The sequence below is a fragment of the Haliotis rubra genome, unplaced genomic scaffold (assembly GCF_003918875.1).
Source record: "Haliotis rubra isolate DU_JTF1 unplaced genomic scaffold, ASM391887v1 Scf621, whole genome shotgun sequence".
Taxonomy (NCBI): Eukaryota; Metazoa; Mollusca; class Gastropoda; order Lepetellida; family Haliotidae; genus Haliotis; species Haliotis rubra.
In genome coordinates, this window is record NW_025767326.1 from 565,939 (window position 1) to 638,027 (window position 72,089).

Sequence of the window (72,089 nt, forward strand, 5' to 3'; positions counted from 1 at the left end):
ACTAGCCCAGACTGAAGCTGGTTTTATAGTGCTAGCCCACTGAGATATCATACCGCAGTGAAGCATGAATACCCTATTCAGACACATTATACTGACTCCGAGCCGACCAGTCCTTGTTGTACCCGAGCGCCAGGCAGGGACCAACAAGTACCATATTTTAACGTCTTTTGGTATGACACGGTCGGGTATCGAACCCGCGACCTTCCGCTCTCCGGGCGGACGCTCTAACCACTACACCACGGAGGCGGTCTAGGTATATTGGAGAAGCCAGACATTAGTTTCGATGAAATATCTGTATCCAGCGTTGTACCCTGGATGTATCAATAGTATTCCTTTGCAACATATATCAAGTATTATAACGTTTGAACTTGCCTTTAATTTTCTACTTATATTAAAGACACAGTGTCACACATTATTGACAATATCTTGAGCTATGTTATACAGATTGGGCCTTATCCACTCACTTGAGCTTGCTGTTGATGCAATAAAAGACGTATTATCCCTTACGACTTGCCTGAAATCGATAATTGAAACTTCGAGGCGAACAGGTTCCAAACAGGGAACACTTGCCACATATGGAATGTAAACAATTGCCCTGTACACCGAAAACTGTCGCGCGCGGTGTTGTCGGTGTTTGCCAAACTGGTTTCAATCACATATTTCTGCGTAGGATATTCGTAAAGAGCGTTTCAAGGGACATAACTCTATGGTGTTCGCTTGAAATAATGTTTGGCCGGTAGAGTGCGCGGGAGTCGATTTAATGCAACGTATTGCATTAATTCATTCGAACTTCTTAATTTAATATTGTAATCTAATATACGTATTTTTTCTTGAATAAATTATATGGTAGCTTCCCTGGGGGCTGAAAGTATTATTGAGAGAAATGCATTATTTAGAGAAGTGTGATTGTGACATTGTGCCTTTAACAATAAATGCATAACATACATAAGATACCATCAAATGGAACCATCTCCATCTCATTCCGGAGAGCGGAGAGCGGAAGGTCGCGGGTTCGATCCCCGGCCGCGTCATAGCAAAAGACATTAAAATATGATACTTGTTGGTCGCTGCCTGGCGATAATGGGTACAAACAGGACTAGTTGGGTCTGAGTCAGTATATTGTGTCTGAGTTGGGTATTATTCATGCTTAACTGCGGCATGGTATCTCAGTGAGCTAGCATTATAAAACCAGCTTAAGTCTTTGCTAGTACAAGCAGCCACGCATGCACTTCGAAATATTCTTAAGTGCGATATTAAACCTCATTTCACCTCACCTCATATTAGATTAATGTTAATAAACATATAATTACAGTAACCTCAACTTGTAATAGGTTTTTATTTGTTTGTTGTTTAACGCCGCACTCAACACTATTCCAACATTATGGCGGTGATCTGTAAATAATCGAGCCTGGAACAGACAATCCAGTGATCAACAGCATGAGCATCGTTCCACGCAGTTGGGATACGATGACATGTGTCAACCAAGTCAGCGAGCCTGACCACCCATTCCTGTTAGTCGCCTTTTACGACAAGCACCTTGGGAAAGGTTGGGATGTCGGGTTAGAATTAAGACCTAGATACGTTGTTGTATTTGTTGAAGTGAATCGGGTAATCAAGCTTGGAGACATGATTACTTGCCATCGAATCGTGACAGTGTGGATCGTTGCTAAAATAGCATTTACTGGCTATCATCGTGGACGTGGAATAACGTTACGTAGGACAAAGCAGTATAAAAATTACTCGGAACATACAGTAGCCTCCAAATGAAATTGATTGCAGCTTCTTAAAATTCCAATCAAAGGATCGTTTTAAAAATCGAAGATAAGCTTCAAAGGAAAACACACAGTGATATAAACCTACCTGCACAAAGAAATGATATTACTGCAAGACCTTTCATAGCTGCACTAACAGATGTCATGAAGGACAGTCAATGCAGTCGTGAAGTTCCAGATAAGACTTGATTATTCGCAACCGGTGCTTGCAGGAGACACGAACCAAAATCAAGTGTCCAAACTTTGTCCTGGTTCATGCATCTGACCGTATCCCAATTATTAAGATCAATGTTCATGATTTCAATCGCTGCATTGTCTACTCCATACAAGATTATTTACAGGCAGAAGTCGTACAACCGAAATATTGCCTCGTACGGCGTTTAAACAAACACACATTAAAAGACAAACATGGTTATTATGAAGTATGACAGTAGACAGACTGTCTAGAACAATGGCTGTCAATTGTCCTTTCTTGTCTTTAAAGTAGCCCTGTGTTTCGTATTTGGATCTATAAATGTTCAATGCATGTATTCAGCTATCGAAAGTGTTTGGCAAATATCACTCACATACGAGACACTCGTGTGCATTCATTTCTAAAAGTCAAAGCTCCTAGTTTCTGAACCAAATAACACCACTGGTCTAAAACAAGAACACAACTGAAAATGTTAACGAATATATAGCATTGATTTTGTTTGTTTCTATGTTTTATTAGTAATAAAAGGAAGTAGGATTGATACATGTCAAAATTATTATCGCATAATTACACCCTGAAATAACGTAATGAAATATAATGAATTTTTTTTTTTTTTTGTAAAGTATTTTTATTCACTTTACTTGGTTACATTTGAACAAGATATGTGGGTAGAGTAGAATGGTACAGGTTGCATAATAGAAAGCAGACAATGTATAACATATGGTACCGGGAATATAGATTAACAATTGAGATGCTAGCTAATATTACAGAGAATTAAAAGACTAAAAAATAAATTACAGGACTGCATCTAGGACATTCCATTTTCTGTAAAAATGTTTCATATTATCGTTTTTCTTCTCGATAAATTTCTCTATCTCGTAGACATCTTTTAATAATGTTCTGTAGATGGTGAAGCTAGGTTTGTGTCCTTTTATATGCATTACATAAATGTGGCGCTTTGCCAATAGTAGCATGTGGTTGATAAGTGGTTACTACTGCAACAAAATAGAATATCATGGTTTGACATTTCATACGTTTTACCAAGGACTTGAGTTAAAAAATTGTTAACTTCTGACCAGAACATTTTGATGGTTGGACAATCAAGGGATACATGGTAAATATCCTCACTTACTGAACCACATAATGTACATGGGTCATTATCTATCAATTTCATTTTTAGTAATTTTTTGTGTGTAAATGACTATGCAAAAACTTATATTGAAAATCTAAGAGTTTCGTGTCTTTAGTGCATTGTCTATATTGTGAAAATATGGTTTTGCAATTTATCAACTCATTTAGTTCCCCGTTCCATTTGAGACACACCTTCGGAATGTTATAGTCAGATATAAAATTATCATAGAATATCCCTGAGCCTTTACTAGGTTTAATCAAATCGTTCCAAGGAGAACACATAGATAACGACGGTATATTAAAATTGTTGTTTGTTCGTATAACTTCTTTCCACTGTTTTGGGTATACTAAGGAGAACGCGATTAAAGTCAAGTACAGTACCTTTAATACCAAATTTTGCCTTAAGTTCTGCAAATGTTAGAAATGCGTGGTCGTTACAAATATCTTTAATATAAACTAAATACAATATAATGAATTGATAAAATGAATTAATTGGTTGAATTAATGATATATCACTTCAATGTCTGAGTTCATAGAACGGTTCAGGACAATTATTCAATTCCCTATACCTATAAATGAAATACAGATTAAATACTGATGGAATATTACAGCATGTATTCATGCTTCTTGAATGCTAAAACATAGGAATATATGCATGCTTGAAAGGCAAAACTTCCTAATACAGGAATGAAGTAAGTTGTATGCATCTATTAGACGTCAGCAGACTGGAAATATTGCTTGTGTGAGATCAAACGATGTCTCCTAATTTGACAGTAGATTTAGTACAATGCCCTAATAATGCTATGACGTCATAACTTGATGACGTCACAATGCTATGACATAGCTGCACTGCAAGTCTAACGGCAGTACCGGGTTCAGAGATGTACATTTTTCATTGAAAACTAATGAAGAGTGATTTTTGATGATAATAGAGTCTCACTGATATCAAATATATCAAAGTTCGTTTGACAAAAGTAAAAAGCCTCGGATATTTGTAACTTTATCAACTTGTGTTGATATAATTGATAACAGTAGACACTTGGGTGAGATTATCTATATATACTCATGGAAACGAATAAGAGAACACCTGACAGTGCAATTGTTCCTTTATTCTTTCCAAGTTTTCTTCACAAGGTATGTATCGCACTATGAGTGAAATTCTGGAAATAAATTAAAGAACACTTGTACTTTCAAGTGTGTTCCCTTATTCGTTTCTTTGAGTATATACTGGAATTACAAGCTCTTCATCAAACTCACATCACACAGGTGCAGCCATGGTTTGTTCCGAGACATTAAAAGTGACACCAATGTATTAAACAAATCTATTTCCCAAAAGCTTCGGAATCTCAAAATCATCTAACTGGAGTTTTCGGTCCATTGATCACTTTGCATGGTCGAAGCACTGCTGTGTCAGACAAAACATCTGTCATTTTCAGGGACATTTGTGAACGACGGGTGCTACCGGTATACATACGGTTTTCACCTGGTGTCAGCACTGATTTTCAGTGATCCATACATATGTTATAGGGACTAATTCAGGACAGCCATTATCCAAATATTTAGATAATAAAAACTATGTACTCAAGACATGTGAGGCTTTATTGTAATTATCTATATGATGCTAATCTGTATTCTATGCAATCCTTATCACTTCCGCATTGTACATTGACTTGTCAGGCAATTAATTACTGTATATGACATTTATAACCTAATTGGTCATCCCCCTTGGCCGTGTCTGCCATCGCATCAACTGGTCAAGGAAGTGCTGTTGTTTTTCTATCTGTCCATTGTTGTACAAAACTGTATATATACTTAGTATACTCACGTCTATACGGTGAAGGAGTACGAGTCTGGTATTCCGACTGTGTGTAGGGATGACCACGAGCAGGAGAATGCCGCTCGTAGGAAACGTCCTGGGGTTCAGCAGGTACTCCGCTCAACTCATTTATGCCTTGTGTATTTGTTTGTCATGTAACTAAAGAAGTTTGAGCTCAACGTATTCCTTCGTCTTGTCAACGTATTGTAAGTACACTTCATCTTAAACATGAGCTAATTCCCCAGTCGACCATATACCACGCGTTGACACATATAATGTCCACTGCTATTTTCCCCTTCACACCAAACGGAATTTGTTTCCGAGGCTTGCCAAGACCGGCTGTTCTTTTGTACTGACGTTTTATATTATCTTTCTATTCCAAGCGTAGTCTGGGGTAGTCCAGTAGTTTCAGCATCGCTCGTCACGCCGAAGAGCCGGGTTGGACTCCCCACATGGGTCCAATGTGTGAAGCTCATTTCTGGTGTCCCCCGCCGTGATATTGCTGGAATATTGCTTAAAGTGGCGTAAAAGTAGACTCACTCACTATTCCAATCATAACGCGTTATAGATTAGAGGTTACATTCAATTCGGTGAGCTGAAATGTATGGTTTGCTGTTACTGTGACTCCATGTCTGGGTAATTAACACCCATTTGGATTTCTAGACCCGCCTTGTGATCAGTAGCCACATGGCCTATCCCATCACTTCTGTAATATACTACAAACAAAAAGTATGGGAACACCCTAAAAATTTGATGGTCATAGATAAACGTAAACGTGGTGAGGTCATTTATACTCTAAGGTTGATGCAATTTTTTGTGTGCTTAATGGGCACTTTACATGTTGGAACTTGCAGGGAAGCAACTGATTCAATATTCGTTGAGTGAAATGAAACATTGTTAAAAACAGCGAAAAACACATATTTCAGCCATATCGTGACTAAAACAAATTATAAAAAGCCTGTCAAAGGATAGTAAAACGACTAGATTATCACAAATATGAATAGAAACTAGTAAGTTAATTTAAAATATTTTAACTACAAAAGACATTACAATATTAAAATGCCAACAGCTGAAGGTAGATCACCATACTAAGGACCATGGGGACTTACAGTACGTTTGCTTCCTGCATGGACCCTTGTTGGATTTACACCATCCCTTCAGATGTTAGCAAGTTTAGACAATCTAGACATAAATTATGATAACACAAATTTTACGATTAAAAGTCTGGCAATGACAAATCTATATTGAATGCTGTGGTCTTACGTACCCTATACAGAGGACGACTACATCATGAGTATGTGTTTGTCCGACGCCGAAATTTCAGCAGCATTACGGGTGCGGCGGGTGCCACCTCTTACATCATATAAAGCTATGTAAGGATGAGAGCAATCCATTCATTTTGTGGTTTTATTAGAATTAGAATGGCTTTGACCAAAAACGTGTCCTGTAAACGAATCTATACATGTATATGAAGAATGATATAGGTTCGTAATTGATATGTGAACATTCTATTTGTAATATGGAGCTATACAGTACAACCAGAAATTATTGAGAATTTAAGATTGTAATTTTTAAAAAACAATTCACTCATCACGTATTATTGTGAATATTAGCAGAACATAACTCCAGATTCAAAGACAGGTGAACAGATAGTATTTGGTCAAGTCACCATGGGCAGCAATGCAGGCTTCAATGCGGCGGGGCATACTACTGATCAAAGAAGTTAGAAAGTCGTGGTCCAGATGGAAGTAAATGTCCCTCGAGAATATATGTGTACCGCTCACTGTTCATATTCCCTTCAAAAACACAGAGGGGCGTTGGGGGCGTTGCCCCTAACACAGATATGCCACCTACACATTAAATTTCGGACTGTACTTTGGGCGCTGTTACAAAGGTTTTTCAGTTTGTTTGGTCCAGAATTTCAGTGTATTCGGAAACACCAACACAAAACTTTCCACAGTTCCTCTATCAATCATATCCAGCCTTAAGTTTTCTAAACTCCTTCATTTGTTTTTAGAAACAAGAATACCAATCCGCCTCATGTCACCGACAGTCAATTTTCTGGGCCTACCTGCGCCTACCTGGTGCTCAATGCCATATCCATTTGCAATATTTTTCAAAACACGATAAACAGTGGACAAAGGGATGCCTGTTCTACTTGAAATCACTTAAGCTGATCTGATGTCCTTGTTATAATACTCTAAAATCAACTTCCTCTTCTCTCAATCATCCATACTGAGGATCACTGAAAATGGCGTCTGCTAGCAAGTAAACAAAGGGGGATAACTCTTCACAAACTAATGAAAAAGGATTAACGGAGGTGTCTCCCTTGAATGAAACCAAGCACTTGATAGCTGGTCAAGGTTGTTTATACTAAAAACCCAATTAAACATATTCCTACAATTCTCAATAATTTCTGGTCATACTATATATGAACATACAGAAAAAGATCGGTTGGTTTGTTAACGCCGCACTCAGCAATATTCTAACTATATGGCGGCGGCTTGTAAATAATCGAGTCTGGACCAGACAACCCATGATGAACAACGTAAGCATCGATCTACACAATTGGGATACGATGATATGTGTCAACCAAGACATCGAGCCTGACCACCAGATCCCGTTAGTCGTCTTTAACGACGAGCATTGGTTTCATTTCTAACCCGGATCTTCATGGGTACAGAAAAGAGGTGAGTTCTGGTGATATGGTTTTTAACGGCCCTTTCTAGTTTATTGCACTTATAGTCGATTCCACCGTCCTTGTTGCATCCCCTTAAGGCGAGCACCAGAAGGAGTTGAAACAAGCACCATCGTTCGCTATGGTTTGGTATGACGCGACTATGTCATCGAACCACGGACCGACCTTTCGCTCTTCAGACAGGCTCTCTACTAATCTACAAGGAAGCTGTCTAACCGAAAACAGGGTAGCCTAGAGGTTAAAACGTTCGCTCTTCACGCTGAAGACCCGGGTTCGATTCCCCACATGAGTACAATGTGTGAAGTCCATTTCTCGAGTCCCACGCTGTGATGTTGCTTGGATATTGCTAAAAGCGGCGTAAAATCATACTCTCTCACTCTAACCGAAAATTATCATATTAAAGAAGATATTACAAAACAATGAATATTCAGTTTTACAATAATACTATTTAGTTAATAGCTACAGCAGACATACATAAAATAGCTGTACAAAGAGCAAGGGTAAGATGATGGTGTTCACGTATTTTCCGAAAACCATTTCAGTTTTACATCGATTGTTCAGGGTAAGAGTCTGTCATACAGACCCTGAAGTAAATATATCAAAGAAAGCCCACGAAAGTCTAGAAAATGTGGCAAGTCTAGATTTCCTCAGCTTCAGAAAATGAAGAAAGTCTCAGGGCTCCTTTTCATTATATATATATTTTTTTTCTATGAACTTTTTTTCAGTAAAATATGTTCATTTCAGAGACTAGTTGCTAGACTACAGGTTACCCAGCCCAAACAATTGGATAACCTTGCTCATTGTCTATAGGTTGCAGTTATCTGGTCATATGGTATGAAACAAACACTTCTATATGTTTAACTAAACTATATATTCTTACAAGTTTTGTTTTGACTTTCGTTGTGTAAAACCACTCTCTATAGTATTCCATTCATTGGTCGCGGTCTGTAAATAATCGAATCTGACATTGTGAGTAACGATAAGCGTGCTGTGAAATGTAATCACAAGTAACCCTAGTCACCTGATCGTCCTCGACCCGTACAACATACCCATACATGTTGCTACAGTTGGTTCTCCGCCCGGAGAGCGGAAGGTCGCGGGTTCGATCCCCGACCGTTGTCCCTGTCTGGCGCTCGGCATTAATGGGTACAACAAGGACTGGTCGGCTCGGAGTCAGTATAATGTGTCTGAGTGGGATATTCATGCTTCACTGCGGCATGGTATCTCAGTGGGCTAGCACTATAAAACCAGCTTCAGTCTGGGCTAGTACAAGCAGCCGCACATACACATACACACGCATGCACGTCGTCATATGAGCGAAATATTCTCAAGTACGGCGTTAAACCCAATTTCACCTCACCTCACAGCTTGTTCAGCTTGACCTGATCAAGTGAATGCTAATGCATTGCGTGACCGTGTCACAACTGGTTTGGTCTATTATTGTGAAGGGGTGCACCTTTGTCAGTTGACTGTCAACATGGTCGAACAGCCGAGACAAGGTCGCCGTTTGACATCTCTGTGTCGAAAAATCGTCAGTCATGTCCTAACTTTCTTTAAAAAAGAAGCTACAGATGGTTAAATGTTTCCGAATCGCGCTATAACGAATCCACGTGTGCATGTTTCCCACGAACGCAACATTAATAACATTCTCTGCTCCCCTGTTAAATGAAGTCAACTCGACCAGCCGTTTGTGCCATTTGACCTCCCGGGTCATGCGTATGTAGACTAGCTCAGGTCAAGCTGAACAAGCGGTAAAATAGAACTCTGACATCTTGTTACATACCGTTAACTTCATGTTGCACACACAACTGGGGCCGTAGCTACCATTATATAAAAAAGCCCGGGCTTACACATGCTGTTGCTAAAAAGGTTTGGCAGACCCTCAATACGATCTAAACTCGGGCTTACACGAAAAAGTTGGCTTGCTACGCGCCGATTGTAATATAATATGTTAATAATAAATATAATACTATATTTATAATGCGCTCATCTCCACGCTTACAGCATGCTCAATAACCATATGTCTGTTTTAGACTGTCTTGAGTGTCGACCGTGTTTCGGGGGTCTAAAGGAAAGCTCATTGCTAAAACACACAACTAATATATTAATACCTCTTTTGCAATCATTGTCCGCAGCCACTTTGAAACAGTGACATGCACAATCGTACAAGCATATGCTACTAAATATGATTTAGTGACAAGAGACATCTTGGAAATGGCGCCGTTCGTATCAATCCATGACGTCAGAATGGCAGGTGTGACGAGTGGTATAGAACTAAACCTAATGTTAATTTTCATCAGGGATGCACACTTTATTGCTGCGTAAATTTAATTTGTTTGCTTCAGGCTCACCGTGCTCTACATTGAAAACAGCAACGTCCTTATCTAAAAAATGTAAACAGCAATTCAATAATTCAAATGCTCTGTATGATCACTTGGCAAAGTCACCTTTGGTAACTGGTGACAGAGTACTCACTGACCAAGGATTATAATACAGCCACAACTGGAATTAAAACCCAATACCAGTGGATCCTGACACGTCCAAGGGAGGTAACAATTACAAATAGTAGCGTCCCAGGTCACGGGGCCTCAATTACATCAGAAGAGAATAGTGATCCCAGTCTCCATTGTCGGCAACTGTAGATCCATCGTGGATTATCTCGCAAGGGTTGACGTTACTTTGACGGTTGAAGTTGAAGTTGTAACAGTCGTAATCCTCTGTACATAAGAGGGCACACCGTTCAACAGTCGCTCCAAGTAAGGGCGTGATAATGTTGCTTGAGGCCATCTTTTTGTTTGGTGTTCGCCGATAACTGCTGCCTGAAGAAAAACAAGGAACGAGTGAGTGAATGTTGTTTAACGCTCTAGTCAACAGGTTCATATCACATCGTTCCGCATGGAACCGAAACACTGTGGCCATTTTGAAAGACGATTCCGGTAGACCTCTGACCAAATGATGTTTCCCTATTTGGACTTGAACGTGAGTGTCGAGGTAAAGACATGCCACCTGTAGGGCAGGGCAGGATCACCTGGGACCCGTGAAGATCCGGGGTAGAACAACCCATGCTTGCCACAAAAGGCGACTATGCTTGTCGTAAGAGGCGACTAACAGGATCGGGTGGTCAGGCTCGCTGACTTGGTTGACGCATGTCATCGTATCCCAATTGCGCAGATCAATGCTCATGCTTTTGATCACTGGATTGTGTGGTCCAGACTCGATTATTTACAGACCGCCACCATATAGCTGGAATATTGCTGAGTGCGGCGTAAAACTCACTCACTCAGTCTCACTTGGGATCACCACTAATTGATAGTGATCCATAAACACATGTTCTTGTCGTTCTTATTGTTCATTACCGCCTCCGTGGTGTAGTGGTTAGAGCGTCCGCCCGGAGAGCGGAAGGTCGCGGGTTCGATCCCCGACCGCGTCATACTAAAAGACGTTAAAATATGGTACTTGTTGGTCCCTGTCTGGCGCTCGGCATTAATGGGTACAACAAAGACTGGTCGGCTTGAATCAGTATAATGTGTCTGAGTGGGGTATTCATGCTTCACTGCGGCATGCTATCTCAGTGGGCTAGCACTATAAAACCAGGTAAAGTCTGGGCTAGTACAAGCAGCCGCACAGACACATACACACGCATGCACGTCGTCATATGAGCGAAATATTCTCAAGCACGACGTTAAACCCAATTTCACCTCACCTTTTATTGTTCATTCATATACTGGGGCGGCGTGGTAGCCTAGAGGTTAAAGCGTTCGCTCTTCACGCCGAAGACCCGGGTTCGATTCGCCACATGGGTACAATGTGTGAAGCCCATTTCTGGAGCCCCTGCATTGATATTGCTGGAATATTGCTAAAAGCGGCGTAAAATTAAACTCACTCACTCACTCACTCATACAGAGGATGTGACCTACTTGAATCTTGATTGTGTACGCATGACAATGCTTGCTTGCATGAATATACCAAAAACCTGCATGTTTGGCGTGGATGTACCAACAGCTATGTCTGTTATGCATAGATATGGCAACATCCAGCATGTTGTTTTAGGATGAATATACCAACAACCCTACGTGTTATGCATGAATATATCACCACCTATACTTCTTATGCATGAATATATCAACAATCCCACTTCTCACGCATGAGTGAGTGAGTAAAAGTTTTACGTCACATAGGCAATATTTCAGTCATATCGTGACGACATCTCACGCATGAATGTAACGACAACCACACTTGTTATGCATGGATAAGCAACGTCTATACTTCTTGTGCAGGAATATACCAACAACCTACTCGTTATGCATGAACGTATCAATATGTTACCCCGCAACATGCTTCTATTTATCTATTGATTTATGCATGGATATATAGCAACGGACGTACTTGTAATGCATGAGTCCGGCCCGTACACTTCGAGTTCGCAAATTGTAAATCTGTCGTCCCCGGGACCCTTGAATTTACGTCTTAGTTTGACATAACGTCCCGTGAACACCGTGGTACAAGGCAGAGTCACTGGTGCGCCTGCAAGGACCACGCCCTCGTGAAACAAGCATAGTCGAGCCTGCTGGGACGGAAACTGGATGGGATTAAAGTCGAACACTTCCACATAGAAGTCATGAAGACGTGTATCTGAAAACAAATGGGAGAACAGATAGATCATGGTAGTTTGTAAGTAATCTCCCCTGACCGAAGAGTGATTGAGTAAAAACTAAACTAGAAAATATGTTTGTGAATCGCACCGATATTGACTTCTCTCGCTTTTTAACTTACCTCATGTTTACACTGCCTGAAGCTGAACGTCTGTTCTAAGCTTTTCTAACAAAATATTCCCTTGGATATTAAACTTTTATTTTTTGTATATGTTTTTTTGTGAACGGCAACGCTATTGATTCCTCAATAGCAACAAACCAACCAACCACTTCAGCGAAATTCGATCAATTTGTCGTTGTCTCGAATTTGCTAGTTGTTTCAATTATTTTCTCGAACGTCATTTCTCGTTACTTCGGTTAATATTCTCGTTACATTACTATGCGTGTGAATAAATCAGAAATGTACCAAACCTATCTTTCGACTCACCGCAACAACCACCAGTACGTGCTGTGGCCACTACTGTTGTGATGGCATAGTAGCCAAGTAGATCAACTTGCCACCAAGGGCCTGAATCACTAGCCTTGGCTTGAAAGCAGGACATGGAGCCCCAGCCCGGATCGTTGTTGCCGTCTACTGCTCCACTTGAGTTGACACCGTAGAAGCTGCTTTCTGCCGTTGGTTTCCTCAAGGCAAGATTAGTAGAGGCTTGACCTTAAAAAGGAAAGAAACATATTTTATGTTTCGGACAGTGTAGCTTAGTAAACATTGCGTGTGAATACCATTGCAGGTATGGTATGATTAGTTAATATGATCATTATAAGCTGGTGTTAATCTGTAATCCGTCGCATCATGTTGAAATATTGCACATGATTTCAACCACTGATTTGTCCAATCTTTACTAAATTATTTTGCTGTAATAGTGTAAGACACAGGTATGATATTGATGACTGAGGTGTAAACCAATACACTCCCCATGACGAAAATAGAAATAAACCTTTCAGCAATTTTTGTTTGTTTGAAGATCCTATTTTGTTCTGGTGACAAATGCAGCGACCATGCATCAACATTGTTAGAGGAAATGCCATAGCTAATGTAAAACATCGCCGCTTAAAACCCACACCTTTCGGAATGTGTTCTTGTTTCCTTTGGGTACAATGTGTGAAGCCCATTTATGTTGTCACCCGCCGTGATATTGCTGGAATATTGCTAAAAGCGACGTAAAACCATACTCACTCACCCACTCCCTCACTCACTCTTGTTTCTTTACATTTTGTTTGTGTCAAATAGCATTGAAACATACACTTTTAATGCGGAAACAATGTCGATTATCTGCCGAAAGAGGTTACATTTGGCGTCCCAAGCAAAACGCCATGCTTGTCACAAGACATTTTACATTTACATTGTACATTTTATACAAACAAACAGACACCCTTAATTCCCGACCCGTGAGGATCAGGGTTAGAAACTAATGCTGCTTGTCGTAAGAGGCGACTAACGGGATTGGGTGGTCTGGCTCGCTGACTTGGTTGACATATGTCACCGTATTTCAATTGCGTAGATTGATGTCCATGCTGTTGATCACTGGATTGTCTGGTCCAGAGTCGATTATTTACAGACCGCCGCAATATAGCTGGAATATTGCTGAGGGCGACGTTACACAACAAACCAATAAATTAACAAACAAACAAACAAGGCAAAAGAGCATTTGGAATGTTTGTAATGGTCTGTATAGATCGGTCAAATTAAGTGGGACATCACGTGTTCGCGAAACGTGTAGGTTTATTTCTGCTATTCTACTCACCTAATTTTCATATCAATGTAAGTGTTTGTTTCCTGAAGGTCGCACAGCAGTGCCAAATATATGAGTGAGTGAGTGAGTGAGTGAGTTAATATTTAACGTCACATCGGCAATGTTTCAGCCATTGAAACAATTTTGACGTTGATAAAGAATAAGTGTATATTATGAAACTTGACGCCAATGGACAGGAAAACACCTCGACTATCACAGTTAAATTTAAACTAGTATGTTAAGTTCAAACAAATAGAAATGTTTGGACAATGAAATATAAAAAAAACCCAACTGGCTATAGATCGCCAGCAACTGAAGGTACATCACCATACTAGGGACCATGGGGAGCCAAACATATGAGCCCAGTACTAAACAGCATTAATACATCTGACGAATATTGTTCCGGATAATAACAGATCTTCAGCTACCTTGCAGGTTGTAAAAGACGACTACAAAAATCGGGTGGTCAGACTCGCTGACTTGGTTGACATACGTCATCGTATCCCAGTTGTGTAGAGCGATGTTCATGATGTTAGTCACTGGACTGTCTGGTCCAGATGCGATTAGTTATATAGAACGAATGATACTGAGTAAAGCTTTAAACAAGATGCTGTTACATCGTTTGGAAAATATCTATGGTTTCTATGCGTTAGGCTGCGTAGATATTTCAATAACTGTCCATAACGATAGATCAGCAAGACTGGAAGCATAGATATGCCCGACTTTTGTATTTGTAACATATCGACAATATATCATTGAAAAAGTCCAGCATTACATATAAAATTCTTTCATTTGTATACTTTCAAATTTGTGAGTGAGTGAGTTACAATTTTACGTCACAACGGCAATATTTCAGCCATATCGTGACAACAAAAAGTTATGTACTAAGAATAGATATACTTATACATTTTTTAAACATCTTTTAGCGAAGGACGTCACAACGGCAATATTCCAGCCATATCGTGACGACAAAAAGTTATGTACTAAGAATAAATATATATCTACATGTTTTAAATACGTGTCAGCGAAGGCCAGTATAACGACTAGATTATCACATATGAGTGAGTGAGTGAGTGAGTGAGTGAGTTAAGATTTAAAGTCACATCGGCAATATTTCAGCCATATCGTGACTGAAACTAGTTCTAAATTTATAATACATACATATAATATATAAAACCCTGTCACGGAGGGACACAGATATCCAACGAAGGTAAAACTAGCTAGCATACATCTTTAAAAGTAGAAAATTATTTTTGGACAATACAATGTTAAAATGGGCTATAGATCGCCAGCAACTGAAGATAGATCACCTTACTAGGGACCATGGGGACTTACAGTGCCTTTGCTACCTGCATGGACCCTAGCTGGATTTAAACCATCCCTTCAGCCACTGGCGATTGTAGGAAAGTTTAGCCGAAAATGCTACGTTTAAAAAATTTGGTATGTTTAAATTTTACTTTGAAAGTTTTGGTTCTTACGTACCCTCTCAGGAGGACAATAATTTAACACTACTTCAACCCCCTTTGAGGATACAGCCACTAACAAGCTAAGCTGATAATCTGAACTACCAATTATGAAACTTTAGCTATTTACAAAACATATATCAAAATATCATTAAACAAAGCTACCTCTTTAAAAAAACAATGATTAAATGAAAATTAACTTTATTAAAAAAGTCCTTTACTGTTTGGATATTGAAACATTTATCTCTTATGATGGAGAATGCAACACAGTCAAGCAGGATATGCTTGACAGTGACCCTCTCATCACAAGGGATACAAAACGGAGGATCCTCGCCTTTCAATAGATATACATGAGTATATCTTGTGTGGCCAATACGACATCGTCGCATGATGACCTCTTCAAATCTGGACTGACAACCCAAGTAGGTGTAACCAATATAAGGTTTTATTTCATGTAATTTGTTAATACCTACTTCTTTTGCATCAGATGACGGATGTAGGTTCGGATGCTAGCTTTGTAATCAGAGTATGGAATAAGAAGTGGTGTCACAGATTTATTAAGTGCTGCCTTGGCAGCAAGATCAACCATTGTATTCCCAGAAATGCCAACATGGTTGGGTAACCAACAAAAGACGATGTCGCATTGACAAGTAGCAAGCTCATTATACAATTCAATAATTTCTAATAAAAGTGGATGTTTACAAGAAAGATTTGTAATAGCCTGAAGACACGAAAGAGAATCAGCAGATGATGTATTGTTTATATAACCAACAAAAGACGATGTCAATAATTTCTAATAAAAGTGGATGTTTACAAGAAAGATTTTTAATAGCCTGAAGACACGAAAGAGCATCGGAAAAGAGTATGTATTGTTTATATTTACGGTGTTTTTTTAATATAATTAAGAGCTGTTAATATGGCGTTAGCTTCTGCTGTGAAAATAGAGCTATTATTTGGTAGTCGAGAAGATATTGTTCTGGATCCATGACAGTGGCACAAGCTACTGCGCCACCATCTTTGGACCCATCTGTAAATAAGGATTTATGTGTATTATATGGACTCTTTAGTAGATTATATTCTTGTTTATATTGTAAGTCATTAGTTTCTGATTATTTAAACTTTGTCAGTGTTAGGTCAACGTGTGGCCTCACTAATTGCCAAGGAGGAGAAGAAAGAAGACGGGAAGGAGATATATTGTCCAGCTCAATGCCAGCAGCAAAAAGTAAAGGTTTGACTCTTAGACCCACAGGTGGAAGAGAAGACTTTTGGTTGTACAGATCCTCATAAAGAGGATTGACAACACAGTTAAATGCAGGATTAGACACGTTAGAATGTAGTTTTGTTATATACTGTAAGGATAATTTTATACGTCTTTGGGTAAGAGACCCGACGTAGAGACTGTCAACAGGAGAAGTTCTAAAAGACCCAAGACAAAGCCTGAGACCTTTGTCATCAGCAATAGGTTCATCAGCAATATTTTTCAATGTATCAGAGAATAATTGAATCGGATATAGAGCATTGTTAAAAAAGTCCGATATCAAGTTGTCAGTACACAGTTTCTGAAATAATGGCCAGTTGGCCTTATTAAAATTCCACCGTGTTCCAGGTGGATCATCATGCGGCTTTATAGATGAAAGTATTGTGGGGAAATGGTCACTTCCACACAGGTCTTCATGGACTGACCATTCAAATTCATTATATATGTTTGGATCTGTGAGAGACAGATCAAGTGCAGAATACGTTCCAAATCCAGGATGTAAATAAGTGGCTGATCCATCATTTAAGATGCATAAATTATTATTAGAAATGAAGTCTTCGATGATTTTCCCTTTGTTGTTAGTATCGGTACTTCCCCACAAAGGGTTGTGTCCATTAAGATCACCCATGATAATACAGGGTTTGGGAAGCTGGTCGAATAGATCCTGCAGATCGGACTGCTGAAGAGCCGAAGATGGAGAAATGTACAAAGAACAGAGCGTGAAGGTTATTTGTAAAGAAAGACGGACAGCAACAGCCTGAAGATTACTTTTAAGAGGGACAGGGCTATGAATAACACCCTGCCTCACTAAAATAGAAGCGCCACCAGTGGCTTTATCACCTCGGGATGAAAACGAATGATATAAATTGTACTGACGAAAATCAAAGTTATCTGTACTTTTCAGGTATGTCTCTTGTAAACTAAAAGCTGATGGTTTAAAATCTTGGGATAATAATTGTAAATGATTAAAATTGTTTCTAAGGCCTCTGCAATTCCATTGTATAATATTATGTGAGCAACTCACGGGGGTACAATAGGAGAACGTGGACGAGACGAAGTCCCTTTATGCTGAGATGGCTGTGAGGGGCTTGTCTCTATATCTAGAGGTTCATAGGTGTTATGGACCTCTACAGGCACATTTAATGGTAAAGGCACCTCAACATGTTTAAGGGCCTTCGCTTCCTTTCTTCTTTGTTGTTTTCGTTCTTTATTTGACAGTGTTGTTTTCCCTTCAGTTTCATGATGATTTGTTTGTTCAGGCATTATATTTGATAGCAGTAGAGGATCTGTCGATAGAGCAGTTTGTGATGATGCTGATGACATAGTAATATGCTCAGCATTTACTGGATATAATACAATTTGCTCATCTGAGGTCCAGCTGATAGCGGTTTGACAACCAGTATCAACGTTGAGTGGGGAAGAGGAGACTGCAGCTGAGGTAGGAGTAGAGAATGAAGCAGATAACTCATTATCAACCAATTTCCTTGCATCTGCAAAGGAAATGTCATTAGTGTACTTCATTTTCAGGATTTTTGTCTGTCTCACAAAAGAAGGACATGTTTTGGAGGAGGTCATATGGTCACCCTTACAATTTGCGCACTTGATAGTATCATCAGTACAGAGCAGTCAGTGCCATCATGATTGTTACTACACCGGAGCAAACCTGGGGGTTTCTGCAAGACCTCGCACCGTGACCAAATTGTTGGCATTTAAAACAACGGAGTGGATTTGGTATGTACACATCCACTCCGATGTTGAAGTACCCTGCTTTGACAGAAGATGGAATCTTTGAGAGAGCAAATGTGAAAAGGTAGGTGTTTGTTTTAATGATGTTGTCACCTTCTCTCCTAGTGAACCGTTTTACAGACAGTACTCCTTGAGATTTCATTTCTGCCACAATCTCCTCTTCAGACATATCTGAGAGGCACTTTGCACGGTCACGTACGATGCCTCTACATGAATTTAGCGTCTTGTGGATTGATACGACAATCTCAGTATTGGCAAAATGATGAGCCTTGAGGAGATTTTGAGACTGTTGTCTCCTTGCGCATTCCACAAGAAGAGAACCAGACCGGAGACGTGTAACATTTTTAACAGTTCCACAAATGCCTTCAATGGATTTTAAAATAATGAAAGGATTGATTTTGAGGGGTGTGACATCAATTCCATCGACAACAAGAAATCGTGGCCAAGAATCAATATTGTTTAAGGATTCCTCATCAGAAGATGTTGCAGCATCAGTATCGATGTGCCTTCTTTTCGTTTTTGATCTGGAACCAGTGGGTAGTTGGGTAGCCATAATGAAAGATATATTCAACACCCTTGCTCCCCACCCACCATGGAGTGTCAACAAGGACGGAATTGCAGCGGAAGCCAACTACAAAACCATGGCTACAAGGATGCTATACTCCAGCAAGAAAGACACAGGTAGCTATAATAGTCAAACAGAGTAAAAGGTCAGGCTGGTCCGGCCCTAGACAATTACCTGATGACAAATAGAACCCGGAGGTCATTAATGCCAGATTGGCCCATGAGCCACCGCCTCCAGGTATAGGACTCTAGGCAAAGTTGGAATATATTCTGAAATTGGTGGTTTCCATATTAACCACATGAAATATCAGTATATACAGGAATTATAATTATCCATGCTCTGGGCACGGCGTGAACAGCCGATTGATAGAACCAGGTCAGTTCCACCACCCGTCTAGGTGAAGTAAGGGTCGAAGTGGTGTGTTGGGCAAAAGGAACACTGTTCCTGGAACCGATGCCCTCAACAACCAGACTCCCGTCCTCCACCGACACAGGGGCGCAACCCACGGCAAACGGGTTGGTGGACCAAATATACCCCCGGGTCCACAACCGGGTGTTGAAGAGCGCTTAACAACACAATATACCATCGGGCTATAGATCGCCAGCAGCTGAAGGTAGATCACCATTCTTTCAAATTTGTACTTACGGAAAAATATATGTGTTGTGTATAAAGTGTAATAAGACATATTTATTCACAATGAAAGTATTCACAATTTGCACGTACATGTTAATGCGCGGAGCACAATTCGGATGTAGGCATATGTTTGTTGGGTGCTTGATACTCATGCACGTGGGTTTTTATGTTCACAATTATTGTTTGGTTATCTGGTACACATTAATGCCCTCTTGTTTAACCGTATGTGAAGCTCATACACTGTTAAGTCTGCTTGCCGAGAGAATGGAAGCAAAAGGAAGTTGTAAGACTTTGAAAGACATATCATATTCGGAGACGCTATAATATTCAACACTGTGGACTTACCAAGGCATTATGAATGGCTCAGGCTTGTGAGACTACATCATTTGATATCATGACTATGGTTTAGCCTTTGTGCAAATGTAGGGACGTAGCATCAGCAGGATAATGCTGCTCCCACTAGATGTTACTAAATCAGCATAGCATTGCTGCACTACAAATGCTGACTGTTTCTGAAAATAATATTCCTTGGTTCAACGTCTACGGCAGGATCAAAACCAACCGTTAAGGCAAACTTACTGGCTGACGTTTGGAACAATATCCCCCATTTGGTGACTGCAGTGCGTCACCACCGCCTGGCGCAAATGGTAGTTATGCCCAATACTGGTATTGTTAATTGAGTACTTACACAACCCCTTATTACAGTCATGAACGTTGTTCTATGCCCCGTTCCTCAAAGCGGTCGTAGCGCTAAGATGATCGTACCTAACATACTTTAACATAGACTTACGACAGTCGTAGCGCTATGATCGCTTTGAGGAACGGAACCCTGGACCGTAGTGATTAACATAGTAAGCCGTAGTTTGATCGTAGTGCCATGTTACCACGGTGTACTACGGTCAACACAACGGTGCAGTAGGGTCAACCACGTTCAAACTACGGTAACATTCAAGCTAACTGTAGATATATTTTGAACATGGTCATCTTTTGGTGTAACCATGGCCAATTCATGGGTTTGCTGAAGTTCAAAGTACGGTCATAACTATGGTAAGAACTACGCACATATGAGAGTGAGTTAAGTCACATCGGCCATATTTCAGCCATATCGTAACTAAAACTACTTCTAAATTCATGATAAATACATATAATTTATAACACCCTGTCAACGAAGGACATTAAAATTACTAGATTATCACAGATTTGTTAAAACTAGATCAAAGAAAATCAAAATCATATTCTAACAATTAATGATACGATATAAAACGTGGCATGGGGTCGCTAGCGATGGAAGTTAGGTCACCATACTAGGGAAAACTACGCATAAATACATCTAACTACGTTTAATTAAGGTCAAACTACGACGTTCATACCCCGCTACGGTCAACTACGAGGGGCGTTCATTAAAGATTTCCCCTGACCCACTTCTGGTTTTCACATGTGGCTGAAACTTCATGTGAGTTATGACACATATGTCTATGAGTCATGTGGTAAGTTTAAGCATTGAACTATTAAAGGTATTTCTTTGACAAGCGTTATATTGAAGCAAGGTGTGACAATGGAGCCAGTTGAGTACCGGGCAGTGATCAAGTTTTTGTACTTGAAAGGTTGCACGCCAAAAGAGTGAGTGAGTGAGTGAGTGAGTGAGTGAGTGAGTGAGTTATTATTTAACGTCACATCGGCCATATTTCAGCCATATCGTGACGAGAACATATTTGGTTTTGAAGTGGAATATCTGTATAATATAAAAAACCTGTCGACGGAAGACAGTAAAACAACTAGAATATCACAGTTAGAATTAAAATTAGCGCGGAAAGTTTAAAACTAATAGCACTATAGGGACAATACAATATAAAAACAGGCTATAGATCGCCAACAACAGAAGGTAGATCACCATACTAGGGACCATGGGGACTTACAGTACCTTTGCTACCTGCATGGACCCTAGTTGGATTTACACCATCCCTTCAGCCGTTTGCGATTATAAGAAATGTTAGCCAAAATTAAAATAACAAGAATACTACGTTTAAAAATCCTGGTAAGTTTAAATTGACTTTCAAAGTTTTGGGACTTACGTACCCTCTCAGGGGGACAATAATTTTACGATACTTCAACCCCCCTTGAGGGTACAGCCACTAACAATCTAAGTTACTAATCAAACTACCAATCATTAAAACACACCATCTACAGAACATAGTTATCAAAATTCATTAATTAAATCAATTTCTTTTAAAAAAGCAAGAATTAAATGAAGATGAACAGTATTAAATAGATCCTTAACAGTTTTAACATTGAAATATGTATCCCTTATGATGGAGAATTCAACACAGTCAAGCAGGAGATGCTTGACTGTGACTCTCTGACCACAAGGGATACAAAACGGAGGATCTTCACCTTTTAACAAGTATTTGTGAGTGTACCTTGTATGGCCAATGCGACATCGTCGCATGATGACCTCTTCAAATCTGGACTGACAACCTAAGTAGGTGTAACCAATATAGGGTTTTATTTCATGTAATTCATTAATACCTACCTGGGTGTCCCACTTCTTCTGCATCAGATCGCGGATGTAAGTTCTAATGCTAGCTTTGTAATCAGAGTATGGAATAAGAAGTGGTGTCACAGATTTGTTGAGTGCTGCCTAAGCAGCAAGATCAGCCAGTGTATTCCCAGAAATGCCAACATGGCTGGGTAACCAACAAAAGACGATGTCGCATTGGCAAGTAGCAAGCTCATTATACAATTCAATAATTTCTAATAAAAGTGGATGTTTACAAGAAAGATTTGTAATAGCCTGAAGACACGAAAGAGAATCAGCAGATGATGTATTGTTTATATTTACGGTGTTGATTAATATATTTAAGAGCTGTTAATATGGCGTTAGCTTCTGCTGTGAAAATAGAGCTATTATTTGGTAGTCGTAAAGATATTGTTCTGGATCAAATGACAGTGGCACAAGCAACCGCGCCACCATCCTTGGACCCATCTGTAAATAAGGATTTATATGTATTATATTTATTTCTTAATTGACTAAATTCTTGTTTATACTGTAAATCATTAGTTTCGGATTTTTTAAATGTGGTTAATGTTAAGTCAACGTCTGGCCTCACCAATTGCTAAGGAGGAGAAGAAAGAAGACGAGAAAGAGATATATTCTCCAGCTCAATTCCGGCAGCAGCAATGAATGGTTTAATTCTGTGTCCAAGAGGCGGAACAAGAGAAGGCTTTTTGTTATACAAATCCTCATAAAGAGGATTGAAGACAAAGTTAAATGCAGGGTTAGATTCGTTAGAATATAGTTTGGTAATATATTGTAAAGATAATTTTATACGGCGTTTGGAAAGAGAAGGCTCATTTGCCTCGACGTAGAGACTATCAACTGGAGAAGTTCTAAATGATCCAAAACAAAGTCTTAGACCTTGGTGGTGAACAGAATCAAGTAGTTTAAGGTTGCTTTTGCAGGCTCCGCCATATACGATCGAGCAGGCATTTAGCTTTAAGGGATTTGATATGTGGCAGGAATGTTATATGGGAATCGAAAATTAGGCCCAGAAATTTGGCCTCCTTTACAACTTTGATGGGAGTGCCATTTAAAGATAGTTCTGGGTCCTTATGAGGCTTATATTTACGGCAGAAATGTATACAATTAGTTTTTGATTTAGAAAATTTAAGGCCGTTTTCAAGACAACATTTATTTATTTTGTTTAAACACAACTGTAGTTGCCGTTCAATAGTATGCATATTTTTACCACGACAAGAAATATTAAAATCATCCACAAAAAGTGATCCATCAATTGAATCGTTTAAAACCTTGGATAAACTGTTGATCTTGATACCAAATAAAGTGACAGACAAAATACTGCCTTGAGGGACACCCTGATCCTGATTATAATGATCAGACAGGGTTAAATCCACTCGGACTTGAAATTGCCTGTCTTTTAAAAACTGTGATATAAAAAGAGACAAACGGCCGCTCAAACCAAAGTCATGTAAATCCTTCAAAATGCCATGCTTCCAGGTCGTATCATAAGCTTTCTCAAGATCAAAGAAAATTGATACAGCATGTTGTTTATTTACCATAGCATTCTTAACAAAGGATTCAAGGCGTACCAGCTGATCAATGATACTACGATTTTTCCTGAAACCACATTGAATATTTGTTATAAGGTTATTGGTTTCAAGATACCAAGTTAATCTATTATTCACCATACGTTCCATGGTTTTACAGACACAGCTAGTTAAAGATATTGGTCTGTAATTTGACGGATCTGTATGATCCTTGCCAGGTTTTGGTATTTGGACTACAATGGCATTTCGTCACGAGGGAGGAAAATTTCCGGACGTCCATATTTTGTCAAATATATCTGAAAGTGTGACCAGACATGGTTCAGGTAAGTGTTTCAGTAGCTGATAATGAATATTGTCATCACCCGCTGCAGTGTCATGAGCTTGCTCAAGAGCTGTATATAGCTAATGTTCATTATAGTCATCACCATTATTTGATTCAAAATTAACTTTTGTCTCTTCCTGTTGTTTCTGATATCTCTGAAACTCAGGGACATAATGCACGCCAAAAGAGACCTTTGATGAAATGAAAGCAACTTATGGTGAGGATGCCCCATCTTATGAAATAGTTAAACACTGGCATTGCCAGTTTAAATGTGGTCCGAAATCTGTGGAAACAACTCTATTCCTGGTTGACCTCATTCAGCCATTGATGAGTGGAGATTGCCATTTTGGAAGATCGCCGTATACCTTTGATTACACAATGCCATTTAGAAAGTGGTCAAATGCAACATATGTTATATTTGGGATTACACTTTCTTAGTAAAGTACAGAGTCTAGTACTTTTTGGGTTGAGTCCCATCCGGGATTCGAACCCACACCCTCAGAGTCAGGCACCTAATCGCCAGCACACAAAGTCAGCCGCCTAGCCCGCTCAGCCTCCTTCGACTTTCTGTGCTGGCGATTAGGTGCCTGACTCTGAGGGTGTGGGTTCGAATCCCGGATGGGACTCAACCCAAAAAGTACTAGAATCTGTACTTTACTAAGAAAGTGTAATCCCTAATATAACATATGTTACGCCGTATAACTGTTCGCTAGTTAGCACATGATGTCAAGTTCAGTGTAGGGTCTGTGGAAAAATCATATTCATGACAATTTGCACATGCATAACTCATAAGGTGTCTGCACGATGGATTCCCAGGCTGCTCACACCTTTTCAGAAGCAGGAACGAGTCAGTTGCTTAAATGCTCTTTTGGACATGTACCAAGAAAACCAGGCAAACTTTGTCGACAGACTTATCACACACCATGCACCATCTCTTTCCAACTATGACGTCATTTTTGAAGGGAACACGCTTCCCAGATGATGAAACACTGATTTCGGAAGTCAAGTCATGGTTTGATACGCAACCTACAGACTTTTTCAAGCACGGCCTTTATAGTTGCATGAAACGATGGGAGAAGTGTGTAACTCTTGGTGGTTGCTATGTAGAAAAGGACTTATAACTCGGTCAGGGGAAATCTTTAATGAACGCCCCTTGTATGTGACCGTAAGATATGACAGCCGCTTTAGGCCCAGTTACCTGTGTCGCTTGTAAACATGTGTAGGTTTTCTCTAAAGCGTGTTAGGATACAACATTTATAGACTTGCCAAATATATTGTCACTTTGAATAAAATAACACTGATTACACTTCATGTGAGCCTTTTTCCGATAGTATATCGATTTTCCGCCATCGATACAACATACGTCATAGGAAATTGATGTTCCCATATCTCTAAACTAATCGTTACAAGTTGAGTAGGTAAACTGTATAGTGTACTTTCCTGAGTGAGAAAATCAATTGTTGGCCCACCGCGATTGGAATGAAGCCAATATGTCTACCCGCTGAAGTCACAGAGTGCTATTTATATCTATCATTGAAAAGTGCATACACTCGTTTATATTGACAATCTTCACGAACGTATTCATGTTTCTGAACACAACAAGGACGATGTAGAAGATTAACATGCAAAGGGTTAAATTTGTAGAACAAAATATATATATTACTTTTGAAACATTTTTTCTGTGCTCTGTGAGTGAGTGAGTGAGTGAATTTAGTTTTACGCCACATTTAGCAATATTCCAGCAATATCACGGCGGGCACATCAGAAATGGGCTTCACACACTGTATCCATGTGGGGAATCGAACCCGGGTCCTCGGCGTGACGAGCGAACGCTTAAACGACAAGACTACCCTATCGCCCCCTGTGCTATGTCATGCATGCGATACGTACGGTAATGATTTCAATTACCCATATGCTCTTGATCTTTAAGGGGGAAATTCATCTAAATGTTCGTGCACAATAGGTCTCCATTGTGTTTCAAAACAATCAATGAGATTTTTATCCGCACATTCAACACCATCACATATTTACTGTCTATCCACCAGACATGGTTGTCGATAGTTCTTCAGAGTAGGATAATGACCAGTTTTAAAGAATAATGCGTGAATGTCCAAAATAGCGCATATTTCTTTGTAATATAAATAAAATACAGGTTACGTGAATTCAACAAAAGAGATCGTACAACGATCCATACATTCTACCCGTCAACACCACCAATTAGTCACATTTTAAAACATTTTCAGTAATCCATGAATACACATTTGAACAAATCAAATCTTGTAATTGATTGTTATTCATAATTTCGTGAGTCGCTAAGGTGACATTGATCACTTAGGGACAAACCATTTATGCTGAGGGGGGCTGGGTGGGTGGTGAAAGACGAGGGGAGCGGCCCGACTGGGTCTGAGCGGAAATATTTCTGGTTCTCCAGTGTCTGGAGGGGCGGATAGGTAGCCTAATGGTTAAAGCGTCCGCACGTCAAGCAGAAGATCCCACATGGGTTCAATGGAATATTGCTAAAAGCGGTGTTAAACCTTACACCAGTGACAGGATGTGCTGAACAATTGATTTTTAGGAGATTCGGCCCTGAAAACAGTATTTATTGGTAACAATAGTCCTGCATATCCCGTCCATATCTCTGGATATGATTGACTTAAATCATAGTCTTGCTTACATGACTCACATTCCATCTATTTTCGTGACGGATGAGGGACTAAGAGGCATCTTAGTGGTTTGAACCTTATTTTGGCATGCCAAAATCAATATTCGATTTTCCACGAGGGTACAATTTGTGAAGACCAGTTTTGGTGTTCTCCGACATGATATTGATAGAATATTGAATACAACAGCGTAAATCTTATATTTGTGTGTTGTTTAACACCGCACTCAGGAATATTCCAGCTATATGGGGGCGGTCTATAAATAATAATCCGAAGTCTGAACCAGACAATCGAGTGATGAACATCGATCAACAATATGGGCATTGATCTACGCAATTAAATAATAATAATAATGAGAAGTCTTATAATGCGCTATTCTCCAAACAACAAAGCATGCTCCAAGCGCTAACACCCTGATTATTATTACTACGGATAGGCGCCTGTTAGGCGCTAGAAGGTTATAGTCACATGACTTTATGCAACCGGGTACCCATTTTCTGCTGGGTGAACAGAGACAATTTTGAACAAACTCACTTGCCTAAAGCGAGACCACATGTATTACAGGACGGAAAGACCTAGAAACTCTCAGGAGTCAACCTGTCAAACACGGTCACCCATCCAAGGACTGTCCGAGCTCGCCGTTGCTTAACTTCAACTGATTCGTGACCTGAGCTCTGTGCACAGGACCACACGCCACTACCAACTGGGATGCGACGACATGTGTGAAGTCAAAGAGCCAGGCATGGGTTGCTGAAGACCAATTCCAACCCGGATCTTCACGGGCCCACTCTCTCATAAGGGATAAATAGTTACACATGCATATTCGGATTACTTTCACAATCCTCTATCAATTCTATCAACCTTCTTACTGGCAAACAAGGATAAGTTGATCACCGACCTGACAAGTGACCCGTATTAGCATGTATGAGTGTCGCCCACTGGCGCTTGCCATTGTTAGCGAAGGGGACCCAGGTTGTCCGCGATCAAGTGTAGTGCGATAGGTGAAGCAAGACGCATGGCGTGTGCAGCTACGCGCGGAATCAATTTCATCGTCATGCAATGTCCGTGCACTAGCTTACATCTGCTCTACCTTTCACAAACCAAATGGGTTTGCTCATTGCCGTGCACCGCCTATTTCTCGTAAACGCGATCTCTGCGCCGGTCCAACTTATCCTTGTATGACTGTAGTCAAGCTTTCTCTTGCATTGCACAATACGATGAACTGTGTGAGTAACAGACATTTCGAACATAATGGATACAATCCATATTAAGGAATTCATTTGCTTTCATCATAAAACGTGCCAACATATTGTTGATATAGACGTATTAAATACTGTTAGTCGCCTCTTACGACAAGCATGGGTTATTGAAGACCCTGTCGTCACGGGTATCGTTGGAAGCCACTCAACACGCCAGGTGGTCAGGTTATGTGACATGGCTACAGTCCGTTTGAGTCAGAAACGGACCGATGAATTGCAAATTTTATCATTGTGCAAAATTGCCACATAAATATAAATAGTCGCATGTTTTACAAATACCCAACAGCTTTCTTATATTTGAAAATTTTCCGGACTCAGCCAAAAAAGTTGTTTAAGAAACTATCATAATTGAAAACGCAAAAGTTGTTGTCTGTCGCGGCGGGGTGAAACCGCAGAAACGGAACAGCCAGTCATGGCGGGGGACATCTCAAAATCTATTCCGGGAGACCTGTCGGTTCCTCGTCTGTCATAGTGTCATAGTCACGACTTAAAGGGATGACAAGTGGTGCCACAGTTGCCTGTTGTAAGCCATCCCGAGACCAGTAACCTTGTTCAATGACGTTAGCTACCTTGTTGACACAGTTTTGCCAAGTTTCAGTCGTGATTTCGTTGTATGTCATCGTTCTCAGACAAAGTGGATTTGTTTTTTTCAACCCGTGACCAAACTGTACCCTGGACGCATTTACCATAGCACAATCTGTACTTACAGCCCCAAGATTTGTTTATTACAGCCAATCGTTATTTTATTGGAAAATTATTGATTTTGAAAATCAATCGTGATCTTCATCAGAAAGTACTCCTGTCAAAGCTATGTCGAGCACCTGTTTACCGATCCCTTACACTCCTTACTGATTAACTCATTTTCCATCCTTATTGTATTGAAATATTGTGTTGAAATTGTTGAAATGTGTTGAATCAACTTACACTAATTTTGAAAATGATTGAGGAATTGGGAAATTAATTTCGACTTCTCGTGGTGACCACGACTTTTCTGACCCGTTTGATCCTTTGACTCATATAAAACGACAAAATGATTGGAATCCATGTTGATTTTATGATGATAATTGCTTATTAATCCCCCCCCAAAAAACAACAACAACAAAAAAAAAAACCCAAAAAAACCACGATTTTCATAAAAAACCATGTCTGTACATGTATGGCCCTGGAATGTTTAATGTTGAATTCATTGGTGAATGTGAACATTTAAAATGTTATTCTAGCGATTCAAGGTCAATGCCGAGTGTAACGTTCATGTGACTGTATGACAGCCAGCACCCTCCTCCTCATACCCCCTGTCAGCCTCCTGATCCTCTGAAGGGGCAGTCAACGACATTACTCGTGTAAAACAGCTTCCAATCGAGCCAGGTTCTGTACAGGAGGATCCGTTTGTTGCGCACGACGACCAATCATGTCCCAGATATGCACCAAAGGGTTAAGATCGGGGCTCCTTCAATCGTGACATACGTCAGGGGAGTGCTTAACTAAGTTCTGTGTGTATAACTGAATGTTTCTTGTTTGTCTTGTTCACGCATTATTCCAGCGGTCTGTAATTAATCGAATCAGCACCAGACAATCAAGTGATTAACATCATGATCAGCAATCTATGAAGTTTGACAGGCATCAACCCAGTCACCAAGCCCGTTCGTCGCCACTTACAAGCAATTCTAACTCGGATTTTCAAGGTAATATTAGAATTGAAAAGTAAATTCAGTTATTGGATTTTTTGAAGGTCGTCTTCGAGGGTTATTTCCTTCGTTGTAATTTTCATTTCAATGTTTAAATATACTATCGGGTACGTCAGTTGAGCAGAGCTATGGTCCAGTCTATTGTCAATACTTCTTTGATGCTGTTATATGACATTTATTTTATTTTATTTCTGCTCTGGACTAAATGCCTAAAAGTCTATTTCGCTATTGCTTCGTAAGAGCATCATCCTTTTTTTAAAATGTGTTTCACGTCGTCACCGAATTCTGAACATGGGTCGATCGGTCGGAAATAAAATTAACAAAAGACAATATTATCTGAATAATGTTCTTGATTCACATTTATTGTAATCCTTATTACAATTTCTCGCGTTCCTTGGACTTGTGACAGCGACTGATTTATAGATGAACATTTTATGTGACGAGGTGGTACGTTTTAGGTTCGAGTCGGTGGTGTTGGAATGAAAAAGAAACGTTTTTTTATTGTTTTATTTGTTTTGTATTTTTTGGAGGGGGGGGGGGGGATAAAATTAGAAGGGTCCGTAGGGCGATGAGAAACACAGAATATAAAAATGCTGCCCTAATGTTAACTCTTCCAACTGTGTATGATCCTTGTGTATGAGTACAATACGCATATAAATCATGCAAAATGACAGACTTCAACACCGAAAAATTCCAAAGAGCATAAAAAGGATGAAAACTATGGTCCTGGAATATCAGCTTTTACACTGGGTGATCGCAAAAAGGGTAAGCATCCGTTGCCATACACGTTGCATCCGCTGTTCACGCTTTCGCATAAAAAATATGCTTGTTGCCTCATGCGACATAGCAGTAATCCAGCCATGCGACGGCAAACAAACAAACAAACCCCGGCCCCGTAATATAGAACAAATGTATAATCGACGCTGCTTGTAGCAGAGTTTTCTTATGGAGGTAAAAAGTGTTTTCCTGCTTTTATCTAACAACGCAGTCAATGAACGATGGACAAGAAGTCTAGCCACACAATAGATCTTCTTTTTTTTATATAGTTCAAATTAAAAACGATATGTTAATTTCAATGACGTATGCTATGTACATGTACGCCGCTTCGAAATAAAGAAAAATTATTTTTTCTTTCTTACCACAAATCACTGTGTAACAATGACATACTGCTATCGATAAATCATTTGAGATGGATAATGACAAGTTTTAAAGAACAATGTGCGAATGATTTTAATGTCAGAATTAAGTTCTTCAAATATAGATTTATTACAACCTGCTTGAACTCGACATAACAGCGCACATGGTGTTATCCGAGTGGTAACTATCCATGATTAAAGCCATCAAGAGAAACAACTATCCACATACCTCAAAACATTTTAATTAAACCATGAATATAACTTAGACAAACCAATCCTTGGTTTTGCAAACTTAGAAAGCGCAAGGTTGTATATTATTGATCACTGAATGACCTACGATGGTACCCGTGAAGATCTGAAAGAATTGATCATCAGTTACCCATGCTTGTGGTAAGAGGCGCCTAACGGGATAGGGTGGTCAGCTCGCTGACTGGGTTGACACATGTCATCGTATCTCAATATGGTAGATCGATGCTCATGTTGTGATCCCTGGATTGTCTGGTCCAGCCATATAGCTGGAATATTGCTGTATGCGGCGTAAAACTAAACCCACCCACTCACCTACGATGTTTTATTGGTCGGGAAGGACTGGGATTTTGCTTTGAGACAGGATAGGTTATGTCCCTGCTTCTAATGATACAAATACTGGACAATTGATTTGCTATCATGCCCATGTTTAATTCTAATCAATTCGTAGTGAAAGAACAGGCACATACCCCCTTCCCATCTCTTGCAAATTCCTTCACCTCACACCCCGACCAGCCCGACCCCCACACACACGCCCTCTCTCTCTCTCTCTCTCTCTCTCTCTCTCTCTCTCTCTCTCTCTCTCTCTCTCTCCTCTCTCTCTCTCTCTCTCTCTCTCTCTCTCTCTCTCTCTCTCTCTCTCTCTCTCTCTCTCTCTCTCTCACACACAAACACACACACACACGCTCGCCCGGTTATTTCGGCCCTAGGTTTTTTCACCAAGGTTATTGTCACCACCCCACCACCACCTCCATAAGAAACAAGCATAATGAAACTCAGCGCAACACATGTAGGTATCCAGACTCTAGCTTCTCTCATGATGATATTGGTATCACTGCGTCCTTAGTAACCAAGTGAGTGAGTGAGTGAGTTATTATTTAACGTCACATCGGCAATATTTCAGCCATATCGTGACGAGAACGTATGTGACATTAAAATGACAAGAATACTACATTTAAAACAGCTGGTAATATTGAAATTTCTTTTGAATGTTTCGGGACTTACGTACCCTCTCAGGAGGACAATAATGTTACGCTACTTCAACCCCCTTTTGAGGGTACAGCCACTAACAAACTCAGTTACTAATCTAAACTACCAATAATAAAATATGTATCTATTTACAAATAAGTTAACAAGTCTAATTCTTTTAAAAATGCAATAATTAAATGAGAACTTATATTACTAAAAAGATCCTTCATAGTTTGTGATTTGAAATAGATAACCGTTGTAATGGAATATTCAACTAGTAACCAGGTATTTGGGGTCAGTAACTGAGATTTCTGATTTGAGGCAGGATGTTGTTTCAGTTGCGCAATGTGTTGTGTGACAGGATGTGCTGAATAATGGAATCGCTCAGTCGCTGTGGTACTGAGGAGGATAGAGAATAGGGTGTGTCACAAATCCATTTACATTCTTGAATATATAACGTTGTACATGAGCAAACATTTCCGATAGTAATATCACGTAATTCGTCATCTGACATATGGATTGTGGTAAAAATTATACACATGGAAAAAAGTATCGCAAATATTCAATCAGTTTGAATTGCTGATAACTGGTCTTATATATTAATTACTACGGTCAATACAATCTCAAGCAGTTACATATTTAATCATATTTATATAATTGACGTCTGCAATAACGTCCCCGACCCTCCTTCTCATTAATTGCATCAGACGTTGTATTTGAAGTGAGATATTGTATTGTATTCCGTTATAGATGTTCCAATACATCAATATCTCCCTAACGTATTCTGACCAATAATGTCGCCAACGTGTTTTATGAGCTTGAGATCTGGACTCCTGGCGGGCCAAAGTAGAGTTGCTACCACTTCTTTTTTAAATACGAAATCACCAACGACACACCGATATTCGTACTTGAAGACTGGCAATGTGTTCAGATAATGGTCATCTTAATGTGGTACAACAACACTGTCTAGGATGTAAATGACGTTCAGTTGTCCATTTAGTTTTTGTCTGATCGTCACAAGGTCAAGTTTACAGACATGCAAGGCGCACCCCCAAACCATCAATGAATCATCCAAACCGGTACTTCCATCAACATATTCCGTCCTGCATATGCAGTGTTTCTGTGGCATCAACCACGAGCTCGGCCATTAGTCATAAACAAAGGAAATCGACTGGTATCTGCTACCTGACCAGCGCACCTTTCTTCATGATGTCACATTCCACAGGAAGCTAGTCGTGTTGCTTTGTTCTCTTGGGATAACAACGGACATCGAATTGGCTATCTGGCCGATTTCAGACGATTTTAGGACCGTTCTGTTGGACAAACGACGATGTGGAAGCCAGGTCCTTTTCACACCTCATTGTGACTAGAAATATTAACTCACTGACTCACACGTCATATGTGATTGTGTCACTTGTGAACGGATGACGTCTTGTGATTCTGAGATGGGATGTGTCTTCCCGAGGAATGTAACATATGTTATATTTGGGATTACACTTTCTTAGTAAAGTACAGATTCCAGTACGTTTTGTTGGGTTGAGTCCAATCTGGGATTCGAACCCACAGTCTATAAGGTAGGCACCTAATCGCCAGCTCACAAAGTAAGGCGCCTAACCGCTCAGCCACCACGGCTTCCACAACAAAATGGAAGTCAGACAACTGGTAGTCTAGACTGCGGACTTTGTGTACCCCGAGGAGTTGTACCAGACACAAGCTCAGGCCCTAGGAGTTGAGACCCTTGGTCGAACTGAACATTGACGGTCCTTAACCTCCATCATGCCTATGTTCCCATATAGGAACATGTCATGGAAGGCTTTGCTTGAAGATAAATTAATGTTTTTGCACCATATCGATCTTAAGATAATTGTCAATGTTCTAACATTTCAAAACCAGACTTTGAACCTTTTAAAGAACTGACGATTGTGCAAAATGCCCCCAAAACGTGTTTTCAACCGCAAACGTTCTATAAAAAACTTGACAAATACGATTGCATTATTTTAAAACATTTTTCACTTGCCCTTATAAACAGATAATGTAGGTATAAAATGGCAAAATAACTTTTATCATGGTAACAGAAATTAAGGTCAAAATTTTGAATTAATGTTCCCACATGGGAATATTGGCAGGATCATCGTTAAAATCAATATATTGACATTAATGGCATGAATAGATAAGAAAAACAGCGAATGATCTGTTCAATTCATTGTTTCGAATGATATATCTGTAATCCCCTGTATAATTGAAATGTTTCTGACAATGGGATCTAGTACCCGTATGATAACGGTTAATGCCATTAGTAGGCTGATGGTTTCTGGAAAGTCGGCTAATAGTCGATTGATGACAACTAACATCTCTTGCAATAGCCCTTAACTATCAAACCAGCATTCCGCAAGCCAACAACATTTCATCTTTGAGAAGTTGTCAGTTGGAGAAGGTGCACGTTTGCTTATCAACTATAATTATGGCATTGCGTGTTCTAGCACGACATTGTGTGATACTCGATTCTGATTGGCTGAGAGCTCATCAAAATCGTACTTAAATGGCAGTTTAAGACCGGTAATTAAAATGATCAATTCACCGCGTATGAATACAATGAACTCGTTGACCCTTTTGTTTGTAAACAAATATGTCGGACATCGGCAATTTCTCCCTCGGCAGCATCTTTGATGTTTTTAAAGTAAAAAGCGAATGCTTTGAAGAAAAATCTCTTGACCCTAATCTCAGTGAAGAAACGACGAAGCTGGAAAATTCGTCAGTAGCGCAAAAGCGGCAGTATTCAAACCGGGTCTAGATCTATCGGGGCATGACACCACACGTCGGCCCACACGTCCTAACCTGGCCGCTTCTGTCCCGGCCGTAATGTCCAGTCCTCCCACTTCCACTGTGCATGTTACCCACATAACAGTGGCGGATCCAAGGGGGTGGGGTGGGTTCAGGGGGTTCGAACCCCCCCTTTTGAAAATGGCTTAAGACCACATTGAAAAAAATTACTGGATCTGCCGATGCATAAAACGTGGCATGTCAGGTCTTTTCCAAATTGGGCATAGTAAGGTGGTTATCAACAATTATTTACGTGAATAAAGTTAGCGGCGACTAAACTTCGCGAGTTCACGACTTGAATTGGGGCGAGTCGATTGTCATCAATAGGGGAGATAAATAATTCGCTTGAGAAAAATCAAATAATTGTACTTGTTCACAGTATAAATTGTATTTTTTTATTCATGTATGCTGCTTGTTACAAATACAAGCTTACTAGTTTCTGAAATAAAGCATTTATGTTTTTGAAAATGAGTTATTTTGTTCAGAACACAACCTGTCCCTCAACGGGACGGTTCCAAGCGATTTCCACTAAAAGGCCCCTTCACGCCATGTGATCTTGCGCGCCAAACAGTTAGGTTTTAATACGCTTATCAGTCGTGCTAGACTGAAGATAAAGCAATTCTATTTTCAATTTTGCGGTCCTTTATCGTTGATTTAAGACCGTTAAATGTAATTTAATAACCGAATTCATAGCCTCGGCAATGGGAGTCAGAGGGGTACACAAAGTACGTTATATGGACAACCAGTTGCCCATTTTTGTATAAGCCTTTTCGCTGAGTGGGTTAGTTGGCTGACTATGCGGGCTGGCGATTAGGTGCCTGACTGTGGCTTCGAATTCTGGATGGTACTCAACTCGAAAGGTAGTACTTAAAGCTGTACTTCACTCAGAAAATGTTAACCCAAATATAACATTCGTAGAACTTGAATGAAATGAACATCACGTTTTATCAGCCCCTTATACTATTGTATTGTCTGTTATAGTTGGATCCTTTTGGAAGCTGTAATGATTTCTAGGTGCTACACTGTCCTATATCATAAATGCATATGATATATATGCATATCATATCTCGCTTAAGTCAACATATGGCTTCTTACATCCTTAATGCCTAACTATGGCAACCATGGCGAACGTTGGCGAAACAAGATGAATCTCCTTCAAAATCAGTTCCGATGATTTATTATAAGAAATCTCAAATGCACTCATTTGTCAATGTGTAGCCTTTCATCCTTTCAATTGCTTAAAATTGTGTTGCCTTTGCGTGTGTTTGTGATGGATGCCTTAACCCCCTGGGTGCCACAGGGACATATATGTCCTTCCCCATTAACCCTCAATTTGAAGTCCAATAAAAATCAAAATATCCCAAGCACACAAATACACTTCACAGTTTCGAAATTTCTAGTTTCTTGATACCATCCACTATTATTTTAGACAAAGCTCAAGTGCGGAAAATGACCTTTCAAAATAGGCTTCATCGAAAATGTCGCCATTTTTTCCACAGTACGAAATCCCTATTCACAGCGTTATTTGCTGTATGTTTTGAAATGTGAAAATCGGATAATTACTGGGAGTATTGAATTAACATATAACATATTCAACAGACAAAACAATGATGTATATTGATTGGCCAGGTGCGCGTTTGTCGGAAACGTTTTTTGATTCACTATCATTGTTTTCGATATTATTATCAATTCATATTCGATTAAAAAATATTGTGATGACAGGTTATCAAACTCTAACCATAGTTATACGAAAATTGTTTACAAATATATAAACCATGTCATGTCTTAATTTGGACAAATCTTACATCCATATTCTAATATATAGTTCCAAATATAAAAATCTATCTTTTTGCATCTCCAATTGCATACTTAAGAAGAGAAATAGCTACATAATCATAAACAAAGAAAATACTTATCCTAAACAAAATATTCGGGTGTTGTGAAATATTATTTTTCATTTACGTGAAATTGATGCCAAACAGGTGCGCGTGTTGCTCACAATAAGATACACAGTCATACCGTCCAATTGTTGATATGTTTAGGACACTATGTAAATGGTAATTTCAGTCATTTTATGTTTTGTCTAAGGAGTGTTAAATTCTGACATGGAAGCCGAGACCTTTTATACAATTAATGGAAATTAGGTGAGATATATACTAATCAGCATACCAATGTCGTCTTTTTCCGACCAAGCAAAATGCATAAAACAAGCAATGGCGTCAACTAAAATGTTGTATAATTTTCAGCAATTTCATTACATTTGAAGATATGACTAGTACTCTGGTAATAAGGATGCAAAATTAGTCAAAATACATCTACACAAACAGGAGAATTTTGGAATCTAAAAACTAACTTATATATCGGATATGGCCATCCAAATCGCTTTTACGTGTTTTTACATGTAGTACGTTGTCACCTTTTCTTATAAATTGTGAAACTACCAAAGCGTATCCGCTCACATTGGGGATCTTTGAATTGGAATAGTTTGGTTCACGGTGAACAGAAAATAACGAAAATGTAGCGTCCGTATCCACAACAAAGTCTCTCAATGTGATCTGAGTTATATTGACCTAGTGTTAAGCATATCGGAGTAATGCCCCCTTATCATTATCATACGTGTATGACCTCTTTGTCGTCTTTTGGCGTCATAGAAGAAAATCCATTTTTGACATTAATTGCGAGTCATTTTTAATGTTGAGCGTATAACGTTATGCACAAGCACATAAACCCAATTCATATACACTTATGTCGTACAAATATCAGTCTGTATTTTCTTCGCTCACACTTTCCGTAAAGATGCCAAATTAAAAAAATCGTAGCACCGTGCTAGCACGGTGCGCGATAAAAAGCGGGGAAGTTTACTGTTGTTTAACGCATAACAAAAATTTTGACAATATTTAGCAAGGTATATTTCTCAAATCGCCGAGGTAGTTGCACTTATATTTATACCAACGGATAGGAAATTAAATATTCTACATTTCTGTGTAATTGTATAGCCGTACGTAGATCCAGGACCACGCGAGCGCAATTCTCGCACAACGTTCTCTTTTCAAACCGTATGAAAATGTGCGCCTGAAAAAACCCTCGGCATCCAGGGGATTAAGTGCAACAGGAGTGTGCCGCATTTTCAAAAACACCTGGCATCATCATCACTATAGGGCTTCATAGTGAGTGACTGAGTGAGTGAGTGAGTGAGTTTAGTTTTACGCAGCTGTTAGCAATATTCCATCAATATCACGGTGGGGGACACCAGAAATGGGTTTCACACATTGTACCCATGTAGGGAATCGAGCCAAGGTAGGTCTTCGGCGTGACGATGGAACGCTTTAACCACTAGGCTAACAACCCCCAGTGATTCATGAACACTTGTGATGGCAGGAGAAGCATCCAGTTTAGATAAACATACACCTGGTGTTATTTTTTACTTTCAATGATCCATTAAGTTGTTCTATTGTCAAAATAAAACATCATAACCGTTTCAGAAAACGACAAACGTTTGTTAGATTGCACTGAAAATTCTATTGAATTCTATGTTTAATAAAGGATAAACTGTTTGGCACAAAAACAAATAAGGAACGTAGACGTTTTGAGATAACTGACACAATTTGGATTTAGAAACTAATTATTCGTTAGTTTAACCTAATAAAAAAGAGCATACACTACACGTATACATAGTCAAAATGTGTTTTATAGCAGTAGAGTGAGTGAGTTAAAATTTATCGTCACATCGGCAATATTTCAGCCATATCGTGACGAGAACAATTAATTTTATGCATAGTAATTAATGGTTAATTGTAAACACCTGTCAACGAAGGACAGTAAAATAACTAGATTATCACAGATTCGAATTTAAAATTAGCAATTAAATCTAAACCAGTATAACAATAGATGACAATACAAGGTAAAAGCAGGCTATATATTGCCTGAAGGCTATATACTACACTGAAGGTAGATATAGCAGTAGAACTCACCTGTAACAAACGTAACACTTGAATACAGCAGTGTGACCTTGGTCAGAGAAAACATCTTTGATCCAAGAAATGGTGAACAATTTAATTTATGTAGGCACTATCAACACCGGTTTCAAAGTGACAGGGACTCAATAGCATAGCGATTGGAAGCCAGGACTGTCCCGTTATAAGGAATATAATATTCATGTACTCTGATCAAAACAATTAGCATATTTCGATTCAATAAATCAAACAAAGAAATCTATTCCCACACACATAAAGACATGCATACATGTTTAATTTGACTCTTGTTAACATATTAACCCTTGAGAGATTTAGATTACAAGGCGACAGTATTTCCAAGTTAAGCGTGACTAAATCCTACAAACGAAATAAGTGAGGATAACAATATTCGTTACATAAAAACAAAAATAAAAAACAATCAAACTTTGATCGGATACACTGTCAGTGCATATTCACAGTCATCATAACCTGCGATATGACCGATAATCGATAAACATGATGGTAAGCAAAATGTATTTGAATCGAAATTGCTGGAGTGGCAAACATCTCCGAGTGTTGTCTCGATGCTATCAGTAAATCACGTGTATTCTTCACAAGAAACCACGTGTATTTGTTTCATCGTTCCATTGCCTAATAGTAATACTACCCACATCCCTAACTTATTGATTTTCTTTCCCATAGGCAATACGTCTGATCGCATATGAACGTGTTTTGATCAATGATAATTAATAGTACCTGGTTTTTATCTTTGCTCCAGTAATTTTCAAAATTAGTGTAAATTGATTCATCACGGTCCAACAATGACTTTATTTCAATAACATAAGGATGGAAAATGAGTTAATCAGTAAGGAGTGTAAGGGATCGGTGAACAAGTGCTCGACATAGCTTTGACAAGAGTACTTTTTGATGAGGATCACGATTGATTTTCAAAATCAATAATGTTCCATTAAAATCACGGTTTGCTGTAATAAACAAATATTGCGGATGTAAGTACAGATTGTGCTATGGTAAATACGTTCAGGGTACAGTAGGGTTGAAGAAACAAACAAATCCACCTTGTCTGAGGATGATGACGTGCAACTAGCCATGTCACATAACCTGACTATCTGGCGCGTTGAGTGGCTACCAACGATACCCGTGACGATCCGGGTTAGAATTGGTCTTCAGCAACCTGTGCTTATCGGAAAAGGCAGTGTAGAACACGTTTATATCAACAATATATTCTGCAAGGTTTAGGATGAAAGCAAATGAATTTTCAAACTCCTTAATATGGATTGTATCCTTAGTGTTCGAAATTTCTGTTGCTCACATCGTTCATCGTATTATGCAATACAAGAGAAACCTTGACTAACAAGGTTGATAGAAGTGATAGAAGATTATATGAAGGTAATCTGAATATACATGTGTAAGTATTTATCCGTTATGAGAGACTGGGCCCGTGAAGATCCGGGTTGGAATTAGTCTGCACCAACCCATGCCAGTAGTAAATGGCGACTAACGGGATCGGGGGGTCAGGCTTGCTGACTTGGTTGACACATGCCATCGTATCCCAATGGCGTAGATCAATGTTCATGCTGTTGATCACTTTCAACGAACAGTGAGTGAGTGAAATGTAATTTTGCACAGCAATATCTGCGCCATTCATTTGGTTAACAGCTAAAACACAAAGAAGAAGAGTATTTTTTAATCGAGCCGTTAAGAGTGTTTGATTGGGCGTTTCTTTATCTACATCAGCTAAATCAGATATGTTTTAAATCAAAATTATGAACTTAACATTCAACCAATGTATTTAAAAATATATTTTATGTTTTTAAACACACTCGTTGCAAAATACGATATGTAACGGGGACTGATTTAGTAATCGATCCCAATGATAAACTAGAATCGTTCCCGTACAACTTGGTAAGATTATAACATACCGCCAAGCTAACAGACTTGTCTAAGTAACATTTCATAGTATAGCACAATGCCAATGTATATGGACATTTGACGAAAACAATGCCGGGATGTACTGTCAATGGACAAATATATGAAAAGGGACATGCGCCCATAAAATGTGGTCACATTGTTCGTTTTCAAAACACGTATGGAGATATTTCAGTAAGGGGCCTTTATCTTGTGCCAGTAATATACAATGACTTACCGCTAAAGATTGTACATTAGTAAAATATTCAAATTGTCCCTTACATCAAAGGACACACATATAAGATGAGACCCGTGCCGTTAAAATGTGCTCATATTGTTCGTTTCCAAAACACGTATGGATATATTTCAGAAAGGCGTCTTTTCCCAGTACTATACCATCATATGCAGCTAAAGATTGTACATTATTAAAATAATCAAATTGTCCCTTACATTTACTCACCTGATAGAAATGTTGGATAGGCGAGAAATACGGCCGTATTCAGTAGGAACATGTTTTCACCACGACACCTCATTGTCATTTAGGGTTTGCACACTTTGGAAAACCCTGCCATCACTCTAGGCATTTTATCCAGTTGAGCAAATCAATATGCTTTGGTGTACGTCAACAAAACTGAGTACTGAGCATGACGAAAGAGTACAGTCTCTGTATCTATAAATAACATCTTCTGTTCCAGATTGCACACAGGGATGAGACTCAATAATAGGAAGAGGACATTAACGATCAAAACGATCTAAAGATTCCGGAGCCAGCACCGTTATTCTACCTGTAGTAAGCAATAATAAAAGAGTACCTGTAGAATTGACCAATATGGTCTTTAGTCCTTTACAATGAAATCACATACCCTAACACCTATCTCTTAACACTGGCACTTCACAAACTGCTTAAAGTAATCAAAGCAAACTAGTGTAACATCGGGGTGACAACCCAGAGACAATCCAGTGATCAACAGCATGAGCGTCGATCTACGCAATTGAGATACGATGACATATGTCAACTGAGTCAGCGATCCTGACCACCCGATCCCGTTAGTCGCCTCTTAAGACAAGCATGGTTTACGACAATCATGGGTTTCTGAAGATCAATTCTAACCCGGAACTTCGCAGGTTGACCAGTTAAGGCTATAAATGGCATATACAGTAATGAAAGTGACAGAGTGATACGGGTTGGCTGACATGTCAGTGCTGTACAATGCGAGAGTGATAAGGATTAATTTTTTAATGCAAATTAGCGTCATATTAATAATTACAAATAATATAAGTCCCACATGGCTTGTCTAGATAGTTTTGGGTCTTCAGAAATATTTGGGCGATGGTTGTCCTGAATTAGTCACTATGACAATACTAACGACCTCCCAAGTATGTAAACATGTACTGGGGACCTGCTAAAACATTTAGCTATATTTAAAAGACAAACACAAATCAAACAGGAGGTGAGGTGAGGTGAAATTGGGTTTAACGTCGTGCTTGAGAATATTTCGCGTTCGGGGATCGAACCCACGACCTTCCGCTCTCCGGGCGGACGCTCTAACCACTACACCACGGAGGCGGTATCAAACAGGAGAAGACAATCTCCTACCCTGATGCTAAACGGTAAATACATCTCAGCAAGTCATTCACGCTTCTAATATCTTATTCCGCAGCAGTATCCATAGGCACTGAAGAACTCTGTTATATAATATTTATTTCCTCCATTCTGAAGAGTGAGTTAAAATTAAGTCACATCGGCAAGATTTCAGCCATATTGTGACTATAAAAGTTATAAATTAACAATACACGCAGTTAAGTTATAAACAGTCCTGTCGACGAAGGACAGTAAAATGAATAGATTATCACAGTTAAAGAATTAAAACTAGCAAGTAACCTTTCAAATCAGACAAATAGTACAGACAATACAATATAAAAAACGGGCTGGACATCACCAGCAACTGAAGGTTGATCACCATATGTTAGGGACCATGGGGACTTACGGTACCTTTGCTACCTGCATGAACCCTAGCTGAATTTACACCAGCCCTTCAGCCGCTGGTGATTGTAGGTATATTTAGCCATAACTTAAAAGGACAAAAATGCTTCGTTTTAAAATATTCAGTAACCTTAATTTACCTTGAAAGTTTTGGGACTCACGTCCCCCACCGGAGGACAATAATTTTACAATACTTCAACTCCAATCTGTTACATCGGCAATATTTCAGGCATATCGTGACGACAGAAAGTTTTACCTTGAGGATAAACATGTTTATTCCTTATGAAAAGCTGTCATGGTAGGCGTATGGCAAGTATGTTATCACATTTTATATTTATAACTATTTTGAGATCAATTCAAAATGCTAAATCTTTTTTCAACACCACAATATATAATCTGGCTAAAGATCGCCATCAGTTCCGCTCCCTGTCCCAAAGGTGGATTTACACTATCCCCTTTCATGTTATAAATAATGTGAGCTGCAATGCAAACACAGGCCCTAAGATATGTAGTCACGCTTATTGAAGCGCAAATCTGACAAACATAACACATATTTGCTCTTTGCACGATTGGTTGCATTTTTGTATAAAGCCGCACTCAGCTCTTAGCAATATTCCACCTATATGGCAGCGGTCTGTAATACGCTTAAACAGACGTAGAAGTACGATGTTGCGAATCCCAATTCCATGTTATTGTTTTGATGGCCCAATAACTACAGACTTACAACTTCAAATTTAAATTTCAACTTTAAGTAGGATGATGTGTTCTTTTAAATGTCTGTGGGGGTCATGGGGATTTGTCATCTTCTGATGACTCTTGTCAACACTTTGCTGGCTAAGGAAGTTAGTAAGCCTGGAGAACCATTGATTTGACAGCGAGGTGTTTTTGTAGGGTTTTTTCTTCTTGCACAGACAGGATGCCGAACCAACAGAGAAATCTAAAAGTCAATATGCTTTGAATATGTATTTTGTAAAGAAGTAAAACAAATGGTGGAAAAAAATACAACCTTTCTTGGCACTTTCTCTACACACATTCAGTATCGTCCTCCCAGTTTAGAACCATTGATAGTGGCTTAATACTTGTACTCATTAACAATTTGGATTCAGTTTGGCCGGATGGTGATTTCGACTTTAGACAATATATATAATCATCTCTTTAGTTTTATTTGTGTTGAATGCTAAGTAATTGTTTTGTACTAGGAAGTTGATATTGGGCATGAAGTGTGCAGCGGGGCATGGGGACATCGCACGAGGTTGACCTGTTTGGTCATTTTGACAAGGCGTCCGGCTTCGGATGTGAAGGTCCCTGGTTCGAATCCCAGCACGGGACTCACAATATTCAGACTATTGGGATTATATTGATTATTTACCGACCGCCGCTAGACCACCACTAGACCTATTTATTTTATGTTTTTTGTTTGGAATATAGTAAACGGATTTATAGGTCTTGCTCGTACAGACTCAGTAATAAGAAGAGGACATTAATTATAGTTTATTGTATGAGGGCAAACAGGGACCAACAAGTACGATATTTTAACGTCTCTTTGGTATGACGCGGTCGGGGATCCATGCGGATGCTCTTATCACTACACCACGGAGGCGGTATCAAACAGGAGAAGTCAATCTCCTACCCTGATGCTAAAAGGTAAATACATCTCAGCAAGCCATTCACGCTTCTAAATATCTTATTCCGCAGCAGTGTCCATAACGCTGAAGAACTCTGTTACAGTGAGTGAGTGAGTGAGTTAAAATTTATCGTCACATCGGCCATATTTCAGCCATATTGTGACTATAACATTTATAAATTAACAATAAACGCAATTAAGTTAAAAGAGCCTGTAGACGAAGGACAGTAAAACGAATAGATTATCACAGTTAAAGAATTAAAACTAGCAAGTAACTTTTAAAATCAGACAAATAGTACAGAAATTACAATTTAAAAAACGGGCTGGAGATCACCAGCCACTGGAGGTTGATCACAAAACTAGGGACCATGGGGACTTACGGTACCTTTGCTACCTGCATGAACCCTAGCTGGATTTACATCATCTCTTCAGCCACTGGTGACTGTAGGTATATTTAGCCATAACTTACAATGACAAAAATGCTTCGTTTTAAAATATTCAGTAACCTTAATTTACCTTGAAAGTTTTGGGACTTACGTCCCCCACCGGAGGACAATAATTTTACAATACTTCAACTCCAATCTGTTACATCGGCAATATTTCAGGCATATCGTGATGACAGAAAGTTTTACCTTGAGGATAAACATGTTTATTCCTTATGAAAAGCTGTCATGGTAAGCGTATGGCAAGTATGTTATCACATTTTATATTTATAACTATTTTGAGATCAATTCAAAATGCTAAATCTTTATTCAACACCACAATATATAATCTGGCTAAAGATCGCCATCAGTTCCGCTCCCTGTCCCAAAGGTGGATTTACACTATCCCCTTTCATGTTATAAATAATGTGAGCTGCAATGCAAACACAGGCCCTAAGATATGTAGTCACGCTTATTGAAGCGCAAATCTGACAAACATAACACATATTTGCTCTTTGCACGATTGGTTGCATTTTTGTATAAAGCCGCACTCAGCTCTTAGCAATATTCCACCTATATGGTGGCGGTCTGTAATACGCTTAAACAGACGTAGAAGTACGATGTTGCGAATCCCAATTCCATGTTATTGTTTTGATGGCCCAATAACTACAGACTTACAACTTCAAATTTAAATTTCAACTATAAGTAGGATGATGTGTTCTTTTAAATGTCTGTGGGGGTCATGGGGATTTGTCATCTTCTGATGACTCTTGTCAACACTTTGCTGGCTAAGGAAGCTAGTAAGCCTGGAGAACCATTGATTTGACAGCGAGGTGTTTTTGTAGGTTTTTTTCTTCTTGCACAGACAGGATGCCGAACCAACAGAGAAATCTAAAAGTCATATGCTTTGAATATGTATTTTGTAAAGAAGTAAAACAAATGGTGGAAAAAAATACAACCTTTCTTGGCACTTTCTCTACACACATTCAGTACTGTCCTCCCAGTTTAGAACCATTGATAGTGGCTTAATACTTGTACTCATTAACAATTTGGATTCAGTTTGGCCGGATGGTGATTTCGACTTTAAACAAAATATATAATCATCTCTCTAGTTTTATTTGTGTTGAATGCTAAGTAATTGTTTTGTATTAGGAAGTTGATATTGGGCATGAAGTGTGCAGCGGGGCATGGGGACATCGCATGAGGTTGACCTGTTTGGTCATTTTGACAAGGCGTCCGGCTTCGGATGTGAAGGTCCCTGGTTCGAATCCCAGCACGGGACTCACAATATTCAGACTATTGGGATTATATTGATTATTTACCGACCGCCGCTAGACCACCACTAGACCTATTTATTTTATGTTTTTTGTTTGGAATATAGTAAACGGATTTATAGGTCTTGCTCGTACAGACTCAGTAATAAGAAGAGGACATTAATTATAGTTTATTGTATGAGGGCAAACAGGGACCAACAAGTACGATATTTTAACGTCTTTTGGTATGACGCGGTCGGGGATCCATGCGGATGCTCTTATCACTACACCACGGAGGCGGTATCAAACAGGAGAAGTCAATCTCCTACCCTGATGCTAAAAGGTAAATACATCTCAGCAAGCCATTCACGCTTCTAAATATCTTATTCCGCAGCAGTGTCCATAACGCTGAAGAACTCTGTTACAGTGAGTGAGTGAGTGAGTTAAAATTTATCGTCACATCGGCCATATTTCAGCCATATTGTGACTATAACATTTATAAATTAACAATAAACGCAATTAAGTTAAAAGAGCCTGTAGACGAAGGACAGTAAAACGAATAGATTATCACAGTTAAAGAATTAAAACTAGCAAGTAACTTTTAAAATCAGACAAATAGTACAGAAATTACAATATAAAAAACGGGCTGGAGATCACCAGCCACTGGAGGTTGATCACAAAACTAGGGACCATGGGGACTTACGGTACCTTTGCTACCTGCATGAACCCTAGCTGGATTTACATCATCTCTTCAGCCGCTGGTGACTGTAGGTATATTTAGCCATAACTTACAATGACAAAAATGCTTCGTTTTAAAATATTCAGTAACCTTAATTTACCTTGAAAGTTTTGGGACTTACGTCCCCCACCGGAGGACAATAATTTTACAATACTTCAACTCCAATCTGTTACATCGGCAATATTTCAGGCATATCGTGATGACAGAAAGTTTTACCTTGAGGATAAACATGTTTATTCCTTATGAAAAGCTGTCATGGTAAGCGTATGGCAAGTATGTTATCACATTTTATATTTATAACTATTTTGAGATCAATTCAAAATGCTAAATCTTTATTCAACACCACAATATATAATCTGGCTAAAGATCGCCATCAGTTCGCTCCCTGTCCCAAAGGTGGATTTACACTATCCCTTTCATGTTATAAATAATGTGAGCTGCAATGCAAACACAGGCCCTAAGATATGTAGTCACGCTTATTGAAGCGCAAATCTGACAAACATAACACATATTTGCTCTTTTGCACGATTGGTTGCATTTTTGTATAAAGCCGCACTCAGCTCTTAGCAATATTCCACCTATATGGTGGCGGTCTGTAATACGCTTAAACAGACGTAGAAGTACGATGTTGCGAATCCCAATTCCATGTTATTGTTTTGATGGCCCAATAACTACAGACTTACAACTTCAAATTTAAATTTCAACTATAAGTAGGATGATGTGTTCTTTAAATGTCTGTGGGGGTCATGGGGATTTGTCATCTTCTGATGACTCTTGTCAACACTTTGCTGGCTAAGGAAGCTAGTAAGCCTGGAGAACCATTGATTTGACAGCGAGGTGTTTTTGTAGGTTTTTTTCTTCTTGCACAGACAGGATGCCGAACCAACAGAGAAATCTAAAAGTCAATATGCTTTGAATATGTATTTTGTAAGGAAGTAAAACAAATGGTGGAAAAAAATACAACCTTTCTTGGCACTTTCTCTACACACATTCAGTACTGTCCTCCCAGTTTAGAACCATTGATAGTGGCTTAATACTTGTACTCATTAACAATTTGGATTCAGTTTGGCCGGATGGTGATTTCGACTTTAAACAAAATATATAATCATCTCTTTAGTTTTATTTGTGTTGAATGCTAAGTAATTGTTTTGTACTAGGAAGTTGATATTGGGCATGAAGTGTGCAGCGGGGCATGGGGACATCGCATGAGGTTGACCTGTTTGGTCATTTTGACAAGGCGTCCGGCTTCGGATGTGAAGGTCCCTGGTTCGAATCCCAGCACGGGACTCACAATATTCAGACTATTGGGATTATATTGATTATTTACCGACCGCCGCCATATCGCTGGAATATTGGTGAGTGCGGCGTTAAACAACATACACACCAATCTTTATTTGGTTATAAAACTTAACAAAGATGTTTGCTGGACATATCAAAAGAAAAGTAATGTCTAATTTAGAAAAAAAGCACAGACAAATCACTGGCATGGAGCTTAAGAACACTACCACAATTCCTAGGCTTCGTCAAAGTTGTTGCCATGGAAACTCGAAGTATATATTTAAAACTATGCAAGCGTCCACCACTAGACCTATTTATTTTATGTTGTTTTTGTTTGGAATATAGTGAACGGATTTATAGGTCTTGCTCGTACAGACTCAGTAATAAGAAGAGGACATTAATTATAGTTTCTTGTATGAGGGCAAACTGAAAACACCAAAAGGATTTTCAGGAAATGTCTTAGTTTATATCAGTAAATCAAGGAAATTGGGAGATTTAGGTCATGATTTGTGTTTAACACCGGTTTAGATATCCCCCACCCCCTCCACACACACACACACACACACACACACACACACACACACCTTCCCCGCCCAATGTACACACCTACCCTCACCCCACCCCATAAATGAATGAATGAATGAATGAATGAATGAAAAGAATAAAGACAAAGAAAGAAGACAAAAATGGGTAACATTATAATACAAAATACAATAATTATAATAATGTTTAAGAAAAACAAGACCCAAATCACGAAAAAGCAACAACAACAGTGCAACAACAGTCTTTTTATAATTACTAGTATCTGATTTCATGTTTTACCCATTGCGCAGATTATTCAGTAAAATTGTTGTCTTCTTTGGGCGTTTAAACGTGGGAGTGAAAAAAAGAAAACACCCACTCATTCCATCTGAAGCCCCCTTCCCCAAAAAAGGAAAATCAATACAATAATAAACAAGAAAAAGTATAATAATTACATTAACATAGGTGCATATCAAATAAAGATATAATATTGGACCACTCATATTATACCACACTTAAGCGAGTGTGTTATTGAAATAAATGTGAACACGTGTCTTTGTCAGAACAATTCCAATACATGAAAGATAAGTCATTTCTGAATGGCAGGAATATGTTATGGGACATGGATTGAGGCTGTGGGGTAGCCTTGTGGGTAAAGTGTTTGCTCGTCTCGCCAAAGAGTCGGATTCGATTCCGCACATGGGTATTATGTGTGAAGCCCTTTTCTGGTGTCCCCCATCGTGATATTGCTGGAATATTGTTAAAAGCGGCGTAAAATCATACTCACTTACTCACTCACTCCAATGAGGATTAGAATAAAACGTTCGAATTAAATTTGAAATTGAAAGAACCGTTTGAGTGAGTGAGTGAGTTGAAATTGATCGTCACATCGGCAATATTTCAGCCATATCGTGACGAGAACAATGAATTGTTATACATAGCAATTAATGGTAAATTATGAAAACCTGTCAACAAAGGACAGTAAATAAATAGATTATCACAGATATGAATTTAAAACAGTTTAACTATAGATGACAATACATAGAGCATAATACATAATTTTTATTCCTAATATAGGATATTAATGATAAGGAGTGAGTGAGTGAGTTATTTTTTAACGTCACATCGGCAATATTTCAGCCATATTAATGATACGGAAACACACTCGATTAATAATCTCTTTTTCATATAATGGCATTCTTAAAATTACTCTTAAAAAAGAAGCAAATCCTATGTGAATTTATATGAAGAGAAGCGAGCATTTGCGTAAGAATACTTAGCGGTACACCAAGGTGAAGGTCGTTCATGACGGCGGCATATCGTTATGACTAGTCCCTAATACAGTGCAAACATAACTCATGCTTAAAATTAACATCTTTCTGTCTAAAAAGAACAACAAAATCGGGCAGGGTTTTCTTTGGAGTGTTTCTACTTTCATTGCGGGTTATCACCCCATCAATATTAGTTTCTGATACCTTACGGAATCGATTCGTCTTCTGTATTGTGATCGATAGATCGTAATCCTTGGTCGGTACCTTTCTTAGACGATTGCCTGCCAGTCGTGCCTCATAATCCGTACCTTCAATTTGAACGAATTACTCCGGTTCATGTTTTCCAGCGGCGGTGGTGTAGCCTAGTGGTTAAAGCGTTGGCTCGTCACGCCGAATTCCTGGGTTCGAATCCCCACATGAGCACAATGTGTGAAGCCCATTTCTGGTGTCCCCCGCCGTTGCTGGAATATTGCTAAAAGCGGCGTAAAACCAAACTCAGTCAGTCAGTCAGTCATGTTTTCCAAAGTCAGAACCTCTGACGTCAATTCTTACAGAATCGCCAATTTTGAGAATGGAGGCTGCCATGTTTGTTTACAGACACTGTAAACTCGCGACGACGTCATTAATGAAATGTTAAACATTTTAGGATTCGCATGGCGTGTATGGAGTTTCGTGAAAGTAGCTCGTGGATTGACGTAATTTGCATAGTTATCGGATTTGGACACCAAGTTTATCAGATTGCTTTATTGCACCGACAACACCCTCCATTAGATGATAAAATATTAAAACAGGCTATAGACTGCCAACAACAACTGAAGGCAGACCACCACACCAGGGACCATGGGGACTTACATTACATTTGCTTCCTACATGGACCCTAGCTGGATTTACACCATCCCTTCAGCTGTTAGCAATTTTAGATAATCTAGCCGCAAAAGTGTCAGACGTCTTCAATGGAACTGAAGAGGAGGATGGGAAAATAAACATTGAAACAACACATAATCGAAGATTCCCAAGTAAAGACGATGCTTACACATTTTACAGTCGTACTTGGTTCTCGGACCATTCAGAACATTCGATGCTGATTGGCGTGATGTTCCAGTTTCGCGAAAATCAATTATTATAAAAAATATATTCCATAAGCCATCGGCCATCGAGTTTGACCGATTTTGAACAAAAAGGCTGAAACCTTTGTGAAAGCGACGGAAAAACTAGTTCATTAGATTGTAAGAATAAACGTTTTATCACAACGGATAGAGGCATTGACTTCCTAATACAAACCTAAGGAAACACTGCCATGAAGAGAATGTGAAACATTTTCACGCGACCGAGGCGAAAATACTCAAGAAAACCATTCATATTCCACGAAAGAAAAGAAAAGAAAAGACACCTCGGTGGCATTTTTATAGGCCAAGGTATGGTTGGTTTGAATGAATGGGTTGAGACTGTGTAGGAGCTTATTATAGAAGTATAATTTTTAATCAAGATCTCTATGTCTAAATTATTGTAATTCCAATATGACATTCCTCAAACTTTATGTGCATTGGAAATTTATCTCCAAGTGTATAGTTATGAGAAATCGCGGGCTTTTCATCAGGAAATATGGTTGTTGAAGTCTTGTGGTTTGAATGTTTACGTGGTTTGTTTTTTTGTGTTTGATATTTTTCTTCCTGTATTTGTGTGTTTGTGTGTTAGTGTGTGTGTATGCGTGCGTGCGTGTGTGCGCGTGTGTGTGTCGGGGAGAAAGGGTGTTTAGGTAAGGGGCGTCGTTCGATGACCAGCTGCATAGTGTTTAATGCCTGTGTCCAGAGAGCCCAACCCTTATCGTCAGAATCGACATAGGTCCCAATGTAGCTACCGGTAGATTTGATCACCAATTCGAGCCCAAATCGATCCTCGGGAGGTTCTGGGAAGAAGATTTCGTTTATGCCTGGCCCAAGAACAGACACAGTTCCCCACGACACAAGATCGATAATACCCGATACCTGCCGTAAGAGTGAGTGAGTGAGTTTAGTTTTACGCCACACTGCGCAATATTCCAACTATATGGCGGCGGTCTGTAAATAATCGAGTCTCTCCCAGACAATCCAGTGATCTACAGCATGAGCATCGATCTGCAGTATTCTGCACAAATGGGAACTGATGACATGTGTCAACCAAGTCAGCGAGCCTGACCACCCGATCCCGTTAGCCGCCTCTGACGACAAGTATGGGTTACTGAAGATCAATATTCTAATCCGGACCTTCACGGACCTTAATCTTCTTATGTTTATTATGTTCTTTAATCTTGCATTCTCTGCTTGTATTACAGATTGTATTATCTTAATTCCTATGTATAGAATCTTTTCTGAGTTACAATGAAACATGCTAATGGGTCATTCTGTGGAAAAATTCAATTCCAGCTTTTGCTCTTAAGAAAATTTTATTAGTATTTTTTGTATTTTTGCCTTCATGTAAACAATATGTTTTTGCATGATTGGTATATTGCATCAGCAGTGAAGTTTGGACAAGAATTTTCCACAAAATTAAATGGGACGTTTCAACTTTAAATCAAAATGTCATAACCGCAACGCGGAAAAATACTGATTTTTGAAAATCTTTTCATAAATGTTGCATAAAAACAGCTATGAAATGGAACGAGTTGTTAGTCGTCACATATGTGACTGTTTATAAGTATATTTGTGCAATAAAGTGTGATTCTTCTAAAAGAAAATTGTTTTTAGCATGAATATAAAACTATTCACACATTGAGATGTGACGTAAAACCCAACTGAGCTCAAACTGTTCAAACGCGAACAATCATTTACGGAAGTTGCAGTCTTGAGACTGTCGACCTGCTCCATTTACAGTGAACTATACTAGACTATACTATGTGTATGCTTGTGATTGATGCTGAGAATTAATTATGAGAGTTGATGATGATGTGAATTAAATATGAGTTATGTGAGTGTTAATATACTATGCATGTTATGATTGTGAAATCTCCAGTGAATAAAACTGAAAATAAATGGTATATATCTTTGCTTTTATATGTTAAATACGGTACCCTATTACGGGGCTTAACAATTTTGTGATATACGCCAAAGCCACATTCCCCCGTTGTTCATCCGTGTCCTTTGCCAGGAACGCCACACGAAGTTCAACCCGTTTTTTCCTCAAATGTGGCTTTGCCGGGCTGTAACCAGGTGGCACACACACACACAACACAACGCTACTCGTGGTTACAGATGACAGCCAAGTTTACTTGGTACTGTGATGACAACCAGTAAGTCGGAATGTTCATTGAAACTAACTTGGATTAGTCAATTGTATAGAAGGTGGTTCCATGTTTAACCTTGCATGAAGCACAACCACTGGAGTGTACATTTGTTTTGATAAGAGCGCAGGCAAAATGGGAACACACCGTGTGGCAATAAGTCTAACATTCAATCATGCAGTCAAGGATCGGTCAAGGATCACGGGTCATTCTGGATAGTGAAATCCTTATTACATCCCAGAAATGACCCACAACAAGATAAATCGTAGTGATCCTCCAGAAATTATCTGTGTGACTGCCAACAATTTATGTGTGACAGCCACCTCTAAAACAAAACAGACCACAGGAGGTAAGCTGACCAATCAAACTGAGGCAGAAGGACAAAAGAAGCTTGTGCAGAGAGTAAGCGTATGGGTCAGAACCTTGCCTGACACAGGAGGGTGGCTATTGTTAAATGAGTAATTACATAAGTGCAGGAATACATTTAACTCAGAGGGTTTGTTATATTTAATCTGTAAAGTTCAAAGCTGGCACCTTTAAACTATCCAATCATTATATACAAATACCTATTACTGAAATTTGTAAACCATCAAGCTAATAATACCTAAAACCTGACTTAGTCAAATGTATAACACCACTATTGATGGAAATGTGTTCAGGTGCAACAATACGACAAACAGAAGAGTTGAGTGGAGACAGTGGATAAATTTCAATCTTGTCAGATGTCAGAGTCGAGAGGCGTCGGTAAGCCATAATGTATTGCAAAGCTAAAGACAAAAATATAATTGCTTAACGTTGTACTTAAATTATCCTCGACTGGTAAATCACAAGGCTCTTATTTCTATATATTCCAGCAGTATTGTAAAATAATGTTTCATAATTTAATAGCTTTCGTGCCTTCACTTTAGCCTAAAACAGATTCATATTTATACAATGTTCATGTCAGCTGTTACTGGAGTAGCTATCGAACATTTGTGAGCCTTAGACGTTTGTAAATTGCATGCCAAAGGAAAGTCTACATCTGTATTAGATATTCTCTAAACGTCAAGTAATACAACGCCATTCATGGGCAAGAACATGACTGAAAACCATTTAATACTATTCAGAATTACGAATGGCAACTGAGCTCCGTTTGTAGTCGATCATGCGCAGACAACACTGAATTGTGGGTAATGTCGCTTTCTCCTCTATCACCCTTCTCGCGCAATGATTTCGCTTTCTCGTCTCGTGCTATCGCTTTTTCGTCTCGTGCTATCACTTTATCGTCTTGTGCTATCGCTTTCTCATCTCGCGTTATCGCTTTCTCGTCTCGAATTATCGCTTTTCTCTTCTCGTGCTATCGCTTTCTCGTCTAGTGCTATCGCTTTCTCGTCTCGTGCTATCGCTTACTCGTTTTCCCGCCTAAAGAAAGCGATGGCCCTAATCAACCACCATAGCGAGAGAGGTGATTCACTTTCTCACTTTATCGCTCTATCGCTTTCTCGCGCAATGATATCGCTTTCTCGTCTCGTGCTATCGCTTTCTTATCTTGCGTTATTGCTTTATCGTCTCGCGTTATCGCTTTCTCTTCTCGTGCTATCGCTTTCTCGTCTTGTGCTATTGCTTTCTCGTCTCGTGCTATGGCTTACTCGCTTTCCCGCCTTCGGCATCTAAGATTCCGGAGAGGAATTGTGTCCCTTGAGCGTCCAAAAGTCATGAGTGAGTGAAAATGTAAAGTCTTATCGGCAGTATCGCCAGTAACGACTCATAGGTTGGGTTTACAAGCTGGTGAGTTTCACTTACATTTCAAACAAATTGGAACTTCCGTTTCATTTGCAGCTCAGTTTATTACATATACATCACATTCAGAGAGTTTTGAAGTATGTGACACTATAAATGAGCCGTATGTAGACAATCCTATCATAATTATCAGTTCTCGCTGTTTGGTTATAGGTGGAGGAATTAGAAATGAGGCATGGGAACTTAATCATTTATGTTTATGTCACTTTGTTGTATTTCAGGGTGATCAAAATACAGCTGTAGTTCCTGTAAATTAATAAAGACGATGAAATTTATTAACTGAAGATCTTCACCTACATGAACCTAAATCGCTCCTACCCAAAGATAGAGGAGACGCACGTGGCAGTAAAGCACCTTGGTACCTCAATGTAGTAACAGAACCATTCCACAGTCAATGGTGTAATCTTGGGCATCTTCATATCAGAGAAACTAAACTATACCACTTTCGAAATCTCCACCCAAGGTCTAGAAGTCCTGGCAATAAAAACAAAACTTAATAATAAAGAATTTACCATTATAAATGTATATAGAAGACCCACACATAAAATCACTATTAACGATTTAGAAATACTCTCCAAATTCATAAGCCCATATACCATTATCCTCGGAGATTTCAACGCACATCACCCACTGTGGGGCGCAAGACCTTTAACCGATATTATTGGGACCCGACTATCCGACTGGCTAGATAAATACAACTTATCCTCACACTAAACGACAATCAACCCACAAGATACCCACTCTCCCACCTATAATCACCTACAGCCATAGATATCACATTTACCACACCTAAACTAACACAATATTGTACATTTGAGGTCCACAATGACACCTGGGGCAGTGACCACTGCCCCATAAAATCTCACAATTACATCACACATACCCTCCACAACAACAAATACCACCAATAATACACAATCACCCCCCGCTGAACTTAAGTTCAACCTAAAAAAAGCAGACTGGCACAAATTTACCACACTTTGCAAACAACTAGACACAAACAACATTTATAGCGAAGACATAGACACATTCAACAGCAACTACACAAACGCCATTATAAACATCACAAAAAATGCATACCCACTATTCGGATCAACACCGCACTAAAAACACTCCCCTGGTGGAGCACAGATATCATAAATGCCAGAAATGCAAGAAAAAAGGCCCTTAATCAATCAAAAAGGGCCCGCTCAAAATAATATTTGGCAAAAAAGTACGAAATAATACTAAACAACTTAAAAATCCAACATTGGCGAAAATTCTGTTCAACCCTCAGGCTACACAAAGCTAACATTCGGCAAATGTGGAATAAATTTAAAGCCATAAAGTCATTCCCCAAAAAATCATTTCACCACACCTTCCAGACATCACCACAAAAACAAAGAAGATAAGGCTAACGCCATTGCTGCCCTTCTCGGCCACTGGTAGCTCCACCAACTACCCACCACAATTCCAAAACACCACAATTCCATTACACTTACACTCTTTAATCACATGGACATCAGGGGCAACATACCTACTTCATGGAAAACAACCAGGGTGGTACCAATCCTCAAACCCAGCAAACCAAATAACGATCCAGATTCATTCCGCCCCATCTCTCTCACTTACCACTTATGTAACACCCTCGAAACCATTGTGTAAACAACAGGCTAAAACACCAAATCCCAAAATAAAATCCTTATAAAGAGGACCAGAGTGGCTTCACTCCAAACCGACAAAATTTAGATCACATTTTACATTTGGAACAAGATATCAAAGTAGCACAGGCGCAGAAACAATACACAATGGCCATTTTCATAGATTTCAGTAAAGCATTCAACATGGTTTGGCACAACAGCCTCCTACAAAAACATGCCATACACGATCGAATTCTAAATTTCATTCACTCTTTCTTAAACGACAGACAAATAACAATCAAATCCCACAACACCATTTCGGATCCCTATCCTATAGAAAATGGAACCCCTCAGGGTAGCATATTATCCCCAACTTTATTCAATTTTATGATTAATGATATATTTCCAGAAAAAATGGCCTGAAATCTCAACTGCCAAATTTGCCGATGACATTTCATTTTGAACCTCTTCCAGCTCAGTAAAACAGGCATCCATTAAAATTCAAAGAATGTTAAACTATATTCAAAATTGGGCCCAAAAGGGGGTTCAACATAAATGTAAAAAACCCCGTGGGCCATATTATTCAGAACTCAACGAATGCAAAATTATACACCCAAACTACACTTGAAAACCAAGAAATTGAGTTAAAAAAGAAGTCAAATTCTAGGAGTAACTTTTTGACCACCATATGACATGGACACCCAACATTCATGACTTGGTCAACTCATGTCAAAAGATTTAAACTTAATGCGAGCCATCAGCAGCACAAACTGGGGTGCCGACAATCACACACTCATCAACATATATAAAACGCTCATACTGTCGAAATGGACTATGCTGCTCGGGTCCTCCATAACCTCACCTCCAAATAACCTTCAAAATTAAATTCAGTTCAATTCGAGGCCCTCAAACTTGCCACGGGCACGAGAGTGGTACCTCCCTTAATACACTTCTCCTCATCACAGGCACTTCTTCAATCACCCATAGAATCAACCCAAACCACACTCACTTACTGGGCTTGGGCCAAACACAAACCTATCTTCAAACTAATCACAAGCACATACAACAACACTGCCAAAATCTACACTCAAAAGTTTAAATGCAACCCAGCTAAAGCTCCTTGCCTCACCAACCACAACAGTCTGCTACATGCACAACAGCTAAACACTATACAATACACACCTCCCATTACAAGCTACATCCACGACAAACCACCACTAAATACAGACACCTCACCTAGCCTCCACTCTACCAAACTTGCAAACAACACTGACATTCACACAAAACTAAACATAATAAACAACCACATCAGCACATATTACCCATCCCATAACCCACATTTACACAGACGCATCCATAAACACAAACAACAAAACAGTCATAGGTATCCATGTACAGCAAAATCCCCCTTTATCAACAAACCTGCACCATACTAACCATACCACCCTCAATACTGCAGAACTAACCGCAATCCTCACTGCACTGCACCTAATACCCACTCTTCAACAATCCAACTTCCTCATACTCTCCGACTCGCTCAGCTCCATCAGACAATTACACAGTATGCACTCAAAATCACGCCCGGATCTAATCCACAACATCACCATCCAAACCGATTCACTTAAACGCTCACATAAAAACATAACATTCCTATGGATACCCAGCCACACTAACATACCAGGAAATAACACTGCAGACACAGTTGCAAAGCTTGCCACCACACACAACTCACCTAGTATCAACTTCCACGCATCCAAAACAGAAATCAAACAACTCATTAAATCAAACATAACCGAAACAAACTTCCAACACAACATAAACATCAACAAATCAACATGGGTTAAAAACATCATCAAAAGACCTATTAAGAAAATTCCTACATTCTCTAACATCAAAAACATTGACACGTGCATAACCCGACTAATTACAGGCATCATAAATCTCAACTACCCATTATACAAACAAAATAGACACCCCGATAAATTATGCACCCACTGCAACACACCAGAGGACATGAACCACATATTTACACAATGCCACCTACAACAAACAAACATTTGGCAACTACACAGCACCATACCTCCAAAATACCATAACAATATACAGCTCCTACTTAATCCCCCCAGCATATTCAAAGCCCTAGCCACTTTCATTCAAAATTCTAACATTATGCAAAAAATTTAGACCCTCCCAAACAAATTACAAAACTTGGTTTAAAATCATTCTGAGCACCTATATTTAGAAAAGGGATCCAAATTCACATTCCATAGCGCGGATGTCCTCTCCGACGTCTGCGCGCCGCACCTCAAAACAGCCATTTCGATCCCCTTCACCTCTCCCGGCTACGGCTTACCCTTACAACTCCAGCTCCAGCCTTACAGCATACATTGTCTTCTCCGACGTCCGCGACCCTAGCAATCACTCCATTTCGATCCAGTCTCAACAATCAAACTCACCAACAATCTCCCACCTCTCCCCTCAGGCACGGCCACCCACCCAATCTTCTTTACCAAGCAAACTCGCCCCCCCCCCCCCCTTCTTTAAACCCTATTTGTTTTTTTATAGGCCCATTTATCTATACCGCAATACGGCTTAACTGTATTATCTATATAAAGTCCACCAATGCTATACCTATTTCTCATTAACCCCCACCATCATCCCCCACCTTAGGCCCCGTTTTTCTCATAACCTATCACTTAGTTACCACTCCTTCCCTCCAAATAACCACAAACCACCTCTTGTTTTCGCTTCCTTTCCCTTTATATATCGGCTTTTTTATTTTTATCTTATGTTTTAACGTTTCTATTATAAATTCAGTAAGGTTAACGTCCCTACATTTACATTTTGGGGCATGGTGTATTATTCCTTATTACCACCTATTCATATTTATTGTTAAAAAAGGGGTTCGAATCCCCACATGGGTACAGTGTATGAAGCCCATTTCTGGTGTCCCCCGCCGTGATATTGCTGGAATATTGGTAAAAGCGGCGTAAAACTCAATCAGTCAGTTATTGTTAAAACCCACCTGCCCAGTCGGCGAAATTGGCTCCCGCCAGAAGCCGACATAAAATCATCAAATTCGTCGTCGTGTACATAGTTGAATTGAAACAGATAATGTACACAAGAAATATTATTGATTACTTTATCAAGTGATGGTAGGCATTGGGAATGTAATATCCTTCATCTCTGTTGAGGGCGGATCCTATCTTCTTGATGTGTACTGCTTCCAAAAGTTTACGAATTTTGTAGTCTGACTGGTTCTTTTCTATGGTTTTATTTGAGTTATGATATTGTGTGACAAATGTGTGGGAAGTGAGGGACCTATGGCAAATAAGACATTGTGAGGAGTATCTTTTCATGGTGATAGTGGCCAGCACTAAGACAATCAACCACATCCAAACCATCATCCTAAAATAAAATCACTGAGTGAGTGTGTGAACTGAAATATATGTCGCCTAAGAGCACTATTCATGTCTTAGGTTCATTGTTGATGGTTTTGTGACGCCATATTTTACGCCATTTGTTCAATTCCTACTTAATAGAATGGTGAGTTACACTTACATTTCAATCAAATTGGAACTTGCGTTTCTTTTGCAGCTCAGTTTTGCATCTAAGATTCCGGAGAGGAATTGTGTCCCTTGATCGTCCAAAAGTCATGAGTGAGTGACTTAAAATGTAAAGTCTTATCGGCAGTATCGGCAGTAACGACTCATAGGTTGGGTTTTACAAGCTGGTGAGTTACACTTACATTTCAAACAAATTGGAACTTGCGTTTCTTTTGCAGCTCAGTTTATTACATATACATCACATTCAGAGAGTTTTGAAGTATGTGACACTATAAATGAGCCGTATGTAGACAATCCTATCATAATTATCAGTTCTCGCTGTTTGGTTATAGGTGAAGGAATTAGAAATGAGGTATGGGAACTTAACCATTTATGATTATGTCACTTTATTGTATTTCAGTGTCATCAAAATACAGCTGTAGTTCCTGTAAATTAATAAAGACGATGAAATTTATTAACTGAAGATCTTCACCTTCATGAACCTAAATCGCTCCTACCCAAAGATAGAGGATACGAACGTGACAGTAAAGCACCTTGGTACCTCAATGTAGTAACAGAACCATTCCACAGTCAATGGTGTAATCTAAGCAAATAAAACGATGCAGTCAAACGTTCGTCTAATCAAAGCTGAAATTAGTACGCAGTTAAACGCTTGTCTAGCCATATATAGTTAACTTCTTTGGATGGCATTTAGAATTTGGTGTAGCTGAACAACGGGGAAAGTTATATGGATATACAACTTCTTCATTATAATGTAAGCGACGTTTTGGTCCGCCAATTTCAAACCCGTTCTGCCAACAAAATATCTATTAAAACCCATCTTTTCCCAAGTTTTCTTCTAACAAAAGTTAGATAATAGACATGTTATACCAACAACTGATTTCCTACAATATATTGTTACACTAAGCCGCCATTTTGACTGTATGTAATAATTGATGTATGTGATATGTACTCTAAAACCACCATTGGTGGTCTATTGAGAATAAAAGTAAAGTAAAGGTTACAGCTGGACGTGGTCGAAAAGGTTTTGAAAAGCTGATTGGTGACACGTGTATCCAATTAACCTTTCGTAACATTTTCGTTGCCAGAGGAGGACTTGAAACTCGTTCAATACATGGAACTATCTACCTGCATCATCTTGTTTATAGTTTGGTCAACTCATGTCAAAACGATTCAAATCGAATGAGAGCAACAGGTGACATTCACTGGGATGCAGACAAATAAACCCTCTTACACATCTACAAAACATTTATCATTTTCACACTGGAGTGAGGCGCTCCTGTCCTTCTCTATCCCCTACCAACCATGATATACTAAACTCCTTACAATATAAAGCACCCACCCCACCCCCCAGAAAAGCCATAGGTGCAAAGACTATAGTCCGTTTGGCTCAAAAGCGGACAGATGAATTGCAATCTTACTCGAAAACTAATAAACATTAAATACTCAATGAAACGCTGATCATAATCAAAACATCATTCCCACTCAGTGAGGTTTTTGCAGAATTTTTGTCCTAAAAATAAAAGAGTTGTTTAACAAACCATCATTCAAATATTGACACAGTTCACTTGTTACAAATACAAGCATACTAGTTTCTCAGGGACAGCCAGGTGTTCGAGAACGGATGGAGACGGCACAGCACAGGTTAATGAATAAATAATTGTGTCTGTGAACGTGCTTCTCGAACACCTGGCTGTCCCTTTCTCTGCACTCCTCCCTCGAAACAAACAGTGAACTGTGTCAATATTTTAATGATAGATTGTTAAACAACTTTTTTATTTTTGTATTACGTTTTTGCTAAACATACCTACCACGTCGGTCGATGAATTGTGGCACCGTCTCAAGTCGATAGTTGGGAGTAGGGGGACAGACGGACATATACGTATGTACACAAGCCATTCTTGTAGAAGTATGGGAGACTATGGCACATACAATACCTTTTTCACATAATAGTAGAAATATATGTGCGTGAAATATGCACACATAAAGACCAGATGAGAGGCACAGGGTGTATAAAATTCCATTACTGATACAATAAAGCCCGACGGGGAGTTGGTTTGGTTGGTCTGTTGTTTAACACCCCACTAGGCAATATTACAGCTATATGGCGGCGGTCTGCAAATAATCGAGTCTGGACCAGACAATACAGTGATCAACATCATGAGCATCGATCTGCGCAATTGGGATACGATGACATTGTCAACAAAGTCAGCGAGCCTGACCACCCGATCCCGTTAGTCACCTTTTACGACAAGCAAGTGTTGCTGAAGACCAATCTAACTCGGATCTTCACTGGTAAGATGGGAAGTAGGCACATGTGTAGCTTAGTCCAGTGAAAAACAGGGTTCATAAAACAGGACTCGTAGAATACCTAAGGGTATTAAAGAGGATTTATGGACGTCAACTTCTGTATTTGTGGAACACGATGTTACGGAGTATATTCTTATCCTTCATCGAGTGAATGAAGAGACTAGGAAACTAGGTAACAGAAAGCTAAAGACGTACAGTGATAAACAAACAGTGATAAGAGCAGTCATAAGAGCAGTGATAAGATAATAAGGTAAGCAAGTACCTAATTAGCGCTAAATTGGTAGGATGGATGGACAAATGGAAGCCAGGGATTGTTAATCCCGGCATGAATAATGTGATAACAATGGTGGCATTTAACAAGGGAAATTAATCCAGGTCTAATTAGTCATGTAACAATAAATTAAATTATTATTATCCTTTTTACAGACGTTTTAAGAGCACTCAGTTATTTCAACGAAAACACACTCGGTTTCTTGAGTTATTGTTTCGACAAGTGAAAGGATTAATTTAAAAAATGCCACAGAATTTGAAAGCATGTTCATTTTGTTTCTATACGACTATACCAAATGACAATAAAGCCTCCTGTTGGATTAAATCATACGCAGGCAAGACGTCATGTGCAGACAGGGCAGAATTATATGAAATATCGCTCTATCGCTTTCTCGCTCTATCGCTACCTCGCTTTATCGCTTTCTCGCTGTATCGCTTTCTCGTCTCGTGATATCGCTTTCTCGTCTCGTGCTATCAAGTTCTCATCTCGCGTTATCGCTTTCTTGTCTTGTGTTATCGCTTTCTCATCTCGTGTTCTTGCTTTCTCATCTCGTGATATCGCTTTCTCGCTTTCTCGCCTCCGAATTTTAAGGCGAGAAAGCGATGGCCCTAATCAGCCACTATACTAATCAGCCACCATGCTCCCCGTCCATCAGAAGGATATGAAATTGAACTTAAGAATAACATTCTAAGTCTCGACATTATGATACTCAATGTTGAGATACAATACACCGATTTGGATTGTTTTTGAATATCATTATTTTCAAGCTTGATTTAGAAGACTGCAACTTGTATCAAGGGCCTGCATTAGCAACAGCTCCACTTCACTTATGTAGATTAGAGATAAACATTTTAATGTTCGTTTGTCGTCAGAGAATACAGCAATATGCACAGCAAATTGCCCATGACATTTTAAACGCCTTTATTGTGTCTCCGAGGATGCTCCCAGGGTATATCGTTACCAAATATCATCACACATAGCCTTCAGAGGCACTTAAGACTTTCTCGTTTCATCCATTAACAATGACCTGTTTCCTTCACCATTTACCTGCAAAGGTTAAGAAGACATTGTATGAAAGATTTGTGTCTTCAGTTAGGAGTATAATATCATATATTCATGAAACTTATAAAAAGCCTTTTGGTCTCCTTTGCTATACACTGTGAATATCATTATGATGTATCATCGCGGGTAGCGAACAGAGCCGGTGAATGCTCTGACGGTTTTGGAAGATTTGTCTCATTCCTACAAGTAGAACCATGTTTGAAACAAAGTTAACAGTAGCTACTTTCTTAACGCTGACGTATATGTCCACAGTGGATGTTCAAGATGTATCTAACAATGTATGTTTTGATAAGGTTGATCAAGTAGGAAATATTAAACATGAAAAAGGTATTGTTGGAAACACCTTTACTACCTTCAAGGACCTTGGTCTTCTTGGATGCGTAAAGCAGTGCCTTGTCAGAGAGAAATGTCAGTCCTTCAACTACAACTTTAACAGGTTCACCTGTGAGCTAAATACCATCACCAGCAGTACGACCGACGCTGTCGTGTCATCTGACAAGGGAAGTGCATACAGTGACATCGAGTCATGGCCAAGACGGATCGCTGGTTCATGCCAGAACCACACATGTGCTGGCAGCTCTGTGTGTCTGGAAAGCAGGAAAGCTTCACCCTACTGTACAGTAGAGTGCCCAGATCCCCCAGCTGTAAGAAATGGTTACATCCTCTCTCAAAGCACTTGCCATGAAGTTGGTTGTGTGATGGAGTATAACTGCTCTGATGGCTATGTTCAATCGCAGGCTGCTGTTTGTGGACACGATGGCTCCTGGTCAACGTTTGAGTGTGTGCACGGATCTGGTTATGCACCATTGGTGAACAATGCAGTGTTTGATGCAAGTGGAAACTCCTTCATTGTGGGAACAGTGCTACACTACACATGCAAGGAACCATTGGTCGGTTTAGGAAAGGTACAGAGCAGACCTGATCTCACATGGTCGCAAATGGAATGCATTCCTATTGTAAGTAGCTGTGTTGAGTTGAAAACATGCAATTCAAGATACACGGACGGCGAGTATTGGTTGGTCCCGAAAGCATTTGTTGACAAACCAGCAAAGATATTGTGACAACATGACACTAGAACCACGAGAATTTATCACTCTTCCACAGGAGAACTACGTTGACTACTCGGACACAACTTGTGAATGCTCTCTCAACTATAGACTTTGAGAGGGATGCAAATATGTAAAGTATGAAAAGTTTCAGGTAACGAACGTATCCAGCATGCAATCAAACCGTGATGGCCTCAGAGATTGTACTTTTACCAACACATCAAGATCTTGCATCGCAATACAGTTTGCATCTGCTTTTGACTGTCGAGACTTTTTGTGATTGATACAATGGACACCGGGCTGATGATTGATCCCAACCAAAAATGGTCTGTTACTTTGAAAGGAGGACATGTGAGGTTCGAAAATGTGACGAAAACATTTTCGGGACGTATTATTCATGGGCGCTGTCGTGCACGATGCCAATGGTGTTTCCCAGACAAAGACACTCTGACGTTTGTGCTGGATCCGGATTATTTGCCATATGTTATTACTGCAACTGTCCCAAAATGTGGCTAACTGTACATTGATACCAACGTGACCCAATTTTGTCAACACTGGACACATTTCTAAAACTTAGTAAACAGTCTCAAGTTTTCAAGCGGTACAAATCGTTAAAACTGGAAGCATAAATAGACCATAATGATAAAGAGTAACTTATGATTAACTTGCGTCTTATATCGTTTTACTGTTATTGTATGTGATCATATTATGGCATTGAAATTTAAAGAATGCAGTGTCAGCCTCAAAACACTAATCACAAGTTTCCGTACATATCAACATAAAAAGCATTGGAACTTGCGTTTGTTTGATTCAAATCCACTTGAAAAAGAAAACTAACGTGAAGAATTATCGGTAGCAAAATACATTTTATTTAAAACAACATTTATTTACATACTTTAACTTTTAGTCATAATGTGAAGACAATTCTATAGAACTGGATGCAGTATCTGTGCATTTGTTCGTATCTATCATGCTATTATCCTTCCACAAACATACAATTCCAATCTCCTCAACATCTTCATATCGCTATCTATCATGCTGTTGTGCCCTATGGAAACCATTCATAGCCACGAAAGCTAACTTCGCGGCGTTTCTCAGTTGAATGAGCGTAGCGACGGCAGTACCCGCAATACAATGTTATGGCTGAATGCTGATAGCGCGCTTCACTCAGATGCACACACAAATTACAAGATAAGCAGGATTAACGTGGACACTCTTTAATTTGGGCACATATGAAAATATAAATAAAGCTATTTCCTCCTTTTCAGGTCTATTCTTCATATAAATTTTCTTTAATTAAATTATTATTCCGATATAAACAGATTGTGTAGGCGATGTCCCCAATGATATTGTTCACATGTAGACCTTCAGGGCTCGGAGTTGGGAGTCTATGTTCCTGTAGTGCCCTGCAACTGTTGTAGCTTCACTTCTGTCAGCGACTGCTCCCTCTTCAGAAGACGGACGACTTCGTAGATGTTTGGGTGTTTCTTCAGTGCCACCTTGTTGACTTTGTGGTGGTACCCCTCTAGATGGTTATTAGTCCTATGTGTATTGTTGCCGAAGTGGTTCTACATGGAAGGCATCAATGATCCCTCGTTCCAGGTGGTGGCCACGTTGTTCACGAATCTGGTCGCCTTCTCCCCAGCATGTCTGTTGCTGAAGATCTCTGCCCAAACATCGTCCACCTTGTCAAGTGACACAAGTGGAAGTGTGGTAGCTCTCCGGACCATCTTTTTAACTTCAGGATCAGAGGATTACTCCACGGCTGGGCCGACCTTGTGCGTGTTTCTCCAGATACACTGTGTTTAATGGAGGAAACAGCCTCTGATGTAGGAGTCCGGTAACACGTTCTGGACGGTATTTTGGGTAGCTCTCTCAAAGTCCAGTTGAACTGTGATCGATGACAGATGCGTCCCATCAGTGTGTGCCAGCTCTTGAAAATACTTCAGGATCCTGAAGGTCCATGTAGGTTCCCTCCGTCCTGTTCGGCAGCAAGCAAGCAAGGTTAGCAAGCGGTAACGTCTTGTGACATTGCTGATACAGGATGGTCTTGAGAGACGTGAAGGATGGAATCACCTGTAGAAGGCCGTCAGGGATTACGATGTGTTCCTTCTTCAGGTTGGCGATCTCGTCGTAGATCTGGGGCATGAGTGGACTTCGGTCTTGGTGCAATCGATTAAGTTGGCCTTGAAAGCTTCCATTTCGAAGATAAAGTTCGGATCCGGATAATTGTGGTTGTGCTCCGCTGAAGTCTGTGCACTTCCAGTAACCCGTCTCTCCGTTCTGTCGGTTCAGGCGAAACGTGTTGCCAGCAAAGTAAACTCATTGAGCCCCAGAGACACTTCACTACTCAACAACCTGGAACCCCTCGCTGATTGCCCACTCGCTGTGCCGAGACTAATTAGTGCTATTCACACCTGATTTCCCCTGGCAGGTTTCGGGAATGACAGGAAACTGTCTAGTCGTACAAACAAGCTCTGATATAAAGGCACATATCAACTTTAATGGATGGATCATGAGACCATAACAATTCAACTGAAAAGTCAATCACAATGACGTCACGAGTCCACAAGCGGGACAGGGGTCAAACGACCATGTCACAAGCTCAATGACGGGTATGTCCACCATCGGCATTGAGAACAGCAGTGCATCGACGACGCATAGAGCCTATCAAACGTGCAAGGAAGGATTGTGGGATGTCACGCCAGATTCTCTCAAGTTCTGTTGCAAGGTCAAGGACGTTATCTGGCGGATGAGGAAGACGGCGTAGACGTCGATCCATCTCGTCCCAAACATGCTCTATCGGGGAGAGATCCGGTGAATTTGCAGGCCAAGGTAACTGGTAAGTCAAAGTTGTGGTGTTGCAAGAAATCCATAGCAACCCTTGCCGTATGAGGGCGGGCATTGTCCTGTTGGAAGGTTAACCCAGGGCCATGACGTTGCAGAAAAGGAATTGCCACAGGTCGAAGAATCTTATCCCTGTAGCCCACACCAGTTAAGTTGCCGTGAACAATCACCAAAGGAGTTCTTTGGCGTGCTGTTATTCCAACCCAAATCATCACGGAACCACCACCAAAGCGATTCCTCTACAAGACACAGGCCTGTGCATAACGTTCTCCTACGCGTCCATAGGCACGTTGATGCTAGGCTATGCGTTTCAATAGCCGTTTAATTTTTTGAACGATCGCAAGGGCAGGGGTTGAGCTTTCCAAAGTGACAGTATTGAGTGGCATTCATTTGCTCTGTTTCTCTTTCCCAGAATGCACGTGCAACAACGTATTGCACGTCTCAAGGACGAACCCACTGACGTCACGGAACGTGGCACGTGCATGCATGTTGGATACATGTCACTAATCTCTGAGTTTAAATCCTTATGTGTCTTGGCCATACTAGATATACTCATGAATACCTATTAAAAGGTGAGGATCCTCCGTTTTGCATCCCTTGTGATGAAAGAATCACGGTCAAGCATGTCTTGCTTGACTGTATTGAATATTCCATCACAAGGGATAACTATTTCAAATCACGGACGATGATGGATCTTTTTAATAATATCAGTTCTCATTTAGTTATTGCATTTTTAAAAGAAATATATTTGTTGAATGAATTGTAAATAGATAAATATTTTACAATTGGTAATTTAGTTGAGCAGCTGAGATTGTTAGTGGCTGTATCCTCACAGGGGGTTGAAGCATTGTAAAATTATTGTCCTCCTGTGGGGGTACGTAAGTCCCAAAACATTCAAAGTAAACATACCATTATTTTTAAGCGTAGAATATGTGTTATTTTAACTTATGGCTAAATTGTCTAAACTTGCTGACGGCTGAAGGGATGGTGTAAATCCAGCAAGGGTCCATGCAGGAAGCAAATGTACTGTAACTCCCCATGGTCTCTAGTATGGTGATCTACCTTCAGTCGTTAGCAATCTACAGCCTGTTTTTATATTGTATTGTCATTTATAGTTCCAATATTTTAGATTTAATTGCTAGTTTTAAATCGATATCTGTGATACACTAGTAGTTTTACTGTTCTTCGTCAACAGGTTTTTTAATTTCTAACTTTATTCACCTTTAATATAATTATAAAATGTTCTCGTCACGATATGGCTGAAATATTGCCGATGTGACGATAAATATTAACTCACTCACCTCTTATGTGTCTACACAGGTTTGATAAATTTAGATTTTAAATTTTTGTATGCACAGTTTCTTTATGTGCCTAGTATAGAATTCAAAATGTGACACGATACTTAATTATCATAATGTATAAACTTGCAGTTGAATCCCCCCAAATATTTATGAAGATGGGCGTGGCTATATTTATACTGAATGTAAACGAAGTTCATAAGATTACAAATGTGCATGTACGCATACACATTACAAAGAGGGGCGTGACTCCACGTAACAATATAAAAACAAGCTATAGATCGCCAACAACTAAAGGTAGATCACCATACTAGGGACAATGGGGACTTGGAGTACCTCTGCTACCTGCATGGACCCTAGTTGGATTTACACCATCCCTCCAGCCGTTGGCGATTGTAGGAAGAGTTTAGCCGAATTTTAAAATAACAAATATACTACGTTTAAAAATCAGGTAAGCATAACTTGGGACTTACGTATCCTCTCAGGAGGACAATAATTTTACGCTACTTCAACCCCCTTCGAGGATACAGCCACTAACAATCACAGTTGCTAATTTGTACTACCACGTTTAAAATACCATTTATCCATTTACAAATCATTTAACAAATCTAATTTTTTTTAAAATGCAATAATTAAATGAGAAATGACATTATTAAAAAGATCCTTCATAGTTTTTTACTTTGAAATAGTTATCCCTTGTGATGGAATATTCGATGCAGTCAAGCAAGACATGCTTGACTGTGATCCTTTCATCACAAGGGATACAAAACGGAGAAAATCGTCGCCTTTCAATAAATATTTGTGAGTATATCTAGTATGGCCATTACGACATCGTCGCATAATGACCTCCTCAAATCTGGACTGACAACCCAAGTAGGTGTAACCAATATAAGGTTTTATTGCATGTAATTTATTGATACCTACCTGGGCGTCCCACTTCTCCTGCATCAGATCACGGATGTAGGTGCTAATGCTAGCTTTGTAATCAGAGTATGGGATAAGGAAAGGTGTCACAGACTTGTTGAGTGCTGCCTTAGCAGCAAGATCAGCCATTGTGTTCCCAGAAATGCCACCATGGCTGGGTAACCAACAAAAGAGGTTGTCGCATTGGCCAGTAGCAAATTCATTATACAATTCAGTAATTTCTATTAAAAGTGGACGTTTACTTGAAAGGTTTAATGGCCTAAAGGCACGGAAGAGAATAGGAAAAGATTATTTATTGTTTATATTTACGGTGTTTATTGATATATTTAAGAGCTGTTAATATAGCGTGAGCTTCTGCTGTGAAAATAGAACTGTTATTTGGTAATCGAGAAGATATTGTTCTGGATCGAGTGACAGTGGCACAAGCAACCGCGCCACCGTCCTTGGACCCATCTGTAAATAAGGATTTATATGTATTATATTTATTTCTTAATTGACTAAATTCTTGTTTATACTGTGATTCATTTGTTTCTGATTTTTTAAATGTGGTTAATGTTAGGTCAACTTGTGGCCTCACCAATTGCCAAGGCGGAGAAAAAAGAAGACGGGAAGGAGATATAGTTTCAAGATCAATGCAGGCAGCAGAAATAAAAGGTTTAAATCTGTGCCCAAGAGGCGGAACAAGAGAAGATTTCTGGTTGTATAAATCGGCATAAAGTGGATGAAAGACACAGTTATATGCTGGGTTTGATTCGCTGGAATATAGTTTTGTAATATACTGACGTAAAGATAGTTTTATACGGCGTTGAGCAAGAGATGGCTCATCTGCCTCAAAGTAGAGACTGTCAACAGGAGAAGTTCGGAAAGACCCAAGACAAAGTCTTAGACCTTGGTGGTGGACAGAATCTAAAAGTTTGAGGTTGCTTTTGCAGGCTCCACCATATACGATGGAGCCATAATCAAGTTTTGAACGAACGGACCAGTGATCGATATAGATGGAGGAGGGTAGCTTGATCCCCTTCCCACTTAGAATTGGAAACGACTTTCAACAAGTCAAGTGCCTTCAGGCATTTAGTTTTAACGGACTTGATATGTGGAAGGAAAGTTAGATGTGAGTCAAAAATTAGTCCCAAGAACTTGGCTTCCTTAACAACTTTGATGGGAGAGCCATTTAGAAACAGTTCAGGGTCTTTATGCGGTTCATATTTTCTACAAAAATGTATACAAGTAGTTTTAGATTGAGAAATTTTAAAACCTTTTTCAAGACACCATTGATCTATTTTGTTTAAACACAACTGCATTTGCCGTTTAATAGTATGCATATTTTAACCACGACAAGAAATATTAAAATCATCCACAAATAACGATCCATCAGTTGAATCGTTTAAAACTTTTGATAAACTATTTATAGGTTACAGACAAAATACTGCCTTGTGGAACACCCTGATCTTGATTGTAATGATCAGACAGGGTAGAACCCACGTGGACTTGAAATTGTCTGTCATTTAAAAAGTTGGCTATAAATTGAGGCAAACGGCCTCGCAATCCAAAGCCATGTAAATCTTTTAAAATGCTATATTTCCACGTAGTGTCATATGCTTTTTCAAGATAAAAAAAGATAGACACAACGTGTTGTTTATTTATTAGAGCGGTTTTAACAGATGATCCAAACGCACTAAGTGATCGACAGTACTTCTGTTTTTACGGAACCAACATTGTATATCTGTTATTAGGCTATTGGTTTCCAAGTACCAAACAAGTCGATTATTTATCATGCGTTCCATGGTTTTGCAAACACAGCTAGTTAGTGAAATTGGCCTATAATTTGACGGATCCGTATGATCACGTCCAGGTTTAGGTATTGGTACTACTATAGCGTCACGCCATGAAGGAGGAAATTTAACTGATGTCCAAATATCATCAAAAATATTTAAAAGAGTTTGCAGACAGGATTCTGGTAAGTGCTTCAGGAGTTGATAATGTATGTTATCAGCCCCTGTAGCAGTATCGTGAGCTTGTTCAAGAGCAGTATGGAGTTCATGAATAGAAAAGAGTTCATTACAGTCTTCCCCATTATCTGACTTGAAATTAACGGTTTTCTTTTCTTGTTGTTTTTTATATGGTTGGAATTTAGGCACATAATTAGAAGAGGAAGAGTGTTTAGCAAGAGTTTCATCCAGTTTATTCGCAATATCTGATTTATCAGTAAGTAATTGATCTCCATGTTTAAGATGGCTGACGCTAGATTTTAGTACCTTTACCTTTCCGTACCATCTTCCATACTTTAGACATGGGCGTTCGAAAATTTATTTTGGATACA

The 72,089-nt window shown here is 39.3% G+C and overlaps 1 protein-coding gene across 2 annotated transcripts; it reads right to left on the minus strand.

Moving 5' to 3' along the window:
* Positions 1 to 9,069: 9,069 nt before the first annotated feature.
* Positions 9,070 to 41,410, minus strand: LOC124256259 (fucolectin-like). 2 transcript variants are annotated; one of them, XM_046690224.1, is made up of 4 exons: positions 41,159 to 41,410; positions 12,690 to 12,914; positions 11,997 to 12,242; positions 9,070 to 10,429 (listed from the first exon to the last, which is right to left on the minus strand). In XM_046690224.1, exons 1-4 carry the CDS (start codon positions 41,235 to 41,237, stop codon positions 10,203 to 10,205), a joined length of 777 nt encoding a protein of 258 aa, XP_046546180.1. In that variant the 5' UTR covers positions 41,238 to 41,410; the 3' UTR covers positions 9,070 to 10,202. The 2 variants fall into 2 exon arrangements, with proteins under 2 accessions (XP_046546180.1, XP_046546182.1); XM_046690226.1 differs by lacking the exon at positions 41,159 to 41,410 and adding an exon at positions 38,791 to 38,889.
* Positions 41,411 to 72,089: the final 30,679 nt, after the last annotated feature.

Bases quoted from the DNA above. Each gene is read 5' to 3' on its own strand.
- LOC124256259 (XM_046690224.1), bottom strand. From the start codon at position 41,237: ATGACAATGAGGTGTCGTGGTGAAAACATGTTCCTACTGAATACGGCC. The intron at 12,243-12,689 runs GTGAGTCGAAAG...ATTTGTTTTCAG, and splicing joins ACGTACTGGTGGTTGTTGCG to ATACACGTCTTCATGACTTC. The intron at 10,430-11,996 runs GTACGTCCGTTG...GTTTTTCTTCAG, and splicing joins GCCGGACTCATGCATTACAA to GCAGCAGTTATCGGCGAACA.